Here is a 72,089-nt window from a genome sequence, read left to right on the forward strand (position 1 = left end):
ATACTTTCTGGGCAAGCTGAAAAAGCGCCTCACCCCTACCACATGCAGCACTTATCTGAGATCTGACTCCAAAACATTGTTCATGGTCCTAAGGTTCAACAAAGTATCCGGCCCTCCTACCGTGCACCTCACAACTGGAACAATCTACTGGAGACTCACAGCTGCCACCAGCCTAAGTTCTTTAAAAACTAAAGCTGTCTCACATTTTAATCTGGTCTTTAGCTGTTACATTCGCCTATAACATATAATCTCTTACTGTGCAAGGAATGTCTTGTATATAATGTGTAACCTTGCTCACTTAATGTAACCATGTATCTGTCATCATAACTCTGTGCCCAGGACATACTTGAAAACTTCCTGGTAAAATATTTTATAAATAAATTTAGTATTTTGTAGATTACCTAAACTATCAATTATGCAATACGTGTTATAGGAAACTATGAATACAATAGATGTGTGAATCAAAATATTTACATATATTAAAGTTTTTTTTTGCATGAAACAATTTAAACAAAGCATAAGAATATGCAAAATACACAACAACAACAAATGTAATATAGATTAAATATAATTGAGAAAAGAGGCTTCATGCTCTTTATCCCCTCCATAGAATTAATCTAGTGGAACTAAATTGCTTCATAACTATCCAAATCCTCTTTAAAATCTGTCAACTAATTAATGTTAAGTATTTTTTATATACAAGTTTGAACCCAACTTTCCTGCAGGATTGTGATCTCTCCAGAAAGGTCTGTTGGTCTGAACAGATATACGAGATAGAAACAAATATCACGCCCTGCATGTAAAAGGCCCTGCATGTAAAAGGCATATATCGAACTTGAAAATTGCTGGTGTATTCCTTTCTAACTTGCAGGTGTCAGGGCTGAGGTACAAGGTGAAATTGAAATATTAGTATTTGTAATGTATGTATGATAAACATTGCATCGTGGTGCGCAGTCCAAATGTTCAGACTACACTATGAGGCAGCATGATATTTTGACATGAACTGTCGTGGATTTCAAAAACACCAAATTGCAAGTTTTCTCACCATAGCAAAGGATGCTACTTGATGCAGCGCTGCAGTCTGTCAAGTTGCTGTTTGCTACTGTGGGTCATTGTACCCTTAGCCAATTTATGACTTGCGTGACTTTTATTAGAGGCATTTAATAATATTGATTAACCAGCTTTATTTTGATGGCTGATTTCTGCCTCTACAGGATAAAAGCACATTGTGCTGATTTTCCAGCTACAATTTGCTGGTTATCATTTGCCTTTACAGGATACAAGCACATAGTGCTAATATTTAATATATTTTTATTGCACCCACCTTATATTTCATAGTCTGGTTTTGATATTTTTTAATGTATATCAATTAAATGCATATTTTAACTTATTCAATACGCAATACATACAGGACCAGCACCACCTTTCCATACTGCCTATCTTAATTGTGTAAGGTAACTTTCCCAATTACAGACACTGAGTGCACGATATAGGGACTTATCCGTTTGGTAGTGTCTATGCTCCATCGGTGTTGTCTTTTTCGTTGTTCATTTGCTTAATCCTGTATATTGAAAATAAGCAATTAAAAATGAAAACAAATACTTAAACAGTTGATATAAATAATTATATAATAAGAACGAGTTGTCACCACCCCAAATTAATTTCCAATATTCCATTTGAGCAATTGAGAATGAAAATAAATTGTTCAGAAAAAGATATGTATGAGGAACAATCTGAAAATATAATAAAACATTTTGCGAAAAGCGTGTATGAAGAAAATGTTATCCGAGAAGCTACAAACAGTACAAACGACCTATATAGAAAAGCCCTTATTAATCCAAATATAGATAAAGAGAAAACTGCAAAATCTGGAAAGAACTTTAAAACAACTTTCGTAACACAATACAATAGAGAGCCCGCAAAAATAAAAAATGTGATTGCCAAACATTGGCATATCTTGCAAAATGATCTGATTTGATTGAGAAATCATGGAGCACAAGTCACCGGTCGGTACATAAAAAAAAAGAAAAACACAAATAGTGCAATCCTATATAAAACGGGAGTGAGGGGGGCTTAATGGATGGAACTCCACAGAAATGCACACTCACATTTTCGTGGAAATATACAGCCCTCGAAACCCAAAAAGGGAAGTTGTTTCTCGAAATGTAGTTACTTGATTGCAGGACGGCAGGCAGCGTCGCATGGACTCACACAAAACGCAAAAGAATAGAAGGAGACAGGATTGTGCAGAGGGTCGCAGTGTATTGGTACAAACACAATAGTAGATAATAATTAAAACTCACACGTTGACCCTCATTATGGGCATTGTACGAAAACAGATGGCTGGTTTCCGGCGATTGGATTAGGAGTGCTGTGGTTGCCGGAGCTCTCACACGGGCTGGTGCGCCTTCAGTCCCTGTGATCATTTCGTTCCTCCTCTTCTACGTTCCACTCGTGCTTTCCAGCCAATGTCCACACGTGATGACATCAGGTTTCTGGTTCCTGTTTACCAGACTGCCAAGACTATGCGTTTCGCAATTAAGCTTCATCAGGAGTCGATAATTGTGTGACACTGTGTGATGCTAACTAAATAGTCTACAATGACCAATCAGGACAATATTTTTAGAACATCCCCTTGCAGGGGCTTTGTTGGGTATATCCAGATGTTACAACCAATAAATAGCCCTAACAAGTTTCTGCAAATGAACTAAACAAAAAATATACATTTAAACTAGCTTTTAATTAAACAAACACAATAATGCTAAAAATCACAATACAGGAACATATTAAAACTACATATTAAAAAGCTATTCTTTTTTCTGGTGCATAAATTAATAAATTACACTCTATTAAATAACTATTTATGCCACACAGAGAAAAGCTTTAGAAAATCCTCAGAGTGAGCTCTATGGAGACATAAACATTCAGTTAATAATAATACACATAATATTTAAAAAAAAAAACACTCTATGGGAATAGAGGGAGGTGATAAAGAAATAAAAAAAGAAATAAAGAAACCATCCAACCTTTACGCAATTATAATAGATAGAGAGATATCCCTTTAAAATCTATAATAATGCAACAGTCTAAAATATACAATTTGTTTTATGTAGTAAAAAATTAATAAAGATCTATAATATATAAAAGAAGTATGGGGAATCAGAGGAAAGCAGCAATATCTATATTTATATTTAGACCATCCAGTATTATGGTTTTCTTTTTGAAAATCCAGTAACTCTCTTTTTGAATGAGTTTCCTGTCCCTATCTCCACATCTCCAGTTACGTTCTATGTGCTGAATGGCCTTATACTTTAATCCTTTGGGTGAGCATTATGTATTTTAGAAAAATGTTTTGGGACACTATGCGTCATCAACTCTTTTTTAATGTTCCCAATGTGTTCTAAAATACGGACTCTTAGGCTAAGGCCCCGCTCCCTCCGTCAGTGCTCCCGCACTGCGATATGCGGTCTGTAGGGAGCGGGAGCGGGAGGTGGGCGGAAGTGGGAGGTTTGACAGGGAGGGGGGGCGTGACTTGAGCGGAGGGACCCGCTACTCTCCCCCCCTCCCTCCACGGGCTCGGGCTGGAGCTGCTGATGGAAGTAATCACAAGCAACACACACACTCATACACACAAGCAGGCACTCTCTCACACACACACGCAGGCAGGCACTCATACACATACACACACACACACACACAGACAGAGGCAGGCACTCACGCACTCAGGCACACACATACACAAACACAGATAGGCACTCAGACACACATACACACACACAGACAGGTACTCACGCTGCTTTCCCTCCACACTCCTCCCCGCTCCCCGAAGCCTCTCCTAAGGCTGGGACCCGCTGCGACCCACTGCGCCCAGCGGCGCGGGTGGCTGCACGGGCTTTCCCCACCAGCAAGGGAATCCTCCCGAGCCAGTCCCGGTCCCCCCTGGCTGCATAGCTCACTACATGCTGTGACGCGTCAGCCGCTAAGGGATACAAGAGAATTGTAATCCCTAGCGTCGACGCGTCACGTGGTGTGGCTGTGAGCCAATGAGGAGGGGAGGCTTCGGGAGGAGGAGAGGCTTCGGGGAGCGGGGAGGAGTGTGGAGGGAAAAGCAGCGTTAGTGCGTGTCTGTGTGTGTGTATGTGTGTGTCTGAGTGCCTATCTGTGTTTGTGTATGTGTGTGCCTGAGTGCGTGAGTGCCTGCCTTTGTCTGTGTGTGTGTGTGTGTATGTGTATGAGTGCCTGCCTGCGTGTGTGTGTGTGTGTGAGAGTGCCTGCGTGTGTGTGTGTGTGTTGCTTGTGATTACTTCCATCAGCAGCTCCAGCCCGAGCCCGTGGAGGGAGGGGGAGAGTAGCGGGTCCCACCGCTCAAGCCACGCCCCCCACTCCCTGTCAAGCCTCCCACTCCCTCCCGCTCCGGCTCCCGCTCCCTACAGACCGCATATCTGTGTATGTCAGCGCCCCGCCTGTCTGCAGTGCGGGAGCGCTGACGGAGGGAGCGGGGCCTTAGCCTTAGAGGTCTGCAAGTTTTGCCCATGTATTGGAGACCACAAGGGCACTCCAAGACATACACAACATAACTGGTCTTGCAGTTAATGAACTATTTCATTTTAAAACACTCACCAGGGTGATTTGACTTAAAATCATTTTTTTCATCTGAGCCAAAAGAATAGGTCTTGCACATAATGCATTTAAAGAAACCCACAGGGTTTTTTTTAACCACCCATCTTGAGGTCTATTTATTCTAAAAAATACTCGGATAACTATTTTGTTATGAATTAATGAGATAAAAAATGACATGACATTTTAAGATGTATTCCATTGTATGCTAGTTTTATCCCTGCATTTTTTTAAAAATTCAAAAGCTGTAATTTTTACAGTCATTTTGACATTATCCCCTTAATAGCACACTATTTTTTGTATTGTGCAAGTTCAGTATCAGGAGACTGCACTATATTGATTTATGATAATCATTTTGATATTTACAGACAAACAATTGGACATCATAGGCTGTAACTCATTGTATGCTAGTTTTATCTTTGCTTTTTCCATAAATGTCATAGTTTCATGTGTGACAAGGTGTTTAGCCTTGAAGAAATGCATTTGGACAATGTGACCATAGACATTCTCCAATCTTAATTAAAAGTGGAGGCTAGCAGCCAAAATAAATATTAGCTGATTGGCTGCAGCATTGAAGTTGATCATACATCATCAGAAGGGTATTTAAACCCACAGAGGGATGACACGCATATTCATCGAGCCCGAGGAAGCTGAGTATTCAGTGAAACGCTTTGCTCACATCTGCGTGACTTTTTGATCCACAGCGGCCGCCGTAGGTGTCCGTCTCGGCTGCGTACCAGCTACATTCCAAGGCTGTATACCGGACACGGTAGCGGGGACATGGTAGTGCCACAGCGAGCACGGACTCTGCCGTAGTCACCAAGGATTTATCTATATATAAGTGTGTACTTGTGTTGTGCAATAAATATCTTTGGTTTTACTTTAACACACTTTCCATTCACATTTCCTGACTTCGGGAGACTCCCACGACGGGGTGAACCCACTGTCTTCACCGGTAGAAGTGGACAGCCAGAGACTCAATGGAGGCTCAAATGGACAGAGGAACACAGTTAAGAAACCTTTCAAGTGCCCTTTGCTTACACATGGCCGTGTAAGTAGCATTTTTATTACCACCCTGATTACCATCACCAAGTAAGTGCATTGACTGTGGTCATCCCAAACCTTGTGCTTTAGTTAGTGTGTGTGGTGGTTTGGTTATTTTATTAGCCAATCCACCATTGGTTATTTATCTATGTTCTTTTGAATTTGCGCTCCCCTCATTTTCTCTTCCCTAAAAATACTCTGTGCCAGCTTTTCTTTAAAATTCGACGCTTTCTTAAAAATAATTTTCGGTCTTTCACCAATAGTATCTTCTAAAATCGGGTATCCCCTCAGAACATACCAATATTTGTTAATAGCCTTCTTGATATCCATTGCTTTTCTATTATACCTAGTAATAAATGCCATCTGAAAATCCAGTGTATTATTTTTGTTTATTCTAGAGACAAGCAAATCCTCTCTTTTGATTCCACCGCTCCACCGCTCTACCGCCCGCGCCGTCAGTCCCTTCCACATCTGTCTTGTTCCTCTGGCGTCACTTCCGGTCGCATGCATTTTTAGCATCGGGCATCAAAAAAATTAAACCATTCTCTGCCACAGGGCTTTGTAGGAAATACTTGTACATAAGTCTATGGTAGAACAGTAGGATTATCACCCCCCCCCCCATTCCGCCTACAATTGTATCGCTAGTGCTGATTAACTTTGATTTATATGAGTTTATCACTTAGAATATCACTTAACATATTTCAGATTGCAACCTATTTTAGTGAGTATGACGATACTTCTTAAATGATAACAGTCGACCTTTCATTTTTTTTTACGTTGGTGATATTAATTATTAACACACATTTAAAAAAAGTTAGGGAATCTATGTCTTTGTCTCCTCCAGTAACACTGCTTTACATAGTGACATAGTAGATGAGTTGGAAAAAAGACATGTCAATCGATTTCTACCTATGTTAAATTTAGATGACTAATACTTATCCTTTATTTTTAATTACAGTATTTTGATTGAGGAAAGCAAACAAAAGACCCCAGTGGAAGATTATCAAATGATGTCTCATAATGGGAAAATGTAATTCCTTACTAACTCCAGAAAATGTCAATCAGATTTCTCCCTGGATCAACAACCTTCCCATGTTTACTTATTTGGTATATCCCTGTATACCATTCATTTCTAAAAAAGATTTCCAACCTTTTTTTAAATTAATATATCTATTGTATCTGCCATCAGTCTCCATGTGTAATTCCACATTTTAACTGCCCTTACTCTAAAGAACCCTTTCCTTTGTTGCTTGTGAAATCTCCTTTCCTCCAACCTTAAGGGATGACCCAATGTCGTCAGTCCTGCCCTTGGGATGAATAGTTCTTTTGAAAACTCCTATTGATCTCAAATATGTTTGCATATGATTATCATATTTCCTCTGAGATGCCTCTTTTTCTAATGTAAACAAATCACATTTCTAGCTAGCCTCTCCTCAAGTCAATTTTACATGCCCTTAATTTGGGGGTTCTTTGCAGTTATCTAATTCCATAATGTCTTCTTTATTGAGTGGTGCCCTAAACAATACTTCATATTCAGGGTGTTGTCTTACTAATGCTTTATACAGTATCATAATTATGCTTACTTCCCTTCCATCCATACCCAGTTTACCACAAGATAATATCATATTTGCCTTTGCAGCAGCTGCCTGACATTGGGCACTACTGCTAAGTTTGCTGTCTAGAAGCACTCCTAAATCCTTCTCTATCAAGAATTTAACTAATTTTGCCCCATTTAATTTGTAAGTAGCCTATTTATTCTTTTCTCCCAAATGCTTGTTAACCTTACATTTATCTGTATTAAACCTCATCTGCCATTTACCTACCCAAATTTCCAGTCTATTCAAGTCCTTCTGCAGAGGAATTATATCCTGCTCTGATTTTACACCTAACACAATTTAGTTTCATCAGGAAAGATGGTGACTTTGCTCTCTATACTAACCTCAAGGTCAATAATAAATGTAGCCCTCTTTCCTGCTGCTCTAGAGTGACTACTGGTACTGTACATACCTGCTGGCTCAGCGAGATCTGGGCCTCCGCTAACTGGGAGCCTGGGGTAATAATAATACTTTTGGCAGCGCCTCCACTTACCCAGGATCCCCAATGAGTGAGATTCCCCTTGGCAAGAACAATAGTAACACACTTCAGTTTGGTAACCATTTACTGATACGCATAAGTAGAACCTTATCTTAGAACTATAAGTAATAACACATATATGATATAGCATTGAACTGACTGACATGCAATAACATCTACACGTGGCTCGGCCACTCTCCTATAGAGAAATGTCTCTTCCCCGTCACCGCGTGCACCCCACACCGTGTCTACTGTTATGTATATATATATATGCGCAGTTCTCTGGTCACTAAACCCAGTGTCCCCAAAGAGTCCTCCCCCAAGGCGGGATCAGCGCCTGTTGTTACCGGTGTTGGTGCACTTATAAAATACCTTCCGGTCACTGCGGGGACCGGCAACAAACTTCGAAAAGGATCCGCCGATCCAGCGCAGTCTCACACGAGTGGATGATGTCCAGCAGGTTGGGCTCAAACGACTGTCACCACCGCAGCTCCGCGACACTGTGTCCCTATCTGTCTATGCAGTAAGTGACTAGTTGTCGCTACCTATATAGGGCGTCCCTGCAGCACCACAAGCTTATGGTGACTCGGGGTATACACTGGGGCCTGAGGGGGAATCTGGCCTACGCAGGTGGGTCACTGACCCCCTGCACACACACTACCTCTCCCCTTGCTCCTCCGGTTCCCTCTTGCTAGCGTGGTCTCTCCCCCACGCTTCCCTTTCCTGCCTGTCAGCAATCCCTGCAATCCTATTCGCTCCCTGGTGTCAGGTGACTGCTGAGGCTCCTGGGGTTTGTAGTTTACTGCAAGGCCTCCCTATGATTGGCCAGCCGTTCGCGCGCTTTGCACTGCGCATGCGCAAACTCTCTCCGATCTGACAGTCGCGCCTGACTATTGCGCAACAACATGGCGGCGCCCTGTGCTGCCGGGCCACCGCGGAACATCAGAACACTCCCTCAAGAGGCACCCTGCAGTGGAGGTAGACAGGCAAACCAGGACATCCCTACATTCTCCCCCTCGTAGAATCCAACGGCCCCACTTGGGAACGTACCAATACACATATTTACACAATAAAAATGCATAGTGAGAACTACAACTTATCACTGTATACTCTACATGAGGTTATACATTTCATTGAACATTCCAATCACAGATCTCACTCTACCCCGAATTGATTATATGCCATCCTCATGGGAGGTTGACCAGTTCTTTGGCTTCTGCGCAGGTGCTCTTCCGTTACTCCCTCTGGAGAGTAACAAATCTCACTTGGCAATTCAAACTCTGCCCTTGAGGGGCTCAATGATTCTACACAGTCTCTTTGAGGCACAAAGCATGGGCTCTGTGGGTCTAGTGGCTGGCTCATTGGAGTCAGCGCATCTGTCGTTGGACCAAGGGGCCCTTTACCCGTAGCTCCTTCGGGAGGTGCCCCCACGGTCGGGAGGCCTCTTTGAGAAGTTCATTCAATAGGATCCTCAGAGGTGGCATTTACTAAAGTCTCTGGGCCATCCTCTGTACTACCTGACTCTGTCGAGCGAAACAGTGGGCACTTCCAATTCGTTGTCCCCTACTTGAGGTATGGGAAGGAGATGGTTTCTATGCCATACCTTTACCCGGCCTTCTGAGTCTTTGATGCGGTATACCGGGAGGCCAGGCATCTGCGACTCCACTTCATTCACGCCATCTCTCCATCGGTCAGCCAGTTTGTGCTTTCCGGGGACACCCAAATTGCGAAGGAGGACCGTATCCCATGGGCGGATTTCCTTATGACACACTTTGTGATCGTAGCGCCTCTTGTTACTCGCACTTAGTTGAGCCGTCGCCTTCTCGGCCAGCTTATAGGCCTGATGCAAGCTATCTTGCAATCTTTGCACATACCGGAAATGCGTCCTGTTGGATACCCCATCGGTAGATATCCACAGTCGCACATCCACTGGCAGCCGAGCTTCTCATCCAAACATTAGGAAGTACGGTGTATAACCTGTGGACTCGTGGCGAGTACAGTTATAAGCATCCACTAAGGTCTCCACATGCTTACTCCACTCAGTCTTCTGTGGGCCCTTCAGGGTGCCCAACATGTCGAGCAGCGTTCGATTGAAACGTTCGGGCATAGCATCCCCTTCCGGATGGTACGGGGTAGTTTGTGACTTGGTGATGCTCAGTAACTTAAGCAACTCTCGAATGAGGTTACTTTCAAAGTCCCAGCCTTGATCAGAATGCAATCGATTTGGCAGTCCATAATGAATGAAATATTTCTCCCACAGCACTTTAGCTACAGTCACCGCCTGTTGGTCTTTGGTAGGAAAAGCTTGAGCATATCTTGTATAGTGGTCGGTGATTACCAGTACATTTCCGATGCCCCGGGTGTCAGGTTCGATGCACAGGAAATCCATACACACCAGGTCCATGGGGCCTGAACTTTTCAGATGGGCCATGGGTGCTGCCCTCGTGGGGAGTGTTTTCCTCTGTATACAACGGGTGCACTGCCTACAATGTATCTCCACAGACTCTCTCATTTTGGGCCAATAGAATCGATCACGGAGTAGACCGAACGTTTAGTCAATGCCAAGATGACCATGATCGTCATGTAATGTCCGAAGTACCATGTTTTGCAGAATCTTGGACAGAAATAACTGTCGTCTGTCGAGATGATTGTGATACGGTATGATCCTGTACAATAGACAGTTGTCCAGTTCAAATTTTCCCATCTCCTTCATTAGTAGGGCCACCAGTTCTTTGGGAGCTCGTTTAAGTATGGAGGGGTTATCTTGTTGTAATGCTTGCCGAACTAGTCCAACTACTGGATCCTGAATTTGATATTGCACCAATTCTTTCCAGGCAATAATCTTATCCTGAGTGATAGTCATCCCTTCTGGATGTCGGTACGCCCTAGGAACTGCTCTGGACTGACACCCTAATGAATCTATGATTCTCAACTCAGAGAAAGCCACTCGATCGTCGACAACAGCTGCTAGGGAGCACAATGCCCGTACTCCAGGCCCCATAATTTCCTCCCATACCTCCTCGTCGATAATAGGGTTGAGCCCAGGTCTTCGGGACAGAGCGTCCGCCCCTATGTTGGTAGGCCCGGTTTGTATTTGAGATTGAATCGATAGTTTGACAGCGCTGCTAGCCAACGGTGGCCTGTCGCATCCAGCTTCGCAGAAGTATTGATGTAGGTCATCGGGTTGTTATCAGTCCTGACCTCAAACTGAATGCCATACAGGTAGTCATGTAACTTATCCACTATAGCCCACTTGAGGGCTAGGAACTCCAGTTTGTGGACGGGGTAGTTTTGTTCGCTTGGGGTCAAACTTTGACTAGCATACGCCACCGGTCGGAGCCCAGTGTCATATTTCTGATGCAACACTGCTCCCAAGCCGTTGAAGCTTGCATCCACATGCAGTACGTACTCTCGGTCAGGATCTGCATACGCCATCACCGGGGCCTGGGTTAGATTGGTCTTCAAACCTAGGAACGCCTGCTCACAAGCAGGAGTCCACTTGTCCCCAAATGGTGCTTGAGCCGAGGTGGCTTTCCTTCCCGTGTCGTCGGGGTATATTTTTAAGAGATTATTAAGAACTTTGGCTTTACCCGAGTAGCCTTCCACGAATCTTCGATAGTACCCGCAGAACCCCAGAAATGACCGTAATTCTTGGATATTATTGGGTCTTGGCCAATTCACCACAGCTTCTATCTTCCCAGGATCGGTAGATATTCCTTCAGCCGACACAATATGGCCCACATAAGTCACTGACGTACGGCAGAAACGACACTTGTCCATGGACAGCTTAAGCCCTTCATTGCTGAGTCGATCCAGCACTTTCAACAGCCATTCCTCATGCTCCTCCAGCGTCTTCCCGAACACTATGATGTCGTCAAGGTACACTAGGCATTCCCGAGGGTTCATATCCCCAATGGTCTTTTCCATCAGACGCTGGAACGTGGCTGGGGCACCGCATATTCCTTGAGGCATACGCGTGAACTGATAGAATCCCAGGGGGCATATGAAGGCCGTCTTTTCTTGGTCTTCAGAGTCCATGGGCATCTGATAGTACCCGTACCTCAAGTCCAGCACACTGAACCACTTATTCCCGGATAGGGCGTTCAGGAGGTCCTCGATTCACGGGAGGGTGTACTGGTCGGGTACAGTACGGTTGTTCAACGTTCTATAGTCCACACATAGGCGTACGGTCCCATTCTTCTTGCGCACTACCACTATAGGCGATGCATAAGGACTACGCGATCCGCGGACAATGCCGGCCTCCTCCATTTCGGCTAGCAGCTTCCTCACATCATCCACATCCCTGGGCGCAATGCACCGAGACCGTTCACGGAAAGGCTTTGTATCGTTCAGTCGGATGGTGTGCTGGGCACTGCCACTGCACCCCACATCCATATCGCTGGTGGAGAACACTTCACGTCCGTTTTCCAGCTTGGCCTGTAGCCTTCTCTTCCAATCCTCCGTCAAGGGTGAATCCCCGAACTCAAATGCCAACTTTGGGGTTGCAGCGTAGACGGTAGTGGCCGGCAGCCTAACTTCGGTCTTCCCTTCAGGCATCACAGGATATATCCGGCCCAGCTGCTGCCCGTGATCAATGGGCATGGGATAGGGGGAAATGTTCCTCACGTAGACCTGTGTTCTGCGCGGAATTCTAAATGGCCACTTCTTCACGGAGGCCAACACCTTGTAGCCGAGCTGCTGGTCGTCTGGCAGTACTCTCCAAGGAGAATAACCGGTCCTCCTTGCGCCTCTACGGGTAGTAACACTCGGCGGCCATCATCTGCCCTTCTCTAGGAGGAATCTCCGTCAATCCACACTCCAAATTATACAGCACTCCGTGCTCTTCTTCGGCCGCGATCCTACCGCATGCCTCTTGTAACGCTGGGCATGCGCTAGGGCCAGCAACGGTAGTTCACCTGCTTCCTGCAAGTACATACGGATCACGGCTTGTAATATGTCCGTATTAGTCCCCATGATTATAGGGGCACTGGGATGGTCTTGGGGTTCCGGGCACACCAACGCTTCCACTTCCATAGGGTGATGCTTGCCGGTATTCAACTGGGGAATGTCCAAGTGTACTCTCACCACTCCATCGATAGGGTAGCCTTCATGGCTTAGCCCCCTCAACCTCATGGAGTTTGCGGACAGTAGAGGCAACCGATGCAGATGCTGATCGTAGAAAGGTCGATACACAATGGTCACTTGGGAACCAGTATCCAGTAGGGCCGAGGCATAGATACCCTCAATAACAACCTTGACGATGGCCGGCGGGCCAGTGCGGCTACTCATCGGGGCTGGGGCCGGCGCTTCACGGGCCTCCCGGGCAGCGTCCTAGTGGGATGCTAGGCCGGGTTCCACAGCCTGGGGAGTACACAGCATGGATTTGGCCGGTCGGGGTGCCATTCTTCGTTTGGTAGGGCATTGCGACAAGATATGCCCCATCCTGCCGCAGCCGTAGCACTGAATGTATCTCTTAGGGGGCTACTCCGGAATGCGGGGGAAGATCTTCCCGAGGTGGAGCCTCCACGGGCGCCCTTGTGTTCCTCAGGCTCCTCCTTTTCTGGAATCGCATCCCCAGCAGGCCCTACTTTAGCCTCTGGCTTCTTGGCTTCCTTGAGGGAAACCCCCGTCTTCTTGGCCGTGTTCAAGTCCCGCCCCAACAGCACGATCTCATGTGCCTGTACGCGGTCCATCAGTTCGTCAAAAGACAAGGCTTGTCCCGGCACCAGGCATCCGCTGACTCTTACGGACACAGGATGTAACGGAAGAAGCCCCCTCAGCAATTGCGTGGTTCGCAGTCCGTCTGCATCTGCCTTCTGTTCTACCTTCCTCCTCACCAGGGTCCAGAGATCCAAGTGTAGATGCCAAAGGAACTCAGACATCATTTCTCCTTCTTTCTGGGTTAGCGCGTGGAACTTGGCCATCAGTGTAAACACATCCACTGGAATCCCATAGGCTTTTGTGAGGGCGTGAATTATGCCGTGCGTGTCGGCATCAGGGTGGTCATCTCGGTACCAATGCACCATATGGGAAGCGGGCGGTCGTAGACATTCAATTATGCGCTGCCTCCTCACGGCGTCAGTGCAGGACCATTCAGGGAGTACCTGCTCAGCATGATCCAGCCATTCTTCAAATCCGACTTCTCCCAGGGGTGTCGGTTTGTCTCCAGAGAACACCTTCAGCTTCCGGTACTGATGTGACTGGGTGGATTGATGTATGGCCTCTGCTAGCACAGGAATGGTCATATCATTAGGCGTGATATTTCCTGCAGAAGGGGCATTTGCATCAAGTCTTGACATACTGCTTCTGCTTAGAGAGGGCTGAATGGTGGAAGTGGTGAAAGATACGCCTAGGCCCATGGCGGCGGGCCACCGGGGTTTCAGACTGCTCTCAGGGGTACTGAATGGATTGGCCGTTACGGTACTTGACAGACCAGGGTACTCCCTCTGTGGCGTGGACGTAGCCAGTGGTTCGGCCACGCCCACTTGCACCAGCGAGCAATGGATGCCCGGGGCTTCAGGCAGGATTAATATGGAGGGTACTGCTTCCGGGCATATGTCCCGTTCCGTGGCAAATAATGCTTTACGCCATTTGTGAATCTCATCATACTTATGGTCTACAACCGTGGCCAGGAACGGAAGTTTCCTCACTTGATCTCCTACAGTGCCCAAAGATGTGGTGGCAGGGACATTTCCAATGGCTATGGCACAGGTCAGTGGGTCTTGGTGTTGTTGGGCCCACTTGCGCACCTCGGACTGCGAGGGCACAAACATGGTTAAACTGAAAAGCACAATTTATTTCTGAAGGGGCACCTCAGGTCTGAGCTCTCAGCAGCGCCTCCAAATGTAGCCCTCTTTCCTGCTGCTCTAGAGTGACTACTGGTACTGTACACACCTGCTGGCTCAGCGAGATCTGGGCCTCCGCTAACTGGGAGCCTGGGGTAATAATAATACTTTTGGCAGCGCCTCCACTTACCCAGGATCCCCAATGAGTGAGATTCCCCTTGGCAAGAACAATAGTAACACACTTCAGTTTGGTAACCGTTTACTAATACGCATAAATAGAACCTTATCTTAGAACTATAAGTAATAACACACATATGATATAGCATTGAACTGACTGACATGCAATAACGTCTACACGTGGCTCGGCCACTCCTATAGAGAAATGTCTCTTCCCCGTCACCGCGTGCACCCCACATCGTGTCTACTGTTATGTATATATATATATATGCGCAGTTCTCTGGTCACTCAACCCAGTGTCCCCAAAGAGTCCTCCCCCAAGGCGGGATCAGCGCCTGTTGGTACCGGTGTGGGGCACTTATAAAATACCTTCCGGTCACTGCGGTGACCGGCAACAAACTTCAAAAAGGATCCGCCGATCCAGTGCAGTCTCACACGATTGGATGATGTCCAGCAGCTTGGGCCCAAACGATTGTCACCACCGCAGCTCCTCGACACTGTGTCCCTATCTGTCTATGCAGTAAGTGACTAGTTGTCGCTACCTATATAGGGCGTCCCTGCAGCACCACAAGCTTATGGTGACTCAGGGTATACACTGGGGCCTGAGGGGGAATCTGGCCTACGCAGGTGGGTCACTGACCCCCTGCACACACACTACCTCTCCCCTTGCTCCTCTGGTGCCCTTTCGCTAGCGTGGTCTCTCCCCCACGCTTCCCTTTTCTGCCTGTCAGCAATCCCTGCAATCCTATTCGCTCCCTGGCGTCAGGTGACTTTGCTGAGGCTCCTGGGGTTTGTAGTTTACTGCAAGGCCTCCCTATGATTGGCCAGCCATTCGCGCGCTTTGCACTGCGCATGCGCGAACTCTCTCCGATCGGACAGTCGCGCCTGACTATTGCGCAACAACATGGCAGCACCCTGTGCTGCCGGGCTGCCGCGGAACATCTGAACACTCCCTCAAGAGGCACCCTGCAGTGAAGGTAGACAGGCAAACCAGTACATCCCTACATTAACAAGTTAAAAAGCAGTTGTCCCAGTACCGATCCTTGAGGTACTGTACTCCACTCACAACTGTAGCCCAACCTTTAAAGGTTTCATTTATGAATCTCTGTTGTCTATCCTCAACCAGTTTTCAACCGAGGTGCAAATATGTTTACTACAACCCATTTCCCTTAATTTGTACATTAACCTTGTGAGGCACTGTATCATAAGCCTTTGCAAAATCAAAAACAATTGTATTACCCTGGTCTAAATTCCTACTTACCTCCTCAAAGAAATGAATAAGGTTAGCTGGCACAACCTATCCTTCATAAACCCATGCTGACTATTACTAATAATTTTGTTATCCATTAGCTATTCCTGAATATTGTCCCATACAAAACATTCACGTAGCTTCCCTATTATTACAGGGGGGGAGGGGGGTTGGGGTGTGAGGTGGGAGAGCCAGGACAAGTGAAAATCCAGCAATGGGAACATAAAGCTTATGACACTCAGATGTGTTTGTGACTTTCTATTTGAAAACATGGCTACTGCACCTCAATGATGCACACAAGTTCTTAAAAATAGAAAAGATAGCGAATGCCATGAACTGCAAGGAAGTTTGATTCTTTTTTTATTAAGATGATATCCTATACATTTGTACCTTTTCCCTCACTCTTCCTGCACTGACCACTTCAAACTTCTGTTTGCGTATCTTAAACTTTTTGTGATGTTGTTTTCATCTGCATCTCACTGGTTTAATGTAGTTCTTTTTGTAACTCATCAGGAGTTTATTTATTAGAAGGGAACTCTAAAGTATATTTGAAAGTATATTTGTATTCAAAAAAGTATTATATTTTAATAGATATGTTCAGTGTTCATGAAGATAGACATCAAAGGTTGTTTTGTATGGTCAATATTACTTTAACCCTTTTGGTGCCCCAAAACGTAGTCACTACGTCATGGGGTCTGGCATTCCAGGGGCCTCAAGATGTAGTGATTACATCATGCCCGCAGAAATATATATTTTTTCCAGCTTTACATAGTGTCCTGCATTGCCATGGAGAGCAGGGCGGGATCTGAAGTGAAAGGAAACAGTAGCGGACTCCTCTCCCGTTTCCAGGTTAACGTGCGCCGTGGTCACGTTACCACTTTCCAAAGTTGTCACGTGACTGCGCTGTTTCCCTGAAAGGTTGGGGCCCCTCCGGAAGGCTCTCAAGGGTGATTTGCAGTTACGGGACCATGGTTGAACATTAGGCTTTTGTGAGCTTTGGCTATGATACTGTTTTCCCTCCTGACAATGTTGAAGTGCTGGCCATGTTACTTTCTACACTGGCTATAGTAACCCAAATACATGTCACACTCACATTATCTTACCAGCCACTATACTATTCTGAGAGTTTAGAGAACTTCCCATAAAGAGCTGTCTTGTATAACACATACCGGCACTTGAAAAATCTGCCCCTAAGAGTCAACATCTGAGTCAGAATATGCAAAGATTATTCTCCTGATTATCATAAAAGGCTAACAGGTGTCATACAGGAGCATAACTTCAGACAGGCACTTATCTCACTAGTTTCGCAGATCCCTAACCATACCAGCTTCCAACCCAAAGTACAACAAATATAATCACACGCACAAAACAAAAATATTTTAATTAAGTTATACAGATTGGTTTATATACTTCTAGATGGAAACATATGCGTATTCTTCACCAATATATTATCTTAATTATTGTTTTTTTAATAACAAAACTAATAGGTCTTTAGATTAGTAACAATATTGTTTAGACTTAAAACAAATTAATTAGAATAATTTTGTCGTTACCTTAAAAGTAGGCAATCCACAGGAATAAAGGCTGTCCACAACACTCCAACGTTTATACAAATGCAAAAATCTTTATTCAATTCATCTTCATACAAATTGTAAACAAAAATGAGTGATATTTTGGGCCAAATTGGTCCTTTAACAAACCTTTGATAATTTGGCCCCAACAATGGATAGGATATCATGTTAATAAAAAACAAAGAAAAAACTTCCTTGAAGTTCATGGCATTTACTATCTTTTCTATTCTTAGGAACTTGTGTGCATCACTGAGGTGTAGTAGCCATGTTTTCCAAGAGAAAGTCACAAACACATCTGTGTGTCATAAGTGTTTCCTGTATGTTCCTGTTGCTTGATTTTCATACAAACAAGAGTATTAAACAAGTCTTAAAGACTTACAAGGTACAGCGTTGCAGTAGCAGGGACCAATAGAGATGAGTTGCCAACTACAGATGCTTACTCTTGGGGTAGATTCATCAAGTGCCGGTGTGAGTTAGTGCACCCGAACCAGCGTTAACTTCCATTTACTTGAAAGGGAGCTAACACTGGATAGGGTGCGCTAATCCCTATTGTATGAGGATTCTGTGTAACAGATACAAAGAGACAACTATATCTATACTTGGTTATGTATGTCCATTTTTTACTGTATAGGATTTGTTAATTTTTTGTTATGGTAAAGCAGACTTATGAGCGCATTCACATCTCAGGCAGGTCCACAAACCTGCTTTATTGCATTAACACACAGCATATAGTGCTCCCACTGCATTCAATGATTCTGGGTAATGACATAAATGAGCACGCTTTGTACTGTACATAACTATTTGCTTCTATTCATTTTATCATGGATCCCTTATATCCATTTGCCTGCTGTATAACAGCTTCTAAAGTAAAACAAATGAAAATAAGTTATAGTAGTGCATAGCCAGCAAAGCTGCTCAGCCAGCGGTTTTCAATCATTTGGGTTTCATGAGGGTGAGGATGATTGCTGGCCTTGCATTGGGAAGCTGGTCATGTCTTCATACTGAACAAGGTGCACAAATAAGTTATGGAGACTAAAATGAAGTGACCTACACTTTTGAGCACATTCACGTCTCAGACGTGTCCCAAACCTGCTTCACTGTATAAAATCCCACAGCACATGGTGCTCACTCTGAATGCTTATTTGCTTGTCATTACCTAGAATTTCTGGCTACAATTGAAGCACTGAATGCTGTGTGATTATGCGTTTGGTGGATATTGGGTTGACGATATGCTTGTAAATATTCTCTATCATTATTGCAATCTGTACAGTTGAGAGATTTTGTCACTTTCTTTACTACTCAACATAACTTATTTGTGTACCATAATCTTATTCTTTTTTATGAACCCTCCTATATTTGACTTACATAGCACCTTGTATGTCTCATAAAAAGAGATAATATATTTTCCAAATTTAAGTTAAAAGGTTGCCATGGTTCTTGTAATTAGCAAAACCAATATGAAAGGTCTTGAATGCTCACCAACACACAAATCATTAAAAAAAAAACTTACATTGGTCCATAAATTAACATATTACTTGTATATGAATATTGTGTTGAATATTAAACATAGGCACACTATACAAAATTGCAAATAATATTGCAAGCATAATAATTTCTTTCTGAAAGTTAAATTAAAGGAATGAAAAAAACATTGCATAAAACAAAGTAAAATTATTTTTAGACATAAATATCCCCAAAACAGTGTGCCTACCCTGCTATTTTTAAGCATATACTCTGTTGCTTCTAATGATATACAGTATCTGTGAATGTCAGAAAGAAAACTACCTGTGCTTTATTCTAGTTTTTTTCTTTCTAATTTATTGTTATTAAATGTTATGTTTTAAACATAACTATTTGATTGCCACTCGTGTGTGTGTGATTATATATATATATATCCACAGAAGCATCCGGCACTCCACTTGCAAGTAGAAAAAATTGGGTGCTTGTCCTATAAAGCAATAATAAACCATACGATACCGTTTGAAGCACGAGATCAGGAGACAGCACTCTGGTAAGTTTGATCATAAGTTTTTGTATTGAAAAAAAAGACACATAAACCGATGTTTCGCTCCCCCTGTGGGACCTTTCTCAAGGTGGTGCACCAGAGTGCTGTCTCCTGATCTCATGCTTCAAACGTGCTTCAAACGGTATTGTATGTTATATATATATATATATATATATATATTGTGCAAAAATATAAAGTGCGCAGAAACAATAGGGTTAAATAATATCTAGTGAATGCTGCCTAAATGCTGGTTTTAACACAAAGACCTGGATATCTTTAGAGAGTATGGCACTTGGCGCAACAACATGACGAAGTCCATAAATAGGAGGAACCTTATGGACAAAGTACTCATTGTAGATGTTGATAGTAGATCATATAGTGTCCTGAACAGATATAAGTATGCAATAAAAGTATCAATATCACTGGAGCTTGAAACAATGTAATGTAGAGATAGTTAGTAAAATCTTACAATGTTGCAAGCAATAAAAAGTGTAGAATTGTATAGAAATTGGTCTTGTATCTTCTGAGTGCCTCTGTAGTAAATCCCACTGGTTAAATACCTTTTGCTTAAAGTCCCAAAGCAAGGAAGTAAAGCTGGTATCTGTAGCTGCTAGCTGGAAGGGAAATTAGCCGTCGCCTCGGTTGTAGACTGTTCCTGATCCCCGATAGTGTTAGGACCTTCACACTGATAGGACTGCTCAACTCATCCACTCTGCTGAAGGTATTCAGCATTTCAGTGCCTCAGCTCTGTCGCCAAGTTGTCTGCTTTCTCCATGGCATCTTTCCGATCCTGGAGAAGCAAATGTGATCACCTCACCACAGCAACACTTTCAGCCGCTCGTTAGCATGGATATGCCGAAGGCACGCCAAGCAGCAGGTGCACCAGCTCAGCTCTGGTGTTCCGTTGAGCACGGAGCACCTCATCCCTCCTCCTTGTTGATAATCACCTCACAATGCTAGGGAGGAGCCTCCGTCACTGGGTGCATGGACACCCAGGAATTGGAAGTGTCTGGAGTTGTTTCTTGCCTATTTTCAAACACTACCCCTTGCACCCAGTAATAGAGGCCTCTCCCTAGCACCTTCCGAACACCTTGATTCATCCCGGCAGCTTGGATGTCCATTTCCGCACTTCGGGCACCAGCTTGTAGCCTCTGTGTGTGTCTTCCTCAGGCGTACTCTCTAGCGAAAAGAGATGGTCGGCCTTGTCTTGGCCCAGATAACAGCACACTGAAGCCATGTGCTTCACTCCCCCTGGTGGAATCTTGGATCCCCCTGCTCGGAGTTTGTAGATGATCCTGTGCCCCTCTTGGGCTGATATTTTGCAGCACTCTTCCCGTAGTATTGGGTGGATTTCTAGGGCAGACAGGAGTAGTTCGCCAGCCTCTTGCAGGTAGGCTTTTATCACCACCCACATCCGCATTGGTCCCCAATATGATCGGGGAGCTGGGATGTTCTCGAGGCTCTGGGTATATTAGAGCCTCCACATCCGGTGTTCAGCTGTGGTATTTCCAGCCGAACCTTCAGCACGCCGTCAATGGGGTAGTCCTTACAACTTCATCTTGTCCGCTAGCTGCAAGGGCAGATGTTTAAGATGTTGATCATAGAACGGGCGGTACACAGTGGTTACTTGGGACCCCGTGTCTAGCAAAGCCAATGCGTATATGCCATCCACGAGGCCATGGATGATTTCAGTCGGACCTACGCGACAGTAAGCGTCTGATGAGGAGGTTTCGTCAGGTTTTGGCGCTGGTGCACTCTCTGAGGGTGGGGAGGTTGTTTCTGTGGTCTGAGCTTTGCAAATCATGGACCTGGGATGGAACGTTCTAGTTGGTCGTTTTTTTTCTCCAGACAGTCCCGCAAGAAGTGGCCCTTCTGGCCACAGCTGAAGCAGATGATGCCACTTGGGTCCGTGCAGGCCCTTTAGGTAGGGGATGCTCTCCCGGACATCCTGGACTTGGCTGTAGGCGACTTGGCAGGAGAATCCTCCTCAGTGCTTTGTGCTTCCGTGACTTTCAGGGGAGAGATGGTTCCTTGGACTCATCCTTGCGGGACTCCTTGGCGCGAGTCATAAATCTTTCTCCTCTAGACGAGTCATGAGTTTGCCTAGGATTCTGAAGCTGGAGGATGACCTCCTGATCTTGGATTCGGTCCATGAGATCCTCATAACTGGGAGGGTTCTCCGTAGAGATGTTGCAGCAGATGTAGGCCACTAGGGCAGCGTTTCCCAAATGGTGGGTCGCGACCCGGCACCGGGCCACGGCACCAAAATTGCCGGGTCGCAGCGAGGCTGGATGCGCGGTGTCTCCCGTCCCCCCCGCTCAAGTAAAAAAACAATGGCAGCGATTCCCCCGGTGGTCCCGCGCGCTTGCGCAGGGCAAGCAGGGCCCGCTCCCTTCCTCCCCCCGCTCCCAACGTGGGACGGAGGAGGAAGTACCAGCTCCTCTGAGGCCCGCACGTTACATGGGGAGGGTGGAAGTATAAGCTCCTACTGAGGCCCGCTTCCCCCCGCGGCCAGCTTCCCGAGCTCACCTCCCGTGGCACCCCCTCCCGAGCCCACCTCCCGTGCCCCCAATCCCACCTCCCGTCCTGGGCAGCAGGGGATATCGGGGGCAGAAGGGGAAAGCATCCGGTGGCAAGGTAAGTCACCCCACCCAGTCACTTCCTCCCACCAAAGTGTCCCTGGCCCCCTCCCACCCACCCAAGTGTCCCTGGCCCCCTGGCCCCCTGGCCCCCTGGCCCCCTAACACCCACCCAAGGGTCCCTGGCCCCCTAAAAGTGTCCCTGGCCCCCTAAGTGTCCCTGGCCCCCAAACCACCCACCCAAGTGTCCCTGGCCCCCTCCCTCCCACCCACCCAAGTGTCCCTGGCCCCCTCCCTCCCACCCACCCAAGTGTCCCTGGCCCCCTCCCACCCACCCAAGTGTCCCTGGCCCCCTCCCACCCACCCAAGTGTCCCTGGCAAACCCAAGTGTCCCTGGCCCCCTCCCACACACCCAAGTGTCCCTGGCCCCCTCCCTACCACCCACCCAAGTGTCCCTGGCCCCCTCCCTACCACCCACCCAAGTGTCCCTGGCCCCCTCCCTCCCACCCACCCAAGTGTCCCTGGCCCCCTCTCTCCCACCCACCCAAGTGTCCCTGGCACAACCCAAGTGTCCCTGGCCCCCTCCCTCCCACCCACCCAAGTGTCCCTGGCCCCCCCTCCAGTCACTCACATCCGTTCCGTCGTTGCCTGTAATTCACTGTTTGTGTCTGTGTGTGTATAGGGGAGAGCGAGTGTGTGTGTGTATCAGTGTCTGTGTGTGTGTATCTGTGTGTATCTGTATCAGTGTGTGTATGTGTGTATCAGTGTCTGTGTGTATCAGTATCAGTGTAAGTGTGTGTGTATCAGTGTCTGTGTGTGTATCAGTGTGTGTGTGTGTGTGTGTGTGTGTGTGTGTGTGTGTGTGTGTGTGTGTGTGTGTGTGTAGCAGTGTCTCTGTGTGTGTAGCAGTGTATCTGTGTGTGTATCAGTGTGTGTGTGTGTGTGTGTAGCAGTGTCTGTGTGGCTGCGTGTGTGTCAGTGGCTGGGTGTGTGTCAGTGGCTGCGTGTGTGTGTATCATTGGCTCTGTGTGTGTATCAGTGTGTGTCTGTGGCTGCGTGTGTCAGTGGCTGTGTGTGTGTGTGTGTGTGTGTGTGTGTGTGTATCAGTGGCTGTGTATTTGTGTGTATCAGTGGCTGTGTGTGTGTGTATCAGCGGCTGTGTGTGTGTCTGTGTGTGTATCAGTGGCTGTGTGTGTGTGTATATCAGTGGCTGTGTGTGTGTCTGTGCAGGCCCTATAGGCCAGTGTAGGCGATAAAAATTTTAGTGGGTCACGAAAAAGAAGTTAAAAAATAACCGGGTCACGGAAAAAAAGTTTGGGAAACCCTGCACTAGGGGATGGTTGAGTGAAAATCCCCGCAGGAATTGTTTGGTCCTGTAGTCTTCCAGGTCTGGCATCCGGATGACCTCTTTGTAGATCAGTGTCCCCAGGGCTAGCTGCAACCACCGGAGGTACTCAGACAATTCCTAATTTTCTTTCTGCTTGAGGGCAGGGAAATTGGCGTGTAGAGCTATTGGGTCTTCCTTTATGCCATATGTCCTGGTCAGGGCTCGTATCAGATCTTGGGCCTCCGCATTGGCATGGCCTTCGTGATATAATCGCACTCGACAATCCGTTGCCTTTTTATTGTGTCGGAGCATGTCCACCCGGGCAGTTCTGTGTGGTCACGCCATTTGTCGAACGTTTCTTCACCCAGTGGTGTGGGTCGCACCCCAGAAAAGGTTTTTATTCGGCGATACTGGTGACTGTGAGCGGACTGTGTTATGGCTTCTACCAGTTGAGGTAGAGTTACACTCCCGGTGGAGCCACCAGTTGACATGCTTCTGTGATATTCACCATGACTGAGGGTAGCTGGCAGATGGGGAGTTTCGGCCCTATGTGGTGTCTCTATTGTAGTATTGGAAGTGAAAGCCACACTGGGTATGGGTGAACTTACAACGGAAGTGCTGACCCTCCAGGGGGGGCAAGGAGTACGTAAGAGTTCAGCCCGATAGGGTGCACCAGCGGGGAGTCCCGGGGTAGATGTCACGGGTAAAGCAGAGTATATCACTGGACTGCCCATGGCCAGGGCTTCCAGTAAATACAGGGCCCGCAGGGCGCATTCTTCACATAGGTCATGATCGGCGGCTAGGACTATAATCCACCGGTGCATAGTGTCATACTTGCAACCTAAAATCTGAGCGTTGGCTAGACCAGGGAGTTGGTGGAGATGCTTGCAGATCTCGAACGGGGGCGTATTGACGGGAATGTATCCCACAGCGAGCACGTGGTGGGGAATCTCGTGCAGCCCCAAGGCCCAGTCATGGACTTCTTGTTTAGACGGTACAAACATGGTGTTCTGGTCTTTACTAATTTAACTGCTCTGTAGGGCACCCCAGGTCTGAGATCTCAGCAGCGGCTCCAAATGTAGCGCACTTTCCCCCAACCACTAGGAGATATGGCGGCTACTGTGTGTGTGTGTGCATTACCTGTGGCTCAGAGGAGGCCTGGACCTCCGCTGCTGGGATGCTGGGGTGTACCTGATCCATCTGGTGACAGCGCCTCCAAGGTGCGGGATCCTAACAGTGTTGGATAACCTCATGCAGGACACTATGGTAATACACACTGGTATGGTATAACAAATTTACTGAACACATAAGAAGAGTAATAACAGAGCTACTCAGGCCCCACAGGGCCGTACCCCCACACCGTGCCCCAAACACCATGTCCACACCCCTGTGGTGTCTAACCCAAAGTACTGAGGTGTCCCTGGGCACCCAACAACTCTGGTGTCCACAGAGTCAACCCACCCAAAGTGTGTGTGACAGCGCTGCCCACACCCACGTGCTACTGTTGGTGCACTTGTAGATGGGGATACCTGCCAGGTGCTCCAGCACCCGGTATCACGGACAGAAGAGAACGTCCGTATCACAGCATCATTGTCAGCGAAGGCATCCGCCTCCATGTGGGGTGGTATCAGGCAGGGGTGTCCCACCATGAAGATAGTCTCTGTGCCTTGCGTTGGTGGTCTGGTCCCAGACCACAGGCCGCAATGCTGCATGAAGTTCTGCTGTGTCCCTGACACTAATGATGCTAAGCGGGGCAGTGTCCCTGTCTAAGGGGCCTGTCCCTATAGCAGCCACAAGCTATGTGGGAGTCAGGGCCTACCTGGTCCTAACAGGGGGTCTCTGGCCTAGTTCAGGGGCCTACTGACACCCTGCATCTACACCCTTACCCTCTGATATCCAAGCTCCGACTGTCGTGGTTTGCTGTGCGCCAAATGTATCTATCTCCTTGCAGGAGATTCTGCGCACCCTATTGTTTGAACCGGCCCATGTGTTTTCTGCCCCTATGCATTGTGGGGCTTGTAGTCCCCGTGGAGCCATGGGTGTAATGGCTGCTGCATGTCATTGTTACTGCGCATGTGCAGGGTATAGAAATATGGCCGCCGTACCAGGGAACCGCTCTGTACATGCACAAAGTGCCATATGCGTGTGCTCCATTCCCAACATGACGGCCTCCACTGTCAGGTGCGCCGCGGACCTGCCGGCAACTTGCTCACCTGCCGCAACCTCCCCAGCCAGCCGTGCTCCTCCCCGCTGCATCAGCGTTAAGGGGAAGCCCTGGGGAACCGAGGGAGATCTGGCTACATCTATTATACACACGTATACTGTATATACCCACATGTATATACACACACACATTTTAAGTTAGGTTGGGTGTAAAAGGCGACAAGAAACCTCCACCGTATAGCATCAAGCATATAGACACGTCAATGTGCTCACAAGTGATCTTTTTATTTGCTATATATACTGTACACAAATACGTGTGTGTGTATATACAGTATATGTGCACTACCCTGACGAAGGTCCCGTTTTGGGGGACTAAAACGTTGGAAATTTGTGCCCTATTATCAATATACGCTATATTTGCTTGAGAATTGTGTGCTGTCTCCTGATTTCGTGGAATCAAAACAGTGTCGTTATCTGTATCCATCTATCTATCTATATTTGTGTGTGTTGCATATTTTTTGTGCCAAAAGCTTTGTAATTTTACCCACTTTATGCACACCTTCCCAGCTAGTTTGAGGACTGTAGTGGCTTCAGTTATTGGTTAACACTAAGATCATAACCTAGAGCAACTCACCTCCTTGCTGGTTAGTATCTATTGAATATCACTGTAGCCTAACAATTCAGATAAAAATATTCAATAATTTAATGTATTTACTCTTAACAGATAATCCTTTTGATAGAATGTCCTGGATAAACACCATCCTGCAGAGAGCTAGGTTAAATCCTACTTAGTTTCTAAGAGCAATGGATTTGGTGATTTTAGGTCAAACCATGTATTAGCTTTACAGAAATCTGCAATGTTGTCTTTTTTTTTGTTGCATTGTTCTGAAGAAAAAGAATGTTTTCCTATCATTTATAAATAGGCTCAACTTGAAAAATATATACACGTTATTGTGTCTGTGTACACACATAAATAGTGTGTGTGTGTGTGTGTGTGTTTGTGTGTATATATAACTATATATATGTAGCCAGGGCTAGGGGATCTCCCCCGTGACTCCCCCCCCCCCTCGAAGGCTTCCCTGTTCCCCCACAACCCCCCCTCACAGGCTTGCCTGTTTTCCCGTGACCCCCCCCCCCCCTTAGCCCTAGAGCCGGTGCAGAGGCGTTGCAGAGGCGCGCAGGAGCGGGAAGTCTCGGTGGCTGGGTAGCAGCGGCCATCTTGCGGATGTCAGAGCAGGGAGTTCGCGCATGGCAGTATAGAGTGAGGAGAGAGGGGGGCTGCAAGGAGATGGAACACAAGCAGCCAATCAGGCTGCTACATTTGTGTAAGGGGAACTCATGCTGACAGTTAAGCAGGAGGCAGTTGAGAGAGAGTTCTAGCCAGGACAGGGAAAGTGCAGGTTCTGCCCACAGAGCTGTGCTCTGGGGGCTAGGCAAGTCTACCCTTGCAGGCCCCAATTAGTTTCCCTTCCCTTAGTTTGTGGCCAGGGAATACCTATAGTGCTGAGGGCATTTTCCCTTTAGTGTTATTACAGTTTAGAAATAGAGCTGTGTGTGAAAGTCTCCGAAGCCTGCGTTTGGGATCAAACGCAGCATTAGGCCTAGGACTCGTGCCAGAGAGATATCTGTGTCGGAAAGAGGACCCTGTGGACGCGGATCCGGAGCTTGACGAGATGCTTTGCGAAGATCCGTCACCCGGTACAGGACGCGTACCCACAAGTGCACCAACGCTTCACGGGGCAGCACTGCCATACACATGGGCTGGGAGTAAACCGGGACACTTGGACACTGGTGCGGGTTACCTCTACTTAGTGTGGGTGTGGGTTATATGAATATGTGTTATGTTGTTGTTATGTCGCAAGTTAAGATTAGAGAGTAAGTAACCTTTTTCAGTAAAGCTATTTATATACAGACACTGTGTATTTTACTATTAAGGTGTTCCCGGTTGGTGCTAGCCCACTATGTAGTGCGGACCTCATCTGAGTGGAGGCGCTGTCAGAGTTGTGTTATATTGCACCCCAATTGTGTTATATTGCACAAGGTTATCCCCCCTCCTTATCTAACTGAGGTGGTGGAATGCCCTGACTACGGGTGCTGCCTCTACCCGCTGGCTTCCAGGAGGCCTGCGCCTGCGCCTTTGGGAGCCTGGGGTGCAATATAACACAACTCTGACAGCGCCTCCACCCAGATGAGGTCCGTACTATATAGTGGGCTAGCACCAACTTGGAACACCTTAATAGTAAAATATATATATACACACAGATACCAGATGGAGAATGTATTGACTTTATGTACTGGAGCAAAAAGACCTTTTGATGTTGACCTTTGGAAAGAATGTGAACACTTCCTGTCTTTCCCCCTGGCTATTCGTCCCACCCTGATCCTTTCATTAATAAACCATTACACTTGCATTGAGGTAGTAATTTTACAGATCTTAATTATAGCCTCAAAATGTCATAGGAATTAAAATTAAAAAAAAAAAGGCCATCTCTTTTGTAGCCATTGAAAACAAAGCAGTGCATGAAGAATTGACATGTTCAAGGGAAACACAAACATATATACACTATTTTGTTAAGCCTTTTCTTGCTAATAAAATAACTACTGATACCACGGTATGTAACCACATCAATTAGGAATGCACTTGTATTCCTCCTGTAGTATAGTTTTCTGTACCTTGCAATCCATGATCGAAAGATAAAGCTATTATTTTTATATCTCCCCTGGAACAGGTTTATGTGAGCCAGCAATATACTAGATATAAAGTACAGGGCTGCTCTGTAATCTGCAATGCTTTAATTAAATGAAAACACAGTTTGGTAATTTTAACAATGCTTTAAAGTTTTAGTCACCTCTACATTTTTATACAGGCTTATCAAACATGTACTGTCTTGGGTAAACCAGGACATTTGGTAGGACCACACAATTACTTTCTAGTGAGTGTGCTCTCCTGATACCCTTGCAGAATGTGGTCCAAATTTGGGTGCAAATCAGTCTCACTGGAATTGAAATGTTCTCTCTCCTGATTGTATCTACAAATGTATGATTACTTCAGCTTAGCACAGAAACCTAACGAAGAAGAGAATATCACTGACCAAATGGGCAGTAGGGCTTCCAAAATAAAGGTAAAGTCCTGACCTGCTGCCCATTCTCTCAGAATTGTATGTGGATAATTAAGGGTTCATTTTGGGCACAGGGGAGATGCCTGTTTCAACACTGTATGTTGGGACTTTGAACCACTGAGGTATAGCTCTGTTGGTGAGGTTGTGGCAACTCGGGGGTTAACCTGGAACTACAGTACTCTTACAAAGTAGCTGTAATTACTGGGTAATTGTCTTAGAGCCTGTCATTGTGTGCCAGGGACGGGAAACCCATTGTATGGGTATGTTAACAGGGTGCCTGTGGTGTGAACAGTGTTGGGGTACCAAGAGGAGTTTGAGCACTTGCTGGGAGGACTTGTATTGTAAAGCTGGAGCTTTGTTCTGCATAAACAGCAGGATACCTGGATACCCACACCAGCAATGTGCAGCAGCCCATCAGCACTCACAGAATTGGCTAGGTTTGCCTTTCCCTCCCCTCCATAACACTCCCCATGCATGGGGTGTTTTTATGTAACCATGCTCCTCTTGTTATTGGTCCCTTATGTTCACCCAGCTCTCTCCTGATTGGTTGAGGAGTTAAATGGAAGATGCTGATTGGCTGGCAGATTTTCCCCCCAGCATTTTGAATGGGTTATTCTAACCAGGTAGTCTGGAGAAGTGTCCAGAAGATCTCCACTGCTTCCAGAAAGATATCTGTGCTCAGTTTGAGCCAAAACAGACTAAAGTGGCCAGGATTACCAAGTTTCTGTGCCGTCCTGAAAGGAAGTCATTAGCACCTTTGATTTTTCACATTTATTTTGTATCTCTGCTGGGTGTTGGATACCTTGTTGCTGTATCTTGTATATAATAAACCCAAAATGTGTATGGTATGTGGAAACTTGATTCATGGGGTAGCCTCCCATAGGGGAAATGCTGGGGATATTGAAGGGTTGAGCCTACCCAACAGGCTCTGGTGGCAGCGGATTGGCCAGTTTGGATCGGTAACCAGTGGCAGTGAGGACATACCTGCTACGTGACAATGTCTAATTATTTTATGCATCAGAGAAACACGTGGAATTTTACTTTTCCTGTATGATGTAGTTACAGGCGTACCCCGCATTAACGTACACAATGGGTCCAGAGCATGTATGTAAAGTGAAAATGTACTTAAAGTGAAGCACTACCTTTTTTTCACTTATCGATGCATGTACTGTACTGCAATCGTCATATACGAGCATAACTGATGTAAATAACGCATTTGTAACAGGCTCTATAGTCTCCCCGCTTGCGCACAGCTTCGGTACAGATAGGGAGCCGGTATTGCTGTTCATGACGTGCTGACAGGCACGAGCTGCCGTTTGCCTATTGGGCGATATGTCCTTACTCGCGAGTTTACTTAAAGTGAGTGTCCTTAAATCAGGATATGCCTGTACTTTACACTAGTTATAATGAACTAACAGGTACAGTATAATAATGATAATGTTTTGCATGGTGACTGATTTTTTTTGAGTAGGTAACAGGGTTGTCCTTAGCATGGTGCACACAGTGTATCTTAGAGAAAAAAAGGACACAGTTAAAGGTTCAAATGTTTTGTATATCAATAACAGTACCCTAAGAACATACAGTAAGATTACGCAAAGTGGCAATGTATTAGTTTCAAGTATGCTCTTAGCTGCATTTTTTCAAACACATTCACTGCTCTTAGGCAATAGAAAACCAAGGTCAATTAAGCAATTTATATACATAAACATACTCGTGTTTTTACTCTAGCCATGGCTGGTTCTGGCTATACCTCTGCCCTCCCACTGCAGCTTCCTTGAGTGGCAGGAGTGGAGGTGTGACATGGTCTGTTTGTTGCCCAATCCGGGGGCAGACCTTGTACCCTCCCCTTCTGCACTAAGGAAAATCATGCCTACATTTAGGGTGTTCTAGTCTGCCAGCAGAATGTGTGCTGTCTCACCCTGCGGGGTGAGACTAAACTAACAGTTCCACTAGGGGACTGTGATAAGGTCAAAGTACATAACTGACCCAGAGTCCATCCAGATGCATGGGAACCAAAGAGTATTCACTGTATATTCTGTGGATGCCAATAAAGACTCATGTTCAATATACTCTGGCCTGAGGGGGCAGTTACTCAGGGAGAGGATAACAGTGTTCTATCATGGGGACTGCATCCAGCACGCCTGGAACCTGTGGTAGATGGAGGTGCAGCACTGACATCAGACTGGACTATAAGTTGAAGAAGAGGGATCTCACTGTGAATAGTTATATACATCCCTATATTTAGGATAGAGTAAAGATTCCCTTTTATTGTTTTATACTTAGGGAAAGTACCTTGTTTATATAGAGTCCCACCAAGATGGTCTTGTACTATTCCCATGGTATGCGGAAAGACAGACTATACCCTTCACGCGTTGTATACCTCGGAAATCCCATATCATGGCGCACAATTTCTTCCAACCTTACCGCCTTAGGTGCATGTTGACTCGTGTTTTCATCGAGTGCAGAATATGGCATTTTGGTGTTCTGGTTTTTAAACACCTGCAAATTGACACAGTAGCACAGTACTGTACGCATCATTACAATTCATTAATTTCTGCCACGGATACGCAAAGAATTGCACCCAAAGAAATCAGAATCCATGAAATTCAAACAAATCAACCGCAGTAAACACAGGTGTGCCTGTTGTGCTTGGCCGCGTGGAATACAGCAGAGCACACGAAAACGGCTCAGTGAAATGTTCGAATAACGGCCTCTGTATCTGTAGGCATAATTGGACCAGCCCTACGAGAGTGTCCATCATTGGCTCTCACCCAAAAAGCCATGTAGTGGCAGGCCAGCATAAAATGAGGAGGCTGATCATAGAGGTCCTAGTAACAGGCCTGTCAAGGGCCCCAGGGATATGGAACGCTACTGAGCAGAGGGTTTCTAGAGGTAACATAAGTATGCAGCCTTAGCTGGGCCAATATCTTCACCGCATCAGATTGCTGGCAATTTTTTAAATGCCAATGCAATTTTAAAGATGGCAGTTTTTAATGCTCGCTTGGTTGCTGTTTAGAAACACAGTTGCACAATTTATTCATCTTAAGTAAAGTTTCTAGAATATTTTAAGTGTTTATAACAATTCACACTATTTAATCAGGTTAGAAAGTGACTTGTCCAAGGTTATAAACAAGAATTAATGTATTACGTTTTCCTGCTGTAGACCTGGTACAAAAAGAAAATTTTAAAAGAGGGAAACAAATCTTATTTCGTATGAAGAACTACAGGGCTGTAAACATCATTAGTCCGTCTTTCCAGGCCCCTCTGACCACTTAAGGGTTAAATTAGATGTAGCTGTAATAAGAAAATGTTTAATGTGTGTCTAGACATACATTCCAGGAGTTTGACATTTTGCACTCAATAGTGATCATTTTTTTCCTTGGCTATAGGTATTGCCTTAATTACATTAAAAACGGTATTTTACGGTAAAATAATGAGTTTAGAAAAAAATGTTGTCATTCCACATCCCTTTGTCATGTTACATATTTGTTTTATATTTACAGTTTCAGGATTTCTTTGAGTGCTAACTTAATTTTCATTACATTTGCACAATGTTGGCAGCTTCAAAAGTTTGATATACAGTACAGTCATTCCTTCCTGCCTTATCGTAGGGGGAAATGGCTGATATTTCCTTTTAAAAACACTTTGCTTAATGGAAATAATATCAGGAAATTAAGTCAGCAAAATTAGTGTCACGCAATGCAAAAAAGGAAACGGATTACATTACTTACAAAATGTGTAAAGAAAACATCAAAAATCATATTTTCGAAGTGTGAATTACTTTTCAATCAGATACTGAGTACACAGAATTTAAGAGATAAGAATTAGTAAATAAATTACATAGACATTTGAGGACTCAATAATAAGGTCAAGTATTTTGTGGCAATAAGCTTGGAAGGGAAGTTATTTTAAGTAATGATAGATACATACTTTGATGTGTTCACCTATACTTTCTCTCAGGGACAGAAGTGACTTTCTCTACTCATGCCAATCCAGAAGGAAGACTTCCTAGAATAATTAGGAGAAAAACATGGAATGGAATATTGGTAGAAAAAAGGGGGGTCCTCCGGCGCGTTGCTCTGCTTGTGGCTCCACGGCGTTTAAAGCATATAAGTGAGGGAGAGAAGAGAGGGGACCACAGTAAGGGACCAACACAGTGATTATACACAGCTCTTCGTTTGATTAGGGAGGGGGGGGAGTAGGGGTGTTAGGAGATCAATGGAGATTGAAAGATACTGCTGAATGAAAGGAGACACACTTACATCAAAATGTCTAATATCTTGAATTCTTCTACTCTTCTCCTTATATAGCTGTGTTTTGTTGAGGGTGAGGAAAAGCCTCCTGGTATCCTCCTTAGCAAAAAAATAAAGGGAAAAAAATAGTGCAATAAAATTTATTAACAATGGAAAAAAAGATTGAACACTTACAAGCGGCCGATAATTTCAGGCATAGAGAGGAGATGCTGCCAGACTCCACAACGGATCCCTTCCTGGGTTGGGGTGGTTTGTCCTGGCTGTTTCCATGTTGGCAGATGATTGCTGTGTTGATCTTCACTTCGGGTGGCTAGGGTTGAGAGTTTCCAAAAGCCCGTGCACAGGCTATGTCCTCCTCAAAACGGCCTTTCCTTGACACCAGCGCGGTTCCAGATCTTCGGAACGTCTAGCCCAGCAGAAGTCGTCTAAGACGCCGTCGGGACCCTGAGAAGGAGACTCGAGGAGCGGAGCTGCCAGAGGGGCAGGACGGAGCTCGATCGGGGACCCAGCGGCAGACTATTTCCCCAGATTACACTCTGTACCTGCAGCTTTCCACTTGCAGTCTCTTACAGGGCTGTCTGTGTATGTGTGTCTTCAGATCAACACAGCAGCAGCAGGAAACTGTAACTCTCAATATATTTTTCCTGGTAAACTATCTTATAAATAAATAACCTCATCCTGTTGGGGGCCCTCAAAGCTGTGTTCTGGGACCTCTGCTCTTCTCTATCTCTACCTCTTCCATGGATGTCTCATCACAACCTCAAACTAAACATGTCTAAAACTATAGTCCCTATTTTTTTCTACATCCTCTATGGCAGTAAATAATTGGTTTACTCCTCCAACCAGCTGAGCTAGGAAAATAAATTATAAGACCATCCTATATAAGGCAGCATGTCCCAGGTCAGCTATTCTTGTTTTACCTTACGGAAAGTATATCGACAGGTTCTCGGACGGTTTTGTTTTTGGACATCTCTCCTTTTTTTGTTTTTTTTTATTTTTTCTATGGCTGTTTTGCCATCCTTGGAGGAGCAGGAGGTGTTTTACCTGCCTTTCCCATACCTTACCAAAAGAATGGAGCTGAGGTGTCCTCCCCCTGGATCTCCTCCCCCTGCGGGGATGCTTGCTTTTCTTTCAGGGAATTCGGAGGCTGGTGACATCACGACGCTGCATGCTGATGCCGACGGAGTGATTTCATTATGGAGTGTGTTTTTTTTACGCCAAAATAAGTTCTGTGACCTTTGCAGTACTGCTGGGGTCCTATGCCAGGGAGGAAGCTAGATCTGGACTCCAGGTATTTAAAGGGGGATATTGTTCCCTTGTTGAGTGAGTAGCAGCATGCCTGCTCCTTCTGCAGTTATAGGTGCCCAGAAAGCTGACCAGCCTCTTCAGGAGAGTAAGTTGTTAAACTTAGAAAATCAGTTTCCAAGTCTAGATTCAAGTCTGTGAGGTTAAGCCAGCAGCTACCTACCCCAAGAAATTTTGTGCTGATTGCATTTAAAAAAAATGGCTGATCAGGAAAATTCTGCACATTTGACAAGCTTCGACTGGATACAGACTTCTCTTTTGCTTTCTTTGATGAAGTGCAATTTCGGGGATCTTTAAAGAGATCTCGGTCACAGATCTCATTAGACATACATTCTCCAAAAGTAAGGGGAGCGGGGAACTGTACAAAATAAGAAGATAACTATTACACAGAGGTGTTTTTTTTGTCCTTAAAATAGTGTAATACCTCATTATTGTTCTCTACACTTCTTTGTTTTTCCATTTTTTCATGTACTGAAATGTGCAAGAGTAACAAGTACCAGTGCCAAGGAGAACTCTATTTTGCAATGGCTGTCTTGTGTGATACTGTGCGCTCTATAGCAGTTGTTTCCCCATGCATATATATAATGTAATGTATTCGCATGACTCAGTTGTGTGTTTAGTGGGTAGTTTACTTTGCCAGCCTGTACACAAAGGAAATTGGGACTAGTCCCAACTGATGCAGTTCCCAGTGGTCTGTTTGAATTTCTTACTGTCCTAAAGCACTGTGACCTCCCATGGGTCAGACTTCAGATTGGTCAATATAACATCCATGCTTTGATTGGCCTGCACATTGCATCCGTACGCTGATTGGTCAACAGCCCTCCTCTATAGTTTTAGATGGAGGCAAGGTCTATGTAAACCCCTGCCAATCTAATTTCCCCAATTTACCAGGTGTTTACCCTGACTTTGGTTAATAGATCTATCTCCGAGGTTTTTGGTAGAGATACACAAGCGAAGCTCGGTCAAGTAGACGAGTGGGACATTTGAACTTGCTATTCTGTGAATAGGATCCCTGAGGTCTTGAGAGACCAGAACAGGGAAAAGGGAGACCAAAAAGCGCACCAGCACAAACGAAGCAGGAAGAACCCAGGACAAAAAATGATTAAAAGGGCACTTTAACGTTCGAAACGCGTTGGATGGGTCTTTTGTCACATTAAAGTGCCCTTTTAATCATTTTTTGTCCTGGGTTCTTCCTGCTCCGTTTGTGCTGGTGCGCTTTTTGGTCTCCCTTTTCCCTGTATTGCATTGAGTAGCTGCACAGCCTGCCTGCCTGCCCTACCAGGATGTGAGTACTTGTATATTTTTCAGGGGAACCTGCCAATGAGACTAATGGTGAGTGGGTTGCACCACACACCACCTGTCTTCAGGAAGATAGTACCCATTATATGACACAATAGGTACTATATCAATTGTTAGTACCCTGGTACAGTGGTCTGGCTTATTATCATTTTGAGATATACCTGCATTTGAGCGCTTCAGCTATTTTCCATCTTGAGAGACCAGAAACCTGCGCAGAGTGGAAGCTGACCTGGGTAAGCCTACAGAAGTGGCGCCCAGCACCTAAGATTTCTCCCTGTAACCCTGTTTTGGTGAGTTTGCCTTAATCTTGTATCGTGTTGTACCTGTTGTCTCCAGTCAAAATAAACTTGTTTATTTAACTCCTTTGTTTGTGATCCCAATGTAAATTGTCCTGGTCTCCTGTGACACTCTACAGATTTAAAATCTCCCTATTGACCCAAATATTCATAACATACCTGTGACACAATATACTTTAAATCCCTTTACTACCCCATTACACCTTATATCTCATCCTTTATTTTAGATTGTAATCTCATCTGGGCAGGTACCTCTATGCCGTTTGTCCCAGAATGTGACAGTGTTTTGTATTATATTATATGTTGTACTATTGCTTTTATGATAATAATAATAATACTAATAATAATAATAATGATAAGGTTAGGAATGCACACAGGTCTTTAGATATTGGTAAAGTTTAATGCAATATTAATAAGACACTTACTAGTACCTACAGTGGCGGCCGAGCTGAGTCTTAAGCGGCCGCCACCGCAATGTGGGGGCAATGTGCGGGCAGACGGCGGCAGGTTTTGTTTTTTTCCTGGCGAGTGCCGCGCGTCACTGTGGCGCCGGTCACATGTGCCAGGGTTCCCCGGCATCTACGAAGGCTGAAGGGGAAGCAGGGGTAAGGGGGAAGCAGCGCAAAGCTGCGCAAAGCAGAGGAGCAGCCAGGGGGTTGGAAGAGGAGGGGAACAGCGTCTTGATTTTGCACGCGGGGAGGGGAAGATGCGGCTGGCGCGTGGCCAAGTTTGGCGCCAGCCGGGCGCCAGCCAAAAAAAGCCCCGGACAATTACGGGCAAATGTTAGACTCAAGTTGGCCGCAGCAGTACATAGTAGGACGATCAAACCTAAGTGTTTCACAATGAGGACAACCTCTGAGTTATTTATCTCAGTCTCCCAGCTGTGAACTGGTTTTACTTTTTACTGCCAGCATCTGAAAACAGCATTACCTTGAAAATCCTATGTGTTTATTTATTTATTTTTAAAATAAATCTGTAGTGTAGTATTAAATAAACCTTCCTGCATTATTTATTTTCCCTCTTTATGCTCTTTTTTTAATTGGTTTTAATGTATTACATTTCCTTGGTCTGCTCTAGCAACCATTTACAAAAGCATGGTACTTTCTCTATTTGAAATAGGCAGACATATTTGGTGCCCGGGGAAAGCAGGATCTTTCCCAATTGATCACGAGAGAATGGATCGATTGACAGCTTAGATAATTACATTGCCTTAAAGTTATAGAACGGCTGCATTTATTTAATAAAAGAATTGCGAGGGAACAACCTTTTTTTACCAGCAAACTGCATGATGCAAATCTCCAACAAACTGAAAGCCCTACAAATTTGAAGGCTGGATCAATTTGTACTTATAACACCCAATTCTACACTCCGATGATCAAGAGGCTTGCATTGCAGAGCAACATAAAGTATGTAAAAATAAAAACGATTGCAGATGGAGGTAGGCACAGTGACATAAACAATCTAAGGTTACACATAATAAGGGTTTCTTATGTTCTTGTTAGCATCACCTTCCCTCACCAATTTAGTTAACATGTTTATGTTTTAAAGTAATATTGCTGGATTCATAAAAATGGAGTTTACATGAAAATAATGAATTGGAATGTTTACCACACATATATACAACTCTCCACAGGAGTTTAATTGTGCAAATATTATTATTAAATATTGTACTTTTAACAGAAGCACCTGTAAGGGAATTAATCTTTAATTTGCCTATCACATGTAACAACACATATTTCCATTGTGTTTTCAAATGATGGGAAGTTTTAAATTTAGACAGATAAAAACTAGCATTTTCCAGAGATAAATAATTCTAAAGGATCGTGGCAGCCAATTTCTGTGGTACGTGCTTTTTTTTTACCCCAAACAGTGTAGCGGTAGGGCAGACCTTGGAGCACAAAAGTATCAACATTTAAGTTCGCATATTTTATTTATACATTTTTTTTACCAGGAAGTAATACATTGAGAGTTACCTCTCGTTTTCAAGTATGTCCTGGGCATAGAGTTATAACAATACATAGTTAGATTGAATATTGCTAAAAGACATCCAAAGTTTCGGTGTCCTAGCACCTTCTTCAGGGCTAATTTCTAAGATAAAAGAAAACATATTTATACCTTTCGAAGTGTACGCCATAAGTTACCAGCCTCTTGCTTCTGGCTTTGAGCACGAAACGAAGCAGTGACACCATTATACATGACATAATGAATCAATATGCGTCACTCCGGAAACAAAAATACCCCCCAAGTAAACGTAACCACTGGTGAAAGCTTGGCTAGCTATAATACAGGAGCCTGCCCATACAATACATTCAGGACGGCAAATCCCACATTGTTTCATGATGTCGTAATTGCATTGGATATATGAGCACAAATAGCGCTAAGCACACAAGCCAATAACGCCCTGGGTAGTAATGGAAACCAAAATGTCAAACGCAACAATGGTGAATAGAAAGTCCTAAGTGGAGACCTGCGGTAGAAGGAAACAGACAATGCATAGGCATAGATAATAAAAACATACACAACAGCAAATGGTAATATAAATCAGTAAAATGGTCTGTAGGAAGAAGCATATCCCATCCACAGGTCATAAAATTAAAAAAAAAAAAAAAAAAATAAAGAAAATAGGATAGATTCAGCTCAACTTTTAAAACATTATGAGTAAGGGTATTTAAACTGAACAACAATAGGCTTTGCAGTGAAGCAAATTAAAATACTTTACTCTTTTAATATGCTAAAATAGTAAATACCATTTATTTTGCTTATCCTGCACTTGTACTTTAGCCATATTTAATTTTTATATAAGAGAATAAAATGTAGCAGCATTTTGTTTACGTCATAAAGGTTGTGAACTTACTTTTATTTTGTAATTTAGGGGCCCACATTTACCATACCAAATATCAAATACCTCACCTAAAAGGAAGCTATTGTTTTGAGAGAATGTGATGTTAGCATTCCTAAACAGTAACATGACACCAAATAAGAGGAAATACATCATGGGATAACAGGGATACCGTTTATACTGCAGCAAGTTCAAGTTTATAGATTTGCCATATGTTTCTTCTCAAGTTAACAGCATTTCATTTTCATGTCACAAGTGGTATGCACAAAAATAGGTGGGTATTCCTATGCAGTTATATAAGATTTACTGCTAAATTGTTTTAAAACCTATGCCAGAGAAGCCTTATACATTTAGGTATAGTAGATTTGCTTTACAGCAAAGCTTGATGTTCCAGATGGCCAAGAGATAGATGAAAGAATCCCAGTTACTATAGGGAAGGAACATACATTATGAACTCTGGGATAAATACTGTATGTGGTTCTAAAATACTTTACTGTATGTGGCTCTAGTAGGGAGGGGTGATTTGTTTGGGTGGATTTGGATCCGCCGCGGATAGCCCGGTTACTTTGGTTGCGGATTTCTGCAAATTAATCTCAAAAAGGACGAATCATCTTTTTCGGATTTTTTTTTTTAACCACCAACAATCCAATCCTCAATCCGCTGGTGGATTTGTCTAATCCGCAGATTCCGCAATCTTCTGATGGATTTTAAGAATTTAAACTGGAACAATCCGCTGATGGATTTTACACCGTGGAACGGATTTTGAATGGAAAGCTTGGGGAAGTTCTGCGAAACAAATTTTGACAAGTTTCCCCCATCTCTAGGCTCTAGTAAAGGGGTGGGAAACAGCTCTCAAGGGCCACCAACAGGTCAGATTTTAAGGGTATTCCTGCTTCAGTACAGGTGGCTCAATCAGTGGCTCAGTCGAAGATATCCTGAAAACCTGACATGTTAGTGGCCCTTAAAGACTGGAGTTGCCTAACCATGTTTTAGCATAAATGCCAATAATGGGAGCTGTTTCAAGAAGCGTGGTGCAAAGTTGTTTAAAATAACAGGGTCCAAATATATGAAAGAAAACAAAATCCATCTGCTTTCAATTTTGTACCAGTATTGTAAAGCTACTTATTTTTCTATTGTATAGTTTTTTGGTAATGTTTCTTACTTTTGAGAGATCTGTTGGTCACATACGATTATAACAGATCACTGTAGGTCTGACTGCTTTATCAATGCTGCCAAAAAGGAAATAAATTACAGTTAAAATGGCATGTACTATTATAAGATTCATGTCCAATTACTAATTTCATATGTACCACTTCTCCCATATTGTTTATGCACACATGGGGGGGGGAAAATCAGAGCAAAGTACCTTAAACAATACTATGAAATGTATGTGCTGTTCACATCATCTGCAATGAAAGCAATATAAAGTACATTTAAGCATCTTTGGACTTCTGTATGAGATATGACTTCTTAATATAAGTTCACCGGCAGCTTAAGGATACTTACTATTACTCCCAACCAGCCCCTTTATTACACAAACCTATAGACTGATCATACAAGAGAGTGCAGCATTTTTTACCCATAGTGCTTATGATGCTACAATGTGATACATTATTAAAAGATGGTCCTAATTATGATTTATTTCCATATTTGTATTTTATATATGTACAGCAATTATAATACAGCGCTATAAAAAGTAGACTAACATAGTTAGAGTGAATCTCCAAAAGGTACATTTTTCATTTTGCTACTGTAAATGCATTGAAATAAATATATATGTAATATTTTTTTCTTTATTATTATAAAAAAAATAGAGCTGGCATTGTGTACAGGCCCCAGTCCACTGAACCGAATGCTCAACTACTACCTTTCAGGAGACCTCTAAGTAAGTATAATGAACATAGATCAGGATCAATAGGTAAATCAGCCATAAAGGACATACTGTACAGCAAAAATAATATATCATTCTAGAAAATGCAGCCAGCTCCGGACAATGAGCATTAGCAAGTGCTATAATCAGCTTTGTGTCCCAATAATGGTGTAATGTATAATGACATTCTCTTTGACATTTTCAGTGTTCCAATTTCATTTAAATAAAGACTACATTTTTGAACAAAAGGAAAATGAGCTAGCTAACAACCCAGAAAATGAGAGTTTGGAAATGGTCAGATTTTAGATTTTGTTACATTTAGCGTACCAGTTTCAGCCACGTATGGATAAAATGATCAACTTTAAGGATCAAAATGTAAACAGCTGAACGCGATCTGTGTGAGTTATTTGTTACATGTATTTGACAAAACATTAATGACACATTTAAATGTAAGTCCTTATGAACTTGTTAGTATTTTGGCTCTCTAGATATACATACAGTAGAATACGTTTCTATACAATAACAAAGTGGAAACAGATGAAAAATTTAGGTTTTTATCGTCATTATAAAATAGTTTCCATTAAATATTTATTTCCTTAGTTTGCAACTCCATCATAGCAAATGTTGTTGAAAATAATGTTTTGTCTGTTTCGCACAATGTGAGAATCAGAATGAATTATTCGATAAGTTATCAAATGTATGGATTGTTAATGTTATTTTTATTTTTTGTAAATCTAATTGACACTGCATACATTGGAATTTATGCACGCAACCTGTTTAGAGAAAATATTTGGATCAATCTGTTTACAGGCATATGATGAGATACATATTATCATGAATGTGTACAAACAAATTAAATAAAATGCAACATCTGTCAGACACATACTATGGGAAAAATAAATAAAAAGGGAGAATCACTTTAGAGCCGCAAGCTACCAAAGTATGCATGTTACTTTGCATGTTATGTCCTCTTGAAGCCAGAAGGATCAAAGAATCGTTTTCAGTATTTTTGGAAGCTAGCAAACTTTCTCTGATTGTGGAATGCTACCTATGATGTCACCAGGAAGCCTACGTCACGGTGGTGATATTTGAATCCCTTGTGGGTTAGATCTCAAAGCGTAAAGGAAACAAAGTGATTGCTGTATGCAAATTATTATGTTGGTGTCTTGGAGAATAAATGGCTACCAAAACATTAGAGTATCTATTTAAAGAAAAAAGAAAAACATATCATGTTAACAGTGTTGACTGGTATGATAAAATGTCCACAGAACATTTTTTTTTGAATGTTCAGAAATAGTGTTTATTTTGCACACCAAGCTATAAATATGTAATTGTATTTACATTAAAGCTACTGCTATTTTATGGTTGCATACATTTACATGAACAAGCAGTTGCAAGCAATTCTAAATGTTTAGCCAAGGAATTAATAGTCACATAGTAATTGAAAGTGCAACCAAATTATTGTTTTATTTTCTAAACCATCACTATCCACTTACTATTATTCTCATGCGGAAACAGCTATGACAGGCAATATGTCACTGATATTTCATTCTTCATCTGTTCTTCAATTGTTTTGGCTTTATCTTTTTGGTCTGTTTTTTTAGCAATTCATTTGTTGCACTGTGGCCATGGCTTCTATACTGCAATACAATTCTGTGGGGCCGATTCACTAAGCTCCGTTAAGTGGCTTTAAGAGCGCTAAGTACCCCTTAAGCCCGATAAAGCTGTATTGCGATTCACTAAGCAGTGATAACGGCGCTTTATCGGTCTTAAAAGTGATTTTTTTTGCCCTCAGCGCAAAATGCGCACGATCAGCCTATTGCGCTGAATTTTGCCAGTACTACCGATTCACTAAGCAGCGCTAAATGAATCGGCCTTTAAAAACGCGGCAAACAAACGCGCCAGCAAAAGGCAAGCGCAAAAGGAGCTGGACTTAGAAAAAATTTAATTGTTTACATTTCTGCAGCCACTACATCCATACAACAGGGCCGTGGGTGTCTCCGGATGACCTCACGGGGTTCGCCGGCTGACCTCCGGGACGAGGGGTGTCCCCGCGGTTGTCCGTGTCCCCCCGAGGGCTTCTTGTAACAACGTTGTGCCACCCAACCCCTCCAAAAATATTTTTAATTCATACATCCCCACTCCCCCCTAAGATATACAGTGCATAAATGTTACAAATGACTCTGATACAGATATATTTAATATAGGATTTACACATACAACTACTGCACCGACACACTTTATTCGAGCAAATACCCAGTATGTACCTGGCAGATACCTGGAATGCGCCGCTCCTCACCTCTGACAAGCCCCGTTGCATTTGCCTTCCCAGCCTGGGTTCATGCCTGGCTGACGGGCGGCTGATCTGTTAAATGATAATGATTAGGATTTAATAGGCTGCAATGCTTCGCATGTCTACCAGATGGCATAAATTCATGAATTGTAATGCAGTATATATATACTGTGCAGTATTGCAGCCAATGGGAATAAAATGCTTCAATCCCTGCCTGGAAAATAACCCAATGCACTCGGGCAGAAAACAGTCACAAACCTCAATACACCCGGGTATACCCGAATTCGTGGGACTAGCCGAGCTCGAATAAAGTGTGTCGCCAGTGTATAAGCATCTTTAAAATTGTTTTACAATTTTACACTTACCCCTGCTATGTTGCCACGATGAGGGGGCTCCTGATCCTTATGTTTGGAAAAATGCTATGTTGTTACAAACAATGCATAAGGAGAACAAGAAACATTCTAACATCCCATAACCCTTAATCACATGATATGTTAATAAGTGCTATAGTACTTAATGGATTAATGATCCCTACTCCATTAACTCCCTCTTCGGACTACAATGAAAAGTGCCCTATTTTGGTTTTAATAATAAACAAGCCACACAACACCTGTGCCCACACATCAATCCAACATGTATTTTAGTACACATACGAATTTTTATATATGTGTGCGGGGTGGCCCTGTGAGAAGTATAGGTGTTCGCAGGCACCCCCCGGCACCCCAGGGGGTGACCACGGGTGTCTGGATGTCATAGTGTGTTCCCCTGAATATTTAATCTTTACCCTGAGATATGGGGATCATTCGCATGAATTGAATGGAAGGAGAACACGTAAATGATAATAAATTATTAATAATTGTGTGACATCAATTTTCCTTGCTTCAATGTGTCACCTTAAATGTTAGGAGGGTGTTCATTGAAAAGGCAATACTCGTGTTTACAAAACAAGCTGATAAGAATCAAGGCTTGTGTCCCACCTTGATTGAAAAAAACAATTACTTGTTGTGATTTAACACCTTCATGACTGAACATGTAAGATACAAATGTCATGTTTATGGCGTTTCTGTGACAAATGATACATATTGGCCTCACATAATCGCTTTTGAATTATTACATCATTATTGTAGTTTTGAACCACATATCTACTTATAAATCAAAATTCTTCATGTATTATTGTCATTAACATTTTCAACATACTATACATTACGTGTTCTCGTTAACACTAATTGGTTGTTGATTCATCTATTTAAAGGATACATGTCAATCACTTCCCTTCGAGGGTCGAATGGAGGTCATTGGCAATATGGCGGTGCTGGAGTTTGTAGTGAGGAGGAGGCACGAGATTATGTTACAATGGAGGGCGAGGAGAGAGAGGAGAGAGAGGAGAGAGAGGCAACTTGCAGTAAGGCGGACATTGGCGCCACGAAACTTCCGCGAAAGATGCTCCCTAGAAGGGTTAAGTGAGGATGATGTCATCCGTCGCTATAGATTGAGCTCAGCGGCTATCTTGGAACTGTATGAAGTGTTAAGAGAAGATTTAGAGCCAACAACAGACAGGAGTCATGCAGTGCCTGGCTTTGTTAAATTGCTGAGCTCATTACATTTTCTTGCTTCTGTGTCTTTTCAGACAACTGTGGGCATAGTAGGCGGGGTCTCGCAACCAACATTCTCGCGGGTCCTTAGCCAGTTTCTATGTGCACTGACTAGACGCGCTAGGGATTATATACATTTTCCTAGTGAGCAAACAGAGTGGCAGGCACTGAAGACTGCATTTTATAATGTAGCAGGGCTACCCAATGTGATGGATGCTATAGATTGCACACATGTTGCGTTGACCCCGCTACGTGAAGTCGAGAGGAATTTCCGTAACAGGAAACATTACCACTCGCTGAATGTACAAATAGTATGTGACGCTAACATGAAAATTATGAGTGTGGTAGCCCTATTCCCAGGTGCCTGCCACGATTCACATATCCTTCTTAATTCGTCAGTGTTCCATGCATTTGAATCAGGCCAATTCGAGGACGGTTGGTTATTGGGTCAGTCAATGTTAAAGTCATTGCACTACTATGTTAATTTGTTAGTCACGTCCATATGTATTTTTTGGGGTATTTAAATGTCATGTTACAAGAATATGTCAAATCTTGACTTTCTATTTCTAATACACAAAATATTATCCATGTTTGGCACTTAAGCATCTTGTTCAATGTTTTATCACACAATAGTGAAGTTCTGTTGTACATAGTTGAATCCTGTTCATGTAGTACTATAAGTCAATAGTCAATGTGCTGTAGTTTTTTAGACTATCTCAACATTCATACCTGTGTTATAGGCGACATCGGGCTATGGAAGCTGGACATGGCTCCTGACCCCACTGGGCAATACGCTAACGCTTGCAGAAGAACGCTATAATGCGGCCCACGTTTCCACACGTTCGGTGATTGTGAGGACTTTTGGTGTGTTAAAAAGTCACTTTAGATGTATGGATAAATCTGGGGGGGCTCTTCAGTATTCGCCAGAGAAGGTTGCCGACATTGTAATTTGTTGTTGTATATTTCACAACATTGCAATACGTTATAATATTCCTGCCAACATTAGGCAAGATATAGAGGAGGATCCTCCTGTGCCTCCTGCATGGGTTATGGACCATACAGCCAGTGGGGGGGAGACCCGCAGAACTGTCATCGACACTTATTTTACATGTAAGATTGTTATTGTCGTGTATAATAATTTTTGACATGTAACACAATCTATCCTCATGTCGTTTTGTGTGTCACATTTTATTGTGTGTATGTAATCATAGGATCCTGCTCTATGAATGTGAAGGGACATTGTCGCAATAATTCACACAACGTAACATGACCACGGTATGTGAGTGTTATTATTTTTTCATCTCTAATTTATGTCAGCCACCCTTTCTGTGCATCATGCAATGCAGAGTGTTAGATATTGATTTAGCAAGTATTGATCATTGACATATTGAAGCTGCAGTTCTGGCAATATCATGCATGTGTGTTTTTTGTTAATAAATCTGTTCATTAGGAAAAAATAATAGTTTGATCATTTATAAATATTACGTTGACATTACAATTTTGTAGTATTATATTTTACAAAGCATGCTTGTTCCTATAGCAACCATTGACATTACCCATATGTAAAGATGTGGCAAAACTGAGGATCAATAGACAGACAACGAATTGAGTGGCATCTATGCAGTTCTTTAGGTCATTAGAGATTGGCCACATGAAACTAATGAAGTAAAAAAAAAATTAAAAAAACTATTTTTTTTTATATTTATAGGAACTGCAGCTTCAAATTTATCAACTTTCACACTTAAAAAACAAACAAAAAAAACACCACTAATATGTTGAGTTATGTTTGTATATATGTTTCACAATTTTATTGTTCACATGATGAACTTAAATTGAATAAATGACACGTACTTTAAAATAACAATATACATTACTTCGACATGTCTGCAGGACTGTGAGCTAATGACATGTTAATATATTTTATCTGTAATGTTCTATGTGTCAATAACAATAATTTCATTATTTTACTGTTACTTTCACACACTACAATAGTCATATTACATGTGTAAGGTTTCTACATGGACTCATGTTGATCTTTCATGAATACGTTAAAAATAGAGCCTAACACATTGTGTAATTGTTCACACACCGTAGTTGAACATCATCTGGAACCGAAATAATGCAGATAAACTATCTTCACAATGTTCTAATATTGTGACAAGAGACTGAAGTAATTTTAATGTATTATATTTTGTTTAAGTAACGTTGATAGTTGAGTGAAACTAATTGTACTACACATGATATAAATGTTTGCCCGTGTGCAACACTAAATTCTCATACTAACTCAAGGGTGTAACTTATGCTATTACACAAACTAAGAAATGCTATGAGATAAAGTAATAATAAAAAAACACGTTTCATCATGTATGCAGGATGTTGAGGCTTTCAGTTCTTGTGTGTTTGGATCCGTCCATGCACATGTTTTATGGCACTGGAATGGAGATGTTAACATCTGTGGAAGTACATATGGAATGTCAATTATAAATGTACATGTTCTCGAACATTTTCTAAACCATCTAACCACACATCATACGTGTTAATGATTATCAGTTGTGTTAGGACACATTTTTATCTTACTCAAATTAGATTATATGTTCCAAAAACAGATTAAAATTATGTCCTAAAAATATTCTATACTTAAACAAAAAACACAGTATGCCTGTTCAAATATTTATTCTGTCACATATACTAACACTGCAAAAGTTATGAAAACACAATGCAAGGCCAAATTAATTTGCAGTGACTATGTTACATATTAGCTTGCATTATGTCACTTTTATCATAATTAACGTAACTGACTAACACATTTAGCGAATCTAACATATCCTCATGTTTATATACGCTAACAGCTCCAATATTTATACTATATACGCCATTTCTTAATATATGCCATGGCTTCTATTTTTTACGTACATATTGCTTTTTTTTCCCCTTTACAACACAGGGGCATACACCCTGTGTCATGACATGTAATGGATGCACAGGACTAACTAATTGCACGCGACATTGCCATGAACATTTCACTATCTTGCACGGAGATCGTTAAGTGTATCTTACCTTATTTGACAAACATCTCCCGGCATCTGTTGCGCTGCACGACGTGATTTCTGTAATATGAACACATAAGGAAGAAGGGGTATTGAAATGTTAAAAAAAAAAAAAAAATACCTTGTCGGAATGGTACGCGCATGCGTTCTGGGTGGAACACATATGTGTTTCATTGTGCAACAAGAGAAGCACATATTGTTCAAAGTGCATAGTTTATAGTTACCTGATTTATATAGCATTCAGATTCGGAGCTGCCATGCAAGTGGTGTTTTGGAGGTAGCTGTTGCTTTCAATCAATTGGTTGTTCGGTGTGTTCATGTAGCTGGGGTTCCAGCTTGATCCATCAAACTTTGGATATTGTGTCATGTACTGAGGCGGATACAGATAGTAACTTTCTGGCATTTCATGTGCTTCTGCAAGGTAGTTAGTATGCATGTTAGCGTCATAGCTAGATCCGTCATTGGTGTGGTATAGGTTGGACACCTCCGGTTGTAAATACGATCCATTTTGCTGAACATTTAAGCCACCGCTGCTGGAACCTATATCATTGTTGTTCTGTCTGCGATTTCGGGGTCTTCTTCTTAAATTGCCACTTGCAAATATACGCATACTTGATTCACGCACTGCCCAAGACCCACCCCTGTTTCCGCCAGTTGGTGGGAACCAAAAAAAGCAATCATTGGTTGATAAAGTTCGTCTGATCGAACTGCGCCAAACTTTGGGCTTTGGATGATTTTGATAAAAAGTATAATTTGAGGAGATATGCTCAAAAATGTCCGAGACAGTAGCTCTTCTCTGTGTTCGGGATTGAATAGCGCTATATATTAAATAGGCGTAGCAGAACGGAGGTTTCTTTAGAGTTGACATTTCTAACGGCATGTTTTCTCATGGAATGGTGTAAAATAACACTGTGTTACTTTCAATTACTGTTATGTGCAAAAGTATCAAATTGCAGGGAATGTGTTACACACGTTCCAAGTTCGTTACACAAAGGAATAAGTGTCCATGATATCTTCTCCCACATACAGGTGTTCAGCCTACTGGCTAATTTTCTCACACACATTAAAATTTTGTCTTAAACTCAAATACAGAAATTTCTGAGTAAGAATATAGTATTAGCAAATATGGGAAGTGATATTCCAAAAACATTATGCTTATCTGTGTTCAGAATCATGACATCTTGCACATGTCAACATCATTATGTTATCCATGATTTGCTCTCCTGTTTAGTTAACATATGTGCACATGAAAAATGAAATCATTTTAATTGAAGGTTTTGAGTACAATTGTGTCTTTAGCATAATACAATTGTCAAGTAAGTGAATGCTTAATGTGGGAAATAGTGACCATTCAACACTTCACTATGTATACACTAAAAAGCTATCAGTCATACATGAAGTATCCCAAAGAATATATCAAATTAAATTTTTAACATACACTGCGCCTAATTAGTAGATGCTTTAATCAGGAGATTAGTTTTTTCTCATCACACATATCATACCATGCAGTCCCTTAAAGGTGTTTGTAATAAACGTAGCAAGAACATTAGAGCTATTCATAGATAATTAGGATACGCTTAATATTTATTAGTTATTTATACATGTATATTTAGGCATTTATAAGTTTTTCTGGATGTGCACTGAGCTTTGTCTGTGTTTTATGTTATGTCTCTGGTTTTAAATATATATTGCCATGCTCAGTAGCACTCCTCTGTGAAACTTATATGCTTATATATATGTTGTGGGTATTTTGGGGGTTCAATTTGAGCTTGTAGGTGTTCTGTATGTTTTATAATTCTTGTTCAGCTAGTCTTGGCTGTTTTGGAGGGTGGCAACCTCCTATCCAATTGAAGCTCACTCCCTCCCACATTTAAATGGTTAAAAGCTCACTCCATGGCATCTCCAACTATCAGGGGAACTTGCCTGCATGCAGTGTGATTGTGACAAATCTATTACAGAGTGCTTTTCCTGGTAATGTACAGGTTAATAAAAGCTTCAATCAGACTTAGAACTTTTGCAACTTATATTGACAGATTTATTATAAATCATTCTTCCTGGCAATGCACAGGTTATTAAGAATTTATATTAGTGTAGGGACCCTTGAAACGTGGTCTGCCGTGAAGTTTGGCTCAAGGGCTTACAACAATTTGGCCAAAATGTTAAACTAAAAGACCATTTTATTTATTAGTTATTTATACATGTATATTTAGGCACTGTACCGTATATAAGTTTTTCTGGATGTGCACTGAGCTTTGTCTGTGTTTTATGTTATGTCTCTGGTTTTCACTACATTAGTGTACACACATGTACTTGTATGCATTTCAACATTTCTTGTTAAAGTTTTAAAACACTACATAGAGATTAATGAATGTGAATACGTTCATACATAAACAAAGACCAAATTTGACCATGTATAAAAGGAATTACTTTTTACATGAGGTGATCGCATTTGCATTTCAGATACGATGCTTCAGTTCAAAAGCACATCACTATACGCAACAGAAAAGACATTGCGCAACATTTCCCGCGCTTATGTTAATGTTGGGTCATGAGTGTCCATGTGAATATAAATGTCTTATAGCACCTTGAGCTGATGCTACTCTTTAAAATTAATTGTTGAACATTGTTCGCAGTGTGTATATGAATACAAAAGACAAAGTTCAAATTATTAAACATTATAAACAATAGTAGTTTTCATATGTGCAGCATTTAATGTATGGCTATTGTACACATGATAGGAAGTGCTTTGTCACATATGCACGTGTAGAAAACAATACATGTTCGAGTAACACATACATACATACATACATACACATACACATACACATACTCATTCAAATTATTATATACTGTTTAAAATGGTCTCTTCATTTAACCCTTTCGACATAGCGTCCTAAGCCTTTGAGACATGAAGTCAGACCATGCTCATAGGTCCCAGCAATAACATATAACATTTATGCTATCAAAATTTTGGCTGAAGATTTGTTGCATTTGCCTTTTTAGGTTTGTTTTATGTATCCGCAATACTCTGTTGCAGTCCTTTGTGATATATATGTATATCTATATCTATATATATATATATATATATATAGCAACTGTAAATATTACTGTATGTTCATTTGCATGTCTTAGACAGGTCTGCAACCCTGTCTTTCCCCATTGTCACCCAGCATACAGCGCTTCCACTGCAGCAAGGGATTCTGGGAAATGACATGCAAATGAGCACTCAGTGCCACCTTTTGTCTCAAGCTCGTATTACACAAGCCAATCCTCAAGCCACTGCATGCTGTTTTAAACACAGCTTTTAGACAGAGGCTGGGATGAGATGCAAAGCCATTAGACCTACTCACATACATGTTTCAACCTTGATGGGTATCATCAGTGTGAGGCTGGTCTTAATGGCTTGCAGGTTTGAGACTAGACTAGGTAATCACCACTGTCATTAAGGTTATGGTGGGTAAAAAAAGTGACAAAAACCCTCCACAGTAAAGCATAAAGCAACTGTAAATATTACTGTATGTTCATTTGCATGTCTTAGACAGCAATATTTACAGTTGCTTTATGCATGATTACCTAGTCTAGTCTCAAACCTGCAAGCCATTAAGACCAGCCTCACACTGATGATACCCATCAAGGTTGAAACATGTATGTGAGTAGGTCTAATGGCTTTGCATCTCATCCCAGCCTCTGTCTAAAAGCTGTGTTTAAAACAGCATGCAGTGGCTTGAGGATTGGCTTGTGTAATACGAGCTTGAGACAAAAGGTGGCACTGAGTGCTCATTTGCATGTCATTTCCCAGAATCCCTTGCTGCAGTGGAAGCGCTGTATGCTGGGTAACAATGAGGAAAGACAGGGTTGCAGACCTGTCTAAGACATGCAAATGAACATACAGTAATATTTACAGTTGCTTTATGCTTTACTGTGGAGGGTTTTTGTCACTTTTTTTACCCACCATAACCTTAATGACAGTGGTGATTACCTAGTCTAGTCTCAAACCTGCAAGCCATTAAGACCAGCCTCACACTGATGATACCCATCAAGGTTGAAACATGTATGTGAGTAGGTCTAATGGCTTTACATCTCATCCCAGCCTCTGTCTAAAAGCTGTGTTTAAAACGGCATGCAGTGGCTTGAGGATTGGCTTGTGTAATACGAGCTTGAGACAAAAGGTGGCACTGAGTGCTCATTTGCATGTAATTTCCCAGAATCCCTTGCTGCAGTGGAAGCGCTGTATGCTGGGTGACAATGGGGAAAGACAGGGTTGCAGACCTGTCTAAGACATGCAAATGAACATACAGTAATATTTACAGTTGCTTTATGCTTTACTGTGGAGGGTTTTTGTCACTTTTTTTACCCACCATAACCTTAATGACAGTGGTGATTACCTAGTCTAGTCTCAAACCTGCAAGCCATTAAGACCAGCCTCACACTGATGATACCCATCAAGGTTGAAACATGTATGTGAGTAGGTCTAATGGCTTTGCATCTCATCCCAGCCTCTGTCTAAAAGCTGTGTTTAAAACAGCATGCAGTGGCTTGAGGATTGGCTTGTGTAATACGAGCTTGAGACAAAAGGTGGCACTGAGTGCTCATTTGCATGTCATTTCCCAGAATCCCTTGCTGCAGTGGAAGCGCTGTATGCTGGGTGACAATGGGGAAAGACAGGGTTGCAGACCTGTCTAAGACATGCAAATGAACATATATATATATATGTAGTCTTCAGTTTGTGTGTGGTGACTGATGTCTTCAACAACAAATGTAAGGTGTTGTGTGTTTCACATACATACTACAGTTTGTGTAGCATTCCATACATCGCTAAGGTTATGGTAAACGTTAAATGCTCCAACCATTACCATATACAGACTTAATACATGTGCTATTAAACAAGCCTGTTTAACACGAAGTAGACATAATGACCAGGGTAATTGTTCTAGTAGTTCACAGCATAATGCAAACTACCGTGAAGATGACAGAAATTAACACATTATTGACTGAAGCACCACGAATTAAGCATAAATGAAACATATTTAATAGACTACTCACTTTGTGACTGCTGGGAAATTGTAGGGCCGATATCCCTGTCACCTCCTATCCCAAATACAAGTTGGTGATCCATAATACAGTACATTTTCTGCTCATATGACTGCAGGTGGAGAGATGCTGGAGGGCCACCTCCTGTGCTACAGGCATGGCGGCCAACCTGAACCATTTTTCTTTTCAGGCGTAATTTTATATTGCCAAAACGCTTCTTGCACGTCTCTGCTGTTCTGCGAAATTGGCCACATGCACTGACTGATGTGCAAATCTTTGACCACAACTTTGTTTTTTCACTGGTTTTGGTTCTCGCTGTGTAGATTAATGTTCAAAATTAGTACTACGAAATACATAGGCTAATATCAATGTAATCGTTTGCATAATTGTCACTATATGAAATATAGCAATATGAAACCGATGTTGTAGCAGCTACTACGAATATATGTATCCCAAATTTTATGAACTTCTAGATACAGACAACTTCATTTAATTACATTTATGATTAATAGTATATTTGAAAAAGTATCCATACATCAGCACTACAAGGTTTGAGCATATATGATTTGCTCATGCACGTAGAACTCCAGGCCTCGAGGGCACAAAACAGGACACATGTTATGGATATCACTACTTCAGCACAGCTGGCTCAATGACTGACTCACTCATAACGAGGCAACAATTAAGGCAGCTGTGCTGAAGTAGGGATATCCATAAAATGTGGCCTGTTTGCGGTCATGGAGGACTGGAGTTTGACATGCATGTAAAAACATTTGTACATATTACTGTTACATTAATAAGTGTATTACAATGTAAGTTGTCAGTGATTATAAATATCCCAATTAATGAGTACACTTAATTTGCTGATTCATACTCTTACCTGCCAATCACCCATAGAGCTTAGGGAATGACGCAATAACACCTTCCACGAGGATATCATTCTCTCTGTGTGTAAAACGCGGGTTGCGTGTCCGCTCAACCCGGTGCATGGAGGTTGTAGGCTCCGCGTCATCATCATCATCATCGTCATCGTCCTCCTCCTCCTCTATGGTTGGATGCTGGACACTGTCCCTCTCCCTTTGTCTACTCCTCCTACCCTCCCCCACATGCATTCCCACACCTGCACTGCCAGCGCGGGATGTAGCTGCACTGCCAGCGAGGGACGTACCTGTACTGCCAGCGCGGGATGTACCTGCACTGCCAGCGCGGGACGTAGCTGCACTGCCAGTGCGGGACGTAGCTGCACGTGACACTCCTCTCACACGCTCCTCAACTCCTCCAGCCCCCGCCACCACCACCACTCCTCCAGCCTCCTCCACCACTCCTCCAGCCCCACGCTCCTACACGGCAACACCCCCACGTCCACTCCTCCTTTCCATGACACACAGGCACACAGGCACACAGGCACAATACAATACAACACAACACAATAACTAATCACTTTCACACTTACCAGACAATAAAGTATTAAACAAATGTGAACAACAAAAGACAACACACTCAGAAATCAGAAACAAGCAACTCACGAATCTCTCCTAATGCCACAAAGTCCGGTCTATTTCACACTCACTCCCAACAGCACCGACATTAAAGTAATTAAATGGGTGGCTTATATAGGGTGTATTAGAAATGTTCCCGCCAACATTTAATTATAAATTCGCACATGTGCTTCCCTCATTTAATCAGTTCCTCATTTCACCAGATCAACTGTTCAGCACTTAACCCCGACAGTCACATAGCTATACACATATCTAAAAGAAGTACAAACATAATTATAGTGAAGTGCTTGAGTCTTGACATAGACTGTCACACAAATACACGTTGGGAACAAACGGACATACACGAACATTACAGGACAAAAAAATAATAGATTAATGAATTTAATGTATATAATAAACAATAATCTATGGATTATAATCACATTGCACGTGAGCAGAGCATCTCATCAACGGAAGCAGGTTGACTTCAGCCTCGTGGAACCCCTAGTTCACAATATACCGGCCCCATTATGGGGTGCCGGTATCCCCTTCAATTGTTAAGTTCCCGCGTCACGTGACCGGTAAATTTAAATTATGTATGGGACACCGGCACCCCATAACGTGGCCTATATCTCCTGAAATAGGGGGTCCCCAGACCTGAAACCAATGCGGTTCAGCTCAGGAGAGCCTCTGCTCATGTATCCTACTATTACAACTTATAATTATACATTACGAGCGCCTGTAAGAGCCGTGCATTGAGACGCTGCGTCTCCATGCATTTCTTACAGGCTGCTTTGTTTATAATAGTTATCATGCTTAATAACTTTTAGCACTATAACAGGGGGGAAAAAGGTGATCGTGCGCTATGGCCCTTTTGGCCAAGGCCGGCCGTAAACGCGCCGAGCAGCCTTAGTGAATAGCGCTTATGGCTTCAGCCTTTTGCGGCCGAGCGATATAACACATTTTAGCGCTAGTTAACGGAGCTAGTTAACGGAGCTTAGTGAATCGGCCCCAGTATGTGCTTGGTTATCACTGATTTTCTTTGCAGTCCACAATCGATAGCTTAGCGAAAGTCACCACAATACATTTCAAATGTAATGTCAAAGTTTTTTTTTTTAACTGTTATAGGATTGTGATCACAAATTTAAAAGCTAACAATATATTAGCCCGCCTAAAAGTCGCTACAAGGCCTGTAAGTGATGCTTCATGAAAGAAACAAACAAAGGCATCACCCATTCTGAAAATAAATTAAATGGAAGTTGATGAAAATAATGTATTTCGTATGGTAGATACATATAATAATAATAGCATGTTCTTGTATAGCGCTGCTAGTTTTACATAGCACTTTACAGAGACCTTCTGCAGGCACATGTCCATGCCCTGTGGAGCTTACAATCTATGTTTTTGGTACCTGAGGCACAGGGAGATAAAGTGACTTGCCCAAGGTCACAAGGAGTCAACACCAGGAATTGAACCAGGCTCCCCTATCAAACTCTCAATGCCAGTCAGTGTCTTTTCTCACTGAGCCACTGCGTGGTCAATACATGAGTATCCATTCTAGGAGCACCTCAATGTAATCTCAATTTATTATCCTCCTCTACATTTTTGGTTTCCATTAGAACTAAAATATAATTCTAAAATAAAATAACTATATTAAATCTGAAAATATATTTATGATTTCATATTCATGTTGGGATAACCTCAGAAAAGCTAAAATAGGTAGATCTCAGATGGTCATTTGTGGTTACAAGGCAAAGTGACATTGCTCTCTCAATAGCAGGGGAAAAAAGCAGCACATACCTGTGGCACAAAATAGGAACAACTTTACACACTTCAGAAGCTGTTAAGTGAAAGAAGCAGGCGATACAGGAATGGAATGCATGAACATAGAATACGTCAGGTAACAATTCCTAGAGCATATAACTTTTGGCTGAGAGAAAGGTAGGGAGTAGTGGGGGAGTTTGGTGGGCTGTATTGTTATATCACCTACTTCTTGGTCCCAATTCAAACATGAACATGCTTTCTGTCTGTGTTTAATTTCTCTGTGACATACTGTAGTACTAGATTTTGATCAGGTTTGTCACTGGAAAAATTACAAATGATGTGAGGGAATATTTCAGCCACTCTAAGAACTTTTTAATCAAGTGACTTATGGCCAAAATATGGAATTTTATTGTAAGAAGTGTCAAATATAACTTTTCATACTTGTGATATAATGGGTGGCATCTTGCTGGGCTAAGTGAGCATTTTTTTAAATAAATCACTAGCAATGTTTTGTACAGGAAGTGCTACATATATTATCAATCTTGAAACAACATGAGACGTGGACGATTACAAATGACCCGAGGAGAGAAATTAGAACATATAGAGAAAGTTGTAAATTTTGTGTTTTAGGATAACAATAAAAACAAAATAGAATTGCCATTAGATTTCCCCAGTGGACCAATACAACCGTTTGTATGCAAAAACTGGACAATGGTTATTTCTTTTGGGGTTAATAGCCAGAATTGTTCAGGTCAGCTATTCATCTTTTGTGTTTTTCTTCTGAAGTTCTGTCACAGTTTTCTTTTATAGTTCTTAATTTCTTGTTTCAAACCTACCTAATGCACAGAATTTGTTCACACTACTCTACTAATTATCTACTACCATTACACGATTGGCACAAATATTTGTTCATTATGAGTATTGTCAAAGTGGCTAAATTTTATGGTCTAGAGAGTTCAAAGATCCTTGTAGTTTGCACATACAGTAGGGTACAGTCCATTGAACTGTGTTTTGTATCTTTTTTTTTTCTTACTGTAGACAAAGGACCTCCAAATTCAGTCCTCAAGATTAAACAGTAGGTATGGTTTTCTGCTGTTTCTAATTCATATTCAATTAACCATTATCACTAAAACAACTTCATTTGATATTTGTTTCCCTGAACACATGTTTATGTTTGTTTGTCTTGAGTAGAGATGGGCAAGTTTTTGGAGCGGATTTGGATCCTCACGAATTGGCCAGTTCCTTTGGTTCACGGATTTCCGTGGATAAATTCCAAAAAGGGCGATTAGCGGTTTGCACATTTTAAAATGATTATTACCAATACACTCTGCGGACGTGGACGTCAACAGATTGCTGAATCCACTCATTGGATTCTGCAAATCAGCCAACGGATTGTATCCAATGCCGTATTTTGCTGAATTCTCACGGATTCAAACTGACCAAATCCATCTGCGGATTTTCCCCCATGAAAGGGATTTTAGAGTGCAAAATGCAAGAAAATCAGGGTAAAGGATTTGGGATGATTCTTGAGGACTACATTTGAGAGCTGTGCACTAGATTAATCTACAACTTTCCCAAAGTGTGGGATTCCTATTTACTAGCTTTTTAAGACTGCCTTTAGCATTCCCCTATTCCTGCTGATTACATATTTTACAAGTTTTAAACCTGGTCCTTTCTGTTCTTTTTATGTAGTAATTTGTAATTTCACTTGGGTTTCCTAACAATCCCGTCTTTCTAAATGTTTCCCAGTTAATTACTATCTCCAGTTTTGGGTAGTCTGTGCCCTTGCAGAATCTCTTCAATATGAGCATAGTATACTCACCCCCTTAACTCCCTGAGTTCTGTAGGGTCCATGAAATCCTATGCCCCTTCTGGAAGGTTATGATCACTATTGTAAGTCACCTCAGTAATATGAACAGAAGAGGAGGGTCCTCATCTTTCGTTCCAAATCTGAATGCAATCTCCACCAGAAAATGTAATTGCCTTTAGGGTGCTGGCCTTCATGATGTACAAAGGCACACTAAATAAACACAAAGGCACACTAATGAAATCAATCAGTGAGTTGTCTTTTGTTATTTGCTTTTATCGAAACTTGTTCTTTGCTCTTGGGAAAGAGCAACAGAAAAATACAAATATTTACCAATCATACACTGATGCAAGTAAAGATTGTCAGTTCCATTTACAATGGACAGCTAAGCAAGAGATCTCATTTGAAAGAATTAAAAGTAAACATTATGTCAGAAACAATTTTAACTTGAGCTAGCAACATCTTTAATACATTATAAAACAAGGTTTAGAAACATATTTCAGGTGATATACTGCCAACATGTGTCTTTTGGTTACGTTGAGCCTAGTTGACAACATATGTCCTGAACAAACAGAATTTGGGAATAATTTAGTGCAATAAAGGCTTACTTCCAGATCTCAGATTATAAAGATTACAACAAAAAAAACCACAAGTATAATCAGGTTTTGCTGAACGGAAAAAGCTATTAAAAAAAGAATAATGGTATTAAAAATGTTTCGTTTGTATTGGACACACTTTTTTTCAGACTGATTTTTATCAGCCAGTGTGGTGGAGTCACTCACAGGGCATAATACAGCCTACGAATGAAAAAAAAAATGTTCTTTTAAGTTGCAAAGTTGTTGAAAAGGGTTTGTTTGAAAGATCTATAGTAGCTATAAATGGCAATTTATAGTCAGATTTAGAGATACGATAGTATTTTTCTACCAACAGTTGCAGTTAAAGAACCAAAGCGTAGTAATCACATGTTTAATAAATTAAATGTAGATTTAATTTACTAAACATTTGTAATTTATTGCATATAAAGGTTCACTGACTTTTCTCCCTTTTTCTTGTTTTGTTTGGCTAGTGATGGTAGCAAAATTAGTTTAAAGTAATACTGGGAAATAACTTTAATTGCCAGATAAGATTAAAATAATATGGACTTTATAAACAACAAATTTTAACATAAAAAGCAGATAAGTGAATCTTTTAGAGTAATCACTAAAGGTGGTTGAGATCTAGTGCAAAGGTAAGATTTCTCTATTTTTAAGTAGCACTACTCTTATACTGTAAAGTACACATCAAAATAGGATGCCCTAGATTCAGTAATGGCCACAACATGTGGGATATCACTATTTTGTTAATTAACTTATTTCGCTAAAGACAAAACTGTAAAAAGAGGCTTTTTGTCACATCAATATTTTAGCAGAATTTATTGTGACATAATAGCACAGATTTTTAACAACTGAACTGGTGCTAGATCTATCTTTATAATGTATATAATGGCCACTATATTTAAAATCAGTATATAAATGAACAATCTGCAATGTGGTAAAAAATACACAAAGTTTAATGTTTTACAATATGACCCTTTAGTATTCAAAGTTGCTCATATAGTTTGAACTACCAATATAATTGTTCACTAGGGAATCAACTACATATATATATGCAACCCTCTCTCCTATCATCATCACTAGTAGATACAGTAGCCAGGAAGAATGGGAACGTGAGCAATCAATGTTGAGGACGGATCTTGTGGGAAGATGTATATGTATTTATCAATATACATATCCACTGATCTGGAAGTGAATACACCATAAGCATATTTTAGTAACAGCAGATTAGATTAAGATACACATAGATTAGACAAAGGTATGTCCATCAAGTTCAACCTAAAAAATTCTTTTTGGACATGTTACTGTATTTGTTATTTTAGATAATAGACTACGGATGTGAAGAAAACTGTGAAAAATTTAAAATACACAATAAACAAGATGAAAGAATTGGGCGCATCCTAGTTAAAAGGCACATGCTAACATTGAGAAGATTGGAAATTAAGTAAATAAAGCATACACGCATATGAAGATGATTCCATGCTACGAGTGACAGGTTACAATGAGGAAAGCCAGTTCCCGGTTGATCAGACAATGCATGAAAGAAAATGAAAAGGTGTCAAGTACAAAGAGAAAAGGAAGGATACAAATGGGAATAAGGTATTTTAGGACCCACAGATGCAGCAGCCGTTAATCGAACATTTCACGCGTTGTATCCTTTTGTTTACTGGGTCATGGTGCGTGATTTCTTGAAATATTCTCACGTTAGAATGTGAGATTACTAGTCTTTTGATCGAGTGCAGAAAATAGCATTTCAGTGTTGTCTGCAATACCGTCGAGAAACTGAAGTGAGCGATCGCGAGTTGTCTTAAAAATCTAATTGCAATTCAACCTGTCTTTTATTGCCGTACAGTACTTCAAGTGTGTCTAATTGGCATTTGAAGATTGACCTTATGAGTTCATACAGTATACATGGATAAGAAGTCTTTTCTCAGACTCCTTAGCCAAAAATACAACGTCGCCTCTTCTACCGAATGTAAAATATGTTTTCCGCGAATGAGTGTTTTTCAAATTGAAACCTTGTTGAAACGCATATGCGTGTCATCACATTTCTGCGCATGCGTGTCCTGATGTTCCTAATTAAATTACTGTACAGTAAGATACAGTGCATTTCCTCACATAGACGCCAGATACTGTATCTGCTAGACAGTAGTACAGTACTACTACTGTTAGTGTATCTAAATAGTAGCAAACACTTTAATTTTCTAGCTTTATGTTATACATATTATATTCATTGGACAGACTTATGTTGACTTTAATCTTGTTAGCCGTAGGGCACCCAATTTGGGTGATAAATTGGTTAGCATTCACTATGTCACCAGCAGACCACCCACTTTTCTCACAAGGGAAATAACAAAAGGTTTTACATTATGTCGTTCTTGTTCAGCCTGCCCCTATATGTAGGCCAGTGTGGAATTTTTTGATTCTAAGGGACTTACAAGGTTTGTAATCAGACCTAGATTGAATTGTAAATCAAAAGCGGTAATATATTATCTGATGTGCTCATGTCCAATGGTTTACATTGGTATGACCAAGAGAGAGTTGAGATTCCGCGTGCTAGAACACGTACATAACATTGAAAACAGTGATCGTGACTCTCAATGTGGTCATATACTAACTACAGTAGCAAGACACTTCAGGGCTAAACATAATTCAGATGCTAGCCTACTGAAGGGGTTTTCTATCGACCAAGTGTCTCTGGGCATTAGAGGTGGCGACCTGGAACGTTTACTCTTGCAACGCGAGTGTCGTTGGATTGTCAAATTGGGAACCTTGCAACCCTCAGGTATGAATGAGTACATGGGGTTTGCAATGTTCCTTTGACAATCCAGTGACTTTACCTGATGTTTAGTATTTGATTTAAATTGTATCTATTGTATCATTTACTCGATATCTTTATTCTATTTTTATCTCATCTCTTTTGGGCATTTTGAATTGGAATTTGAATTTTTATTATGCACTGCTTATATATTTCTGTCTTTTCTTTTGTTTTTAATTCAATTTGTAATTTTTTTTATTCTTCCTCACCTTAGCATCATGTGTATTTTCCTTTTTTCCACATTGACCTGCATGTATATTAGTATGGGCAGTGCTGGTCTTATTGACTAATCTTTATGTTTTTTTAGCCTTTGTGAGATTACTTGACAGGTTATTATGGGGAGATTTATCCCTTCCAGATATCTAGTCAGATTGCTTCAATTCTTGGCTCTTGGGCTCCTATGCATAGCTCTTCTGACTTGTTAAAATCTTTAATGTTAGAGGATCTGTGTTATTTGTGCTTCACTTACTCTTCTATCTATTACTCATGTCTGGCTTCTTTTCAGACCTACTCCGGTTATCCCTCCCACCTAGGAGAAGCCATGACGCAACCCTATCAGCTGTGGTGTCTCCGGCTGGCTCACTCACTTGATTATATCCACATCACATGAATTTCTACTACAAATATGGCTCTTATCAGCCATTACGTCAAGCCCCCGGACGAAGCAGGTGGCGAAACGTGCGCGTCGGGGCTCCTTTGTCTGTCCTGATCCGGCAGTGCCCCTGGCTGTTCTTCTCTCCCCAGCTGCAATTTTGAATTTGGCGCTCCAGTTGCTCACGGAGCATGCGCATTGCTGTGCTCTTACCACACTGAACAGACTCCCCTCACATGCAGACTGTCAGCTTCCTGTTTGTTCTTATCCTGGACCAGTGCTAAGTACAATTTTGGCTGTATTTGATCTCTGTTCATAGCCCTGCTGCCACTCTGTGTGTGTATTTTCACTCATGAATGATTCCTATTGTGTATGCATTTGCTATGTTGTTTACAAGCCAATTTGTTCATGCACCTTTACACCCACCCTTTATGACCGGCCGGTCCTAGTGTTCAGAGGCTAACCACTTAGCCTCTACACTACAGGTTCTGCATTTACTCTGTTTGTTGGGTTATTTCTGTCAGTTTCATACTCAGCTTTCACTTGTTTTTTTTCAGCTCAGTCTCTTACTTACCTTTATTAGTTTTTGACTTTATTTTGCTGACTCCAGTGCTTAGCTTAGTTTTGTTATCAGTGTTTCAGATTAGACAGCTTTGGGGACACTGTGGATCTTTTGTACTGCACCGACACACTTTATTCGAGCAAATGCCTGGTTTGTACCTGGCAGAAACCTGGAATCCGCCGCTGCTCACCTCTTGCATGCTTCGTTGCGTTTGCCTTCCCAGCCACGGTTCATGCCTGGCTGACGGGGGCCTGATCTGTTAAATGATAATGAGAATGATTTACTAGGCTGCGATGTTTCGATTGTCCACCAGATGGCATAAACTCATGACTTAAGTAATGTGTGGCCTTTGCAAGTTGTTTCGTTTCCAAAAAAAAGTTACTTTATCCCAGTACAGTATGCTATTGTGTAACTTGTCCTTGAGACTGAAGGAAGAGTTGCAAAAAATGTATCAATTTAGGCTTTACATACAGTAATGTATTAAATAAAGACAAAGATCATTTTCACTTACACTATTCTACAGAGACATGAGTGTTCAAGTGGAGCCCGTGTTCCAAAAACCTGACAGAAGTTATGCTTATTTGATATGGGCCGCTATAAATGCAACAGAGGATAAGATGGCAACAGTTGTTCAAATTTATCAGTATTTTATCGAAAATTATGACTTTTACAGATTTTCGCCAACTCCTCATTTGTGGAAGCATGCAATAAGGAAAAGGTTATGTAGTGACCCCTGTTTTCACCGTATTGAGCCCCAATTTGTTGGAGGGTATTGGTGTGTGTCACAGGGTTTTTCCCGTATCTATGATAATGGAGGCGGCAAAAGGCGAAGGGTCGTGTTAAAACGAAATAAGAAGCGACAGTCCCTGCCAAGCAATGCGCCAGAACCAGAACCAGAACCAGCAGCAGCACCAGCTTATCATCATGGTCCCGCCGTCGGTGACAACTCTGAGATGGATTTCGCAGCCAGTTTTGATGAAGCTTGCATGTACCTAAGCGATTTCCCGCTGACTACAGGTGGGCTAGTCCCTCTGCAAAATGATGAAAGCTGGACTGGAAGTGGGCCGGCGCCAGCGCAAGCTGAATGGGAAATTTAGTAATACTGTACAGTATGGTGAGTACTGTATTTTTGCCGTATTATTTTGGTGGGGCTGGCTGGGAACTTCTTTAGGGGGCTGACCATTACTGTACATTAAAACTTTTCATTTTGTTTTTCCTCAGAAAAGAAAACGGCTAATGGGGGGATTTCGATGGATTATATTGTACTGTATGCTGATGTTTTCCGGCCATACAGTATACTGTGTAATAAACCCGAATAAATAAAACTATGCATTTATTCTACAGTACATGTTCAGTAAATTACTGCACATACTGGGGGCGAGATGTGTTTGCAGCAGAGAGAGATTTAATAATATTGTACAGTGAGCAGGGGGTTCCCTGAGCCAGAAATTAATGCTCAGGGAACGCCCCCCCCCCCCCTGCTCCTGATCAATATTATTAAAAATACGGAAAATGCTGCGTCATTACCATAGCGGATAGCCGCTAAGGCAATGAAGGGGTTAACCCACCGTGCCCGCTTTATTGTGTGTAGTGGGGATGGGTGAGGGGGGTATTTGGCCCTTGGTGTGAGTTTACGACTTGCGGGAGGGGGGGGGGGGGTTGCGGGTGCACTTAACCCCTTCACGATCGTAGCAGTTAATACCGCTACGGTCATGAAGGGGTTAAGCCCTCCCGCTACCCCCCCCCCCCCCCCCGCAAGCCCTCCCCAACCATCGTTGGGGCGAATACCCCATTCACCCACCCCCGCTAAACACAATAAAAAATAATCACACACAGCATCCCCGCAATAAATAAATAAATAAATAAATACAAATAAATACATTTGAAATACATTTTTATTGATAGTGTAGATGTGCAGGGGGTCTCTGGAGCTGAACCGCGTTGGTTTTAGGTCTGGGGACCCCGTGCCCCCCGAGATACAGGCCCCTTTAGGGGGTGCCGGTATCCAGCTCTGCGTTAAAAGCCCCGATCACGTGACCGCGGCCTGTAAACCAAGCAGAGCAGAGGGATACCGGCACCCCCTAAAGGGGCCTGTATCTCGGGGGGCACGGGGTCCCCAGACCTGAAACCTGTGCGCTTCTGCTCTGGAGACCCTCTGCACATGTACACTATCAATAAAACACATACAATATACAGTATAAATAAACACTCGTTCTTTACCTTAGCGTCTATGCGCTATGGTAAAGAAGCATTATTTTAATAATATTGTAAAGTGAGCAGGGGGTTCCCTGAGCCAGAAATTAATGATTAATGCTCAGGGAACCCCCCCCCCCCTGCTCCTGATCAATATTATTAAAAATACGGAAAATGCTGCGTCATTACTATAGCGGATAGCCGCTAAGGCAATGAAGGGGTTAACCCACCGTGCCCGCTTTATTGTGTGTAGTGGGGATGGGTGAGGGGGGTATTTGGCCCTTGGTGTGAGTTTAGGACTTGCGGGAGGGGGGGGGGTTTGCGGGTGCACTTAACCCCTTCACGATCGTAGCAGTTAATACCGCTACGGTCATGAAGGGGTTAAGCCCTCCCGCTACCCCCCCCCCCCCCGCAAGCCCTCCCCAACCATCGTTGGGGCGAATACCCCATTCACCCACCCCCGCTAAACACAATAAAAAATAATCACACACAGCATCCCCGCAATAAATAAATAAATAAATAAATACAAATAAATACATTTGAAATACATTTTTATTGATAGTGTAGATGTGCAGGGGGTCTCTGGAGCTGAACCGCGTTGGTTTTAGGTCTGGGGACCCCGTGCCCCCCGAGATACAGGCCCCTTTAGGGGGTGCCGGTATCCAGCTCTGCGTTAAAAGCCCCGATCACGTGACCGCGGCCTGTAAACCAAGCAGAGCAGAGGGATACCGGCACCCCCTAAAGGGGCCTGTATCTCGGGGGGCACGGGGTACCCAGACCTGAAACCTGTGCGCTTCTGCTCTGGAGACCCTCTGCACATGTACACTATCAATAAAAATGTATTTCAAATGTATTTATTGTCATTTATTTATTTATTTATTTATATTTATTTATTCATTGTGCTGCTGCTGCAAGTCGTAAACTCACACCAAGGGCCAAACACCCCCCTCACCCCCAATAAAAAAAATTCACGCACAGCAGCCCCACAATTAATAAATAAATCTAAATAAATAAATAAAATCTATGTAAAACCCCCTCCCCTATTCTCGCTTTTAAAACGCCCTGCCTTCTCTCTAATCTATGTAAAAAACCCTCCCCCTATCCCCCTATTGTGTGTGCGTTAAGCTTCCCTGCAAGCTATGTAAAAAAACCTCCCCCTATTGTGTGTGTGTTTAAATCTGTCTGGCCTGTGTTTCTGAGTGCTGAGTGCTCTGCGTTTAAAGGTCCCGATCACGTGATCGCGGCCTGTAAACCAAGCAGAGCAGAGGGATACCGGCACCCCCTAAAGGGGCCTGTATCTCGGGGGGCACGGGGTCCCCAGACCTGAAACCTGTGCGCTTCTGCTCCGGAGACCCCCTGCACATGTACACTATCAATAAAAATGTATTTCAAATGTATTTATTTTTCATTTATTTATTTATTTATTTATTTATATTTATTTATTCATTGTGCTGCTGCTGCAAGTCGTAAACTCACACCAAGGGCCAAACACCCCCCTCACCCCCAATAAAAAAAATTCACGCACAGCAGCCCCACAATTAATAAATAAATCTAAATAAATAAATAAAGACATGAAGAGAAATAAATATATACTGTACAGTATATACTTTGTATATATATATACACTGTATATATATATATATATATATATATATATATATATATACAGTATACATATATACACTGTGTATATATATATATATATATATCATACAGCTATATATATATATATATATATATATATATATACATACTGTATGTGAGTGAAAAGAGAAAAAAGTAACCCGTATGGGAGCACTCAGGTATGCAATTGATATATTTGTTTATTTATTTGACACAGTGCAAAAAGGGATGAATAAACAGTACAGTACATGATTTAAAAACACTTAAAAAAGAGGCATGGACCCTTAAACACTAATGAACAGCACTAGGGAACGACACACACTGTCAACCCTAAACATGAAAAGGATAGTGACTCAAAAAACACTAGGGAGAATCAAAGTGAATCACAATAGGTTACTGGGTTTAAAGGCACCTACAGTATACAACGCTAAGGATAATGCACACTACACACCAAAAGGTAGACTTGTCAAAGTATAAATGACAGTCTCAAAGCATCACACATCTGCATTAGCATACAGTAATATAACCAATGCCTAAAGCACAAATCATGTGTAGGAAAGGTGGTAAGGTGGAATGAAATCCCTAGATGTGTAGAGCAATGAAGTTAATGAATAGCATACAGTATACAGTAAAACATAACATTACAATCCACACAGTACATTGCATTTACAGTACATTGTATACTGTAAATGATGCATAGCATTAAATCTATGCACCATATACAGTACTGTACATTCTGCAAATGAATGTTAACAATATAATTGCAAGCTACTCTACCAGTAAATACTGTACAAACACTTCCAAACAAGTCAACTTAACTACAGTATTTTAACCAAGCAAGTAAACCAAAATCAATATATACTGTAAGTAACAACCAGAAAAGACAATTTAAAAACAAACTAACCCTTACAATACCAAGGATTACATCTATCTAATTGTAAAAAACCTTATACATTATACACAGCAGCATTGTTTAAAAACCCCTTCCCCCCTAATGTTTGTGTTAAGCAGATTACACTGAAGGGAGAGAGATATAAAGGCCTAAAGCCCCTTCCCCCCTAATGTTTCTGTTAAGCAGATTACACTGAAGGGAGAGAGATATAAAGGCCTAAAGCCCCTTCCCCCCCTAATGTTTCTGTTAAACAGATTACAGTACATTGAAGGGAGAGAGATTTTACAGAAACACACATTAGGGGGGAGGGGGCTTTAAACAGATTACATTGAAGGGAGAGAGATGTTTCTGTTACCAGTAAATCTCCCTCCCTGCATTGCTAACCACCCTCACCCCCTACCCACATACCGTTAACCCCCCCCCCCATCCTGGCCATGGCCCCTCCGCTTCTGCAAAACAGACACAAAAATTAAAACATACAAAGTAATGTCCCCTAACCCCTTAATCACCATAGCGGTTATTAACCGCTACAGTCATGAAGGGGTTAACCCACCCTCACCCACCCACCACTCGGGATGCCTACATACCCTCCCACACTAACCCCCCCCCCCACCCGTGAGGCCTAACCACCCAGTCAGTACCCACAAGGGAGGCCTACCCACATACCGTTGGGGAAACACCCCACCCCCACCCCAGTACCCACAATAAAAACAGTACAATCACCCACAATAAACAGCATTCTATTTATTAAATACATTACCCACCCCCTGTGCCCCCCCCCGCATAAATACAAGATTTATTCTTTTACATTCAGGGTCCATAACGTAGCCCCACGCTAGTCCCCGGTGGGCTGGCAGGGCACCTGGACAGACCTACAGTTTACCAGCAGCATTCCACAGGTTCTGGAGGCCTGCTGGTGGATCCTGCCAGCACCATGGCGCCCAGGTGGTCTCCTTGGGTCACCGTGAGCCTCAATTGGGTCCACACGGTAGGCCCAAGGATGTCTGGGAGCCCCGGGTCAAACCCACAGGTGTCTGCGGGGCCTCGGGTGGTTCCCATGGGGGTCTGGGGAACTCACGGGTGCTCACTACGGGTCCGCGGTGCCCCCACAGAAGTGGGACCACACATCATCATCCCCGCACCTACGGCTCGGAGGTGCCCCCACAGAAGTGGGACCACACATCGTCATGCCCGCAGACTACGGGTCCGCGGTGCCCCCACAGAAGTGGGACCACACATCATCATCCCCGCATGTGTCACCCGTGGAACCACCAGCCTGCTACCCTTTAGGATACCCGAGGATTCCCCGCGGGTGGTCTCCAGAGGTCCCACGCAAAACCACGGAAGTAACCCTGAATGTAAAAAAAATAAACCTGGCCTATACATTCAATACATACACCCTCCCCCCCAACACCTACAGTACAATAATGTGCAAAATAACTATTATCCAGATATGGATAATAGATTAATTGCCCATTATTAAAAACATTAACTAGCATATACAAATAAATAAAGTACTACTGACCTCATCAATACGAAGTGTCCGACGCCAGCGCCTTCCTTCTCTTGCCCACACAAAACATAGCCAAAACCAAGCCAATACATTGCAATTACATTCAGATATCAATTAACCCCTTAAACACCTTATCGGATAATAACCGCAAAGGTAATTAAGGGGTTAAGCCACACAGGCACGATACCCACCCTTCACCCATGAATTTGTACTGTGGCTTCATCATGCAACTGTATATATATACTGTATATATATATACATACAGAGAGACAGAGAGAAAGAGAGAGAGAGAGATATATACAGTATATATATATACACACGTTATATACACACCCATGATAAACCAAATATACAGTACAAATAAATGTAGAAGGGTTATCAAAACCATACTGTTCTACAACCAAACACTTCTCCATACAGACACTACATTAAAAATCAATTTCCTTTAAAAATCCTAACTGATCTCACAATCTACTGTACTGTATATGATCACAAACCAATGAAAAAAGTCACATTCCAAAATGCATAAAATCTATGCACCATACTGTATACATTCTGCAAATTAATCAACGTAAACAAAAATCAATTAGCAATCATTATTTACATCCCTAAACATTTCACACTCAATCATGAACAATGAAACCATTAACAGATTCACGCCTAGAGCAGAACAATTAAGCCTTTGAAAAAAATATAAGTACCGACAAAAATACAACCTTTACAGTACAACCAAGGCTATCTATCCCTGACCTTCCTCAAACACACAATACAATACCAAGGAATAATACATCTATCTAATTTTAAAATACTTTAAACTCACAAAATAATTAAAAACACATCTAATCCAGCTTTTAAAACATCATCATTTCTTACCCTGAATGTATACTGTACAGTATATCTCTCTAGACATATATATTGTACATACATACATACAGTGGCAAGAAATGATATACCACAAAAAAAAAAAAAATACACAGGTTAAAAAACCTTTTGAAAAAATTAACAAGTTAAATAAAATACATTTCTTTACTGTAGTTCACTTACCATTACTTGCCCCCACCGACTCCCGTTGCCCAGCTTACTCACGAACCAATCCACGATCAGGAACCCATAAAATAATAAACCATTGAAAATAATAAACATTAAACTAAAAATCCAAACCAATCCACGGGTCTTCTACTTGTAATACACCTTCATCTGTATTCTTCTTTCTTCTATCTCCTTCCGGGCGGGGCAGGGCGTGGTCTTCTTTCCATCATCGGCCACGCCCTTGTCTTTTTCCTTCTCCGGAGGTCCTTCCTCCGCGGCGTCTGGCTGCAAAATGAGACGACATAGGCTTTTAAAGGCCTATGACGTCACATTTTGCGTCATGGTTCCCACGGTCCTGATTGGGCCGTGAAAACCATGTGTTTTGGCCGATAAAAAAAAAATGATGACGTCACTTAAAGGGAATGAAAGCACAGCCAATCAGAATGGCTTTGCTTCAATTGCCTTTAAGTTGACGTCATGAAAAGGCACATGGCCGTGCACACATGGTACTAGAGCCAATCAGAGCGTGGGAACTTTATCCCTACTCTGATTGGCTCTGGTATACCATGTGTCAGGGGCTTGGGGGAGAAAGGATGTGACGTCAATAAGGATAAAGTTCCCACGCTCTGATTGGCTACCGTACCACGTGACAGGTTTTCATTGACGTCACATCCTTTCTCCCCCAAGCCCCTGACACATGGTATACCAGAGCCAATCAGAGTAGGGATAAAGTTCCCACGCTCTGATTGGCTCTAGTACCATGTGTGCACGGCCATGTGCCTTTTCATGACGTCATCTTAAAGGCAATTGAAGCAAAGCCATTCTGATTGGCTGTGCTTTCATTCCCTTTAAGTGACGTCATCATTTTTTTATTATCGGCCAAAACACATGGTTTTCACGGTCCAATCAGGACCGTGGGAACCATGACGCAAAATGTGACGTCATAGGTCTTTAAAAGCCTATGTCGTCTCATTTTGCAGCCAGACGCCGCGGAGGAAGGACCTCCGGAGAAGAAAAAAGACAAGGGCGTGGCCGATGATGGAAAGAAGACCACGCCCTGCCCCGCCCGGAAGGAGATAGAAGAAAGAAGAATACAGATGAAGGTGTATTACAAGTAGAAGACCCGTGGATTGGTTTGGATTTTTAGTTTAATGTTTATTATTTTCAATGGTTTATTATTTTATGGGTTCCTGATCGTGGATTGGTTCGTGAGTAAGCTGGGCAACGGGAGTCGGTGGGGGCAAGTAATGGTAAGTGAACTACAGTAAAGAAATGTATTTTATTTAACTTGTTAATTTTTTCAAAAGGTTTTTTAACCTGTGTATTTTTTTTTTTTTTGTGGTATATCATTTCTTGCCACTGTATGTATGTATGTACAATATATATGTCTAGAGAGATATACTGTACAGTATACATTCAGGGTAAGAAATGATGATGTTTTAAAAGCTGGATTAGATGTGTTTTTAATTATTTTGTGAGTTTAAAGTATTTTAAAATTAGATAGATGTATTATTCCTTGGTATTGTATTGTGTGTTTGAGGAAGGTCAGGGATAGATAGCCTTGGTTGTACTGTAAAGGTTGTATTTTTGTCGGTACTTATATTTTTTTCAAAGGCTTAATTGTTCTGCTCTAGGCGTGAATCTGTTAATGGTTTCATTGTTCATGATTGAGTGTGAAATGTTTAGGGATGTAAATAATGATTGCTAATTGATTTTTGTTTACGTTGATTAATTTGCAGAATGTATACAGTATGGTGCATAGATTTTATGCATTTTGGAATGTGACTTTTTTCATTGGTTTGTGATCATATACAGTACAGTAGATTGTGAGATCAGTTAGGATTTTTAAAGGAAATTGATTTTTAATGTAGTGTCTGTATGGAGAAGTGTTTGGTTGTAGAACAGTATGGTTTTGATAACCCTTCTACATTTATTTGTACTGTATATTTGGTTTATCATGGGTGTGTATATAACGTGTGCATATATATATACTGTATATATCTCTCTCTCTCTCTTGCTCTCTGTCTCTCTGTATGTATATATATACAGTATATATATACAGTTGCATGATGAAGCCACAGTACAAATTCATGGGTGAAGGGTGGGTATCGTGCCTGTGTGGCTTAACCCCTTAATTACCTTTGCGGTTATTATCCGATAAGGTGTTTAAGGGGTTAATTGATATCTGAATGTAATTGCAATGTATTGGCTTGGTTTTGGCTATGTTTTGTGTGGGCAAGAGAAGGAAGGCGCTGGCGTCGGACACTTCGTATTGATGAGGTCAGTAGTACTTTATTTATTTGTATATGCTAGTTAATGTTTTTAATAATGGGCAATTAATCTATTATCCATATCTGGATAATAGTTATTTTGCACATTATTGTACTGTAGGTGTTGGGGGGGAGGGTGTATGTATTGAATGTATAGGCCAGGTTTATTTTTTTTACATTCAGGGTTACTTCCGTGGTTTTGCGTGGGACCTCTGGAGACCACCCGCGGGGAATCCTCGGGTATCCTAAAGGGTAGCAGGCTGGTGGTTCCACGGGTGACACATGCGGGGATGATGATGTGTGGTCCCACTTCTGTGGGGGCACCGCGGACCCGTAGTCTGCGGGCATGACGATGTGTGGTCCCACTTCTGTGGGGGCACCTCCGAGCCGTAGGTGCGGGGATGATGATGTGTGGTCCCAC

At 42.3% G+C, this 72,089-nt stretch overlaps 1 long non-coding RNA gene across 1 annotated transcript; it reads left to right on the forward strand.

Moving 5' to 3' along the window:
- The first annotated feature begins 26,975 nt into the window (after nt 1-26,975).
- Nucleotides 26,976-45,768, forward strand: LOC142492162 (uncharacterized). Its single transcript, XR_012800785.1, has 3 exons — nt 26,976-27,381; nt 40,516-40,586; nt 45,668-45,768. It is a non-coding gene; the product is annotated as an uncharacterized LOC142492162 (long non-coding RNA).
- The last annotated feature ends 26,321 nt before the right edge of the window (nt 45,769-72,089 follow it).

The sequence above is a fragment of the Ascaphus truei genome, chromosome 4, assembly GCF_040206685.1.
Source record: "Ascaphus truei isolate aAscTru1 chromosome 4, aAscTru1.hap1, whole genome shotgun sequence".
Taxonomy (NCBI): domain Eukaryota; kingdom Metazoa; phylum Chordata; class Amphibia; order Anura; family Ascaphidae; genus Ascaphus; species Ascaphus truei.